Below are 72,089 nucleotides of genomic sequence, written 5' to 3' on the forward strand. Positions count from 1 at the left end.
CGGTCCAGTCCGACTTTACTACTTTCTTTACCGGTTTAAATATGAAATATAAATTTAAAATTTTTTGTTTTGTATAATTTTGCATCTTCCCATAATTTCCCCCCCTCATCAGCTACTTACCATCAATCCTTAGAGATCCACCCTGAACAATGGTATAACGATTACCACTTTGTAGGGTGGTGCCATCACGATACCACTTAACGCGTGGTGTTGGATGTCCTGAAGCACGGCAGGGTAACATGGCAACACTGCCCTTGGGTAGAGTTTGATTTGAGGGGCCAATTTGGATGATGGGCGGTGGGGTATCGTCTACAGAGGTAACCTATGGCAACAATTTATTGAAGTGAAGTGATTTGATTAATACAAAGGAAAAAAAGATGAAGAAGAAGACGATGCAGAAAATGAGAGATTTTTTCACAAAGCACAAACACACACAAGCACACATATAAGTACTTATGTGATTGTTTCTGGGTTTGTCATGAGTGTGTGTTTTGGATCCCCTGACAACCAACCAACGTTGATTTGTCCTTCTCCCTGTCCCCTTTCTTACCTGTAAAAATGCTCGAATTGTTGTCGAATCGACAACACTAAACGCCGAACAGACATAATAGCCGGCATCATCCTTTTGTACACCATTGATTTGCAGAGTACCTTCAAGTGAAACATGTAAGTGGCCATAGGAGTTGTTGGGGAACATCAGAGTGCTGGAACCCTCTTTGGTCCAGAATACCGAGGGTGGTGGATTGCCATCGGCCACACAGGGAAATGAGGCCACACCGTTCAGGCCCACCTTTTTGTCTTGGGGTTTGACTATGAAGGTGGGAGGGGCTATAATGGAAAAGGGAGAGAGAGAGAGAGAGGAAAAGTAGAGAGCAGAAGAGAGAAAATACATTAAAAAATTACAAAATTAATTAAAACACCAGTTAACTTACCATGCACGGTCAACGAGGCCCTGGCACTGATTTGTCCCACCGAATTGAGAGCCTCACACACATAGGTGCCCTCATCCTCTGGCACAATGTTGAAAATTTCCAAACCTTTGTCGTCGGGCTGTATGCTTACTCTGGATACGGGTATATTGCCTTCTTCCTTTTTCCACAAAATCTTTGGTGGTGGATCACCACCCACCGAACAATGAAATGTTGCCGTTTGTCCAGCCAGCATGGTTAGGTCTTGAGGTTTTTTCATAAAATAGGGTTTAACTGGAAAGAAAGAGGAGGGGGAGAGAAGAGCAATTAAAGTTTTTTTGTTGCTGTTAAAATTAATAAAGTTCTGTTCTGTTAAGCCTTCTTATGTCCTGGTCACCACAGCCGACCCAGGGACAAGTACATATATTCTTAAGGTTTTGAAGAGTTTTTGTTTTGGCTCTTGTGGTCCAACGGTCGGTCGGTCGGACGTTCGTTGGTCACAATGAAACTTGAAATGTTAATATTGCTTAAGGTAAAGAAAAGTCGTAAACTTTTTCTTCAACATTGTTGGGGTACTTCTTTACATTTCGTTGTTCATCAGCACCCCAACATCCAGATATTCCACACACACAGCTGTAACATAGTAGAAGGAAATAAATGAGCCCCAGGTCTCAAGTTGTGGTCATCTATGGGGAAGTTTCAGAGAGGGAAGAAAAAAAAAACAACCAAGAAAAGAAAGAGGTAACCAACAAGCCAGCTGTTGGTTAATTGTACCTTCCTCCAACTCGCCCCCCATGGACCACAACAAAATAAGATTGTAAAAATTATACCACTAATGACTTACTAAGACTTATTGTTTTTCAACAAACATTTTTATTATACACAAAACAAAAGCAGGACAAACCTACACATACTCACTCTCACATATACAGGAAGGAAATGTGCAGAAAAGTTGAACTTACAAACACCAGCCACAACAGCTGCTTACATGAGAGGGAGAGAGAGTGGAAGAAAAAACGGAGACTGGCCAGGACAACAAAAATAGTTTTCCGTTTTTAATGAAATCTTGTTATGTGGCGGAGGTGAAGGCTACGGCGGAGGTTATGTAACAAAGTTAAAACTATTTGTTTATGTCACCGGAACAAGTGGTTGGTCAACAAATACTCTATTTTATTATTTTTTTGTTTTGGGTTTTTTAAGAACATTAAAACTTTGTATCCGGCAGTTGTTAACACACTACAACGCACAGTGACAATGATCCGAACAGATGGATGGGGAGAAAAAAAATCAAAAATAAATTTCATTTTGTCAAAAATTTGTTGAAAAGTCGAAGTAACTGAAGGGTTATTAACTTTGAAAAGGTGATAATAATTTCCAAGATGCAATATAATTACAAAAGACAGTGCATACTTTTAGGGTTTGCTAAGAATAGAGCAAATAGTGTAAAATATTTAAAATTAAATAAAAATGGTGCATACTTTTAGGGTTCGCAAAAAATATCTTAATCTTTAGGGTTCGCTTAATAAATATCTATTTTTCTGACAGAAACAATTTCAATAAGTTTTTCTTTCAATCAATTAAAAAATAATAATATTTAAACGTTTTTTACTTTATTAATTGTTTTTTATTTATAAAAAAAATTATAATTACAAAAATATTAAAAACCAGTGAGCGGAGCAATAGAGTCGGACGGGGTCGACCATACGATACCATACACAACTTCCACGGAACTCAAATTTTCTGCGGGTGTTTTTTTCCAAGCCTGGGCAATATTTCGTGATATTTCTTGCCCGATTAGAGGTTAACAGCAAATCTTCCTCACACTGACATATTTTCCGAATATTATGAGTATTCAGTACAGCTATTGTCCAGATTCCCTTCACCGTGGGTTGCGTTCGGCTTTTATTTGTGGTCTATAGATCGACTCGAAAATAACACAAAAAATTAAGTTTTCGGTCCATTTCATTCTAAAAATTATTATCTGATCATCACCGAAAATTATAGGCGTTGTCCCTGACTATAACTGGAACCTCATGGAACACTTCAAAGCGATCAGCGCTATAGTTCCGCTAGAGTGGTAATGGGTCACAAAATAATATACGAATACGGAGATACCTGTAAATATTTAGGTGTAACTCCCACATGCGACTACATACGACAATATAATGGGTATTAATTAAAAGGTCAACCACTCCTCTTGGATATGCTATCAAATTCTTGGGTCTTTGTTCTTCAGGGTTAAATATATACGCTATAAAATACAAATTTTGTCATTTTTCACACAAAAGTCAGGGTCCATTTGACCCGCTAAATATTGACCGATGTTTATCAAAACATACATGCTTATTCTTTGGCCCAATCCCCTTCTCCATGCAAAATGTCACGATGTTCGGGCCATTATTGCGGCCTCTGGAGCGACCAGAAAAACCGACAAAAATTTAGTATTTGGTCCATTTCATCTCCTAAATATTAACCGATGTTTCCAAAAAACAATAGGGGTCTTCATTGGCCAAAACACATCCTACATGCAAAATTTCGTGAAGATTGGTCCATAACTGTGGCCTGTATCGTGTTTACAAATTATAATGGACAGACGGACGGACGGACGGATCGACTCAGCTAGACGAGATATGACGATTGGTATACTAAAGGTCTAGCTCCAATATTTCGCGGCGTTACAAACTTTTGGGGCTGCACAAAGCTATAATACCCTGACAACATAGTTGTGTAGGGTCCATTATAATTTGTAAACACGACCCAGGCCACAGTTATGGACCAATCTTCACGAAATTTTGCATGTAGGATGGGTTCTGGCTAATCAAGACCCCTATTGTTTTTGGAAAAGATTGGTTAATATTCAGGGGATGAAATGGACAAAAAACTTTATTTGGCCCAAACACCGCGAATTTTTGCATGGAAAAGGGGATTGGGCCAAAGAATAAGGATGCCTGTTTTGATAAACATCGGTCAATATTTAGCGGGTCAAATGGACCCTCACTTTTGTGTGAAAAATTACAAAATTTGTATTCTATAGTGTATATATTTACCCCTGAAGAACAAAGACCCGAATAGTTGATAGCATATCCAATTATATGGTCGTATGTACTCAGATGTGGGAGTTACACTTAAATATTTACAGGTGCTAATGTATTCATATATTATATAGTCACCCATTACTACACTAGAGGGCGGAAATATAGCTCCGATCGCTTTGAAATTTTCCATGAGATTTCAGTTTTGGTCAATGACAACGCCTATAATTTTCGACGATGATCAAATAATGAAGTGGACCGAAAACTTAATTTGTTGTGTTTTTTTCAGTCGATGTATAGACCACAATTGAAAGTCAAACATCACAACAGAATATGTCAGTGTACGGAAGAGGTGCTGTTGACCTCTAATCGGCAACAGGGTGTAGATATCACGAAATATTGCCCAGGCTTGGAATAAACATCCACAGAAAGATACAGTTCCGTGGTAGTTGAGTAGGGTATCGTATGGTCGCCCCGTCCGACTATACTGCTCCGCTCACTGACTTAAGAAATATTATACTTTTTCTTATAAAATTAATTATTGGAAAAATAATTATAAATAAGACAATAATAACCAAAAATTGTGGTAAAAAATAAACACATTTTTTTTATAAAAATAATAAAAAAAACAATTAAAAACAAATGATATTTTATATTTTATTTTTTTTTTAATTAAAATTATAAAAACAAAATAGTTATAGATTAATTAATATTGTATTTTGTATAAGTTATAGATTTTTTAATTTATTTTAGATTTTTTATTTTAGACTTTTTATAAAAATTATAAAAAAAAATAATTTTTTTCTTAAAGTTTTTGAAAAATTTTCTTTTTCTACCTTTCTATTTATATATGAAATCTATGATATATTATTGTTTATATCTCAAAAAAAAACAAATACCCAAGATAACAAAACCCAAATCTTTGAAATTGTCATCAATATATCACGGTCCTACATACGCAACATATATCCCAAAATACTTCCTCTCCTCTGTCAAAATGCTCTCCGCGTATATTTATATAACATTACACTCGGTTGGATATCTAGCCATCTTGGCAATGTATCGCATAGCTTGCATGGATTCAAGGAAAATTGTTCATTCGCTCGCTGTTGGCGGCAGATACATTTCAAGTGGTTAGGACGGTGGGGGGTGGGGATGATGCCGGTGCAACACCATCATTGCTTGCAAGAGTTGAAAGTTTGGCGCCATCAGGGGAATTTCGTTTATTTTTCCAATACAAATATTTGTGATACGTTTTCCTTGGATATTTTCAATTTTTTTGCTCTCTGCCCTCCCCTCCTTTGCGCCTTGTTATCAATGCACTAAAAGATGCGGTGAATGATATGTTGACGATATCTTGTTGTGCCGCTGTGCCGGCATTGCCATTTAAAAATACATCGAGAGAAATTGTTATCACTGACGATGACTACGGAGACTTCGACAACGACATACAAAAACACGAACATGGAAAACTTTAAGCGCCATGGCTTTGGGTGTGGAAATATATGAAACAAAACCCCGAAATATATATTTCCCCACTTTTCCTCCTTTTCTGTCTGTCATGGTGTTATAAAATATCCATCTATGTTTTTTTGTTTTCTTTTTCATTTGTTTTGTTTGTTCAATTACGAATATGGCATTTTTAGCGTTATGTGTGTTTTGTCTTGTTATTGTTTTCTTTTTTGTTGTTGTTTGTTTGTGATTTTTCCTTTATTGTGGTTTATTTAACCAAATAAAATTGTTGGCTTTACACAGATTTTGCATGCAGACGAAATAATAAACACAACAAGTGGAGGAAGAGTGAGTTTTAGAGAAATTGTTTTATGTTTCATTGACTTGGGGAGAAAAAAGGTAATAGAAAATTATTTTATAAGAAAATCATCGTATTTTTTATATACACTTATATATATGGGAAATTACAAAAATCTTTTAAATTCCTTGAAACTAAGGTTTGCATGGTTATAACTCGCGAAATATTAACATATTGCCTATAATTTAAATTCTTTTCTATATAATGAAGTGTTCTTGTACAAAATCTTAAAATATTGGTAATAAATAATAAGTTGCGTGGAAACTGTGATGGTGGTAATGTAAAAAAAATGGGTGAAAATATGTTGAAGCGAACGAGTTTTTTTTTTGTGTTCTTTCCTGATTTGTGGCTAAAGTACACAACGCACGCATATGTGATCAGTGACTAAGTTACAGAATACCCCATGGACAATATGGTTCTAATGTATGATTTTTCGATATAATCACTGCATCCACCCAAAAAAGATTCTGACATTTTGAAGACGGATTTTCGGTATTTTTTTAATTTTTCTTATAATTAGGATGCGCATCCAGATAATGGACTAAACTGATTATAGGATTATAGAACTCGTGAATTTGCTTCGTTTAGTGTATATCTCATGAATGTGCTCACCGTAGCTTCTCTGCAATTGGGTTCCAAAGACGAAAATTTGGTGCGTAAATTTTTTATAAAAAATATATTTTTTGGGTCTAAAATTTCCGTGGAACCCCGCCTGATTTTAGTTTTTTTACTTGCCGGATCTAATGAGCCCATCCATGTTCAATTCCGCCAAATAAAACGGCGGATATAGGTACCATGAATGTGGGAAAAACTGCAAAAACTTATTTTGACAGATTCGCGTATATAATCGCGTTTTTCTTCGAATTGATTTCACATACATTCATTCTTGTGTTATCATATTCGCGAATCATGGTTAAAATAGGTCAAAAATATATCGATACGCGAATAATATGCGTATTTTATCCAAAATCGATTGTGGAGGCACATCCGCGGTTCTTAACCGATCCTTTTAAAATAGGTGTCCTTTTGTGTATTTTCATAGGAGATTACTAAAATCTGATGCGCATAAAAGTCGTATGCACGTTGCGTGATTTTTAGTTATTTTTAGGTTTTTTGCATAGTAAAGTGCATCGAGCGGCACACTTTGACCGCTAAATTAAACATCGAAAAATTCATAATTATTAAAAGAAATTGAGTCGGTTTATACGAAAACCGCATGCGCATCAACTGATTTCAACCAATACGCGAATTGCATGCCTTTAAATATTGATAATTTTTATGTAATGTAACTGTAATATATTTAGTCATTTTTACAGTCGAAACTGTTATCAGATGAATATACCAATATTTAATAATCATCTAAATGAATTTGAAGAAAAAAGCGTCGCATATTTTAGAAGATTAAGGCAAAACCGTATTCCCTTAACCATACTAAAAAAAAAATCGAAAATTCAAAAAACATTTCGATTTAATTAAAAAAGTAATTTATTTTATTTTCAGATGTCTTCATGCTTCAATTTGTTTTTCGCGACAATTTAACCAAATTTCAATGTGATTTGACTAGTACTGCAAAGAAAACAAATGTGTTTAACCATTTGTGACGAAATTCGCGAATTACAACAAATAGGAATTAATTTAATTTATATTTGAAATACAAGATTTAAAATCGCTATAACTATTGTGCGCAGCATCCGAATTTGTGAACGCGAACATATTTCGAATCAGCATAGTTTTCTTAACCTATGTACCAAAAATCATGAATGTGCCCGCAAAAAATTTTTTAAAATTTTTTGTTATGGAATTTTAAAAGAATTTTGTAATTTCCCATATATATATTAATTTTTACAATTAATGAAGTTTATAGAAATGACGTTCTTTATAAAAAAAAAGTATTTTAATTATATTTTTACAATTAATGATTTTTCTTATAAAAACTCTGTAATTTTGTTTTAATTTAATATCTAATATTTTAAACAAAAAAAATATATAAATAATATTCTATATTTTCTTTAAAGCCACGATTCTTCCAAATCTCCTATGATAGCTATCGCCACTACAAAGTTTCCAAATTACCGGGCTATTAATTTAAACGCTTTACGATTATTAGATAAATATATTGACAAAGCCAATGCAAGGAACATGAGTAAAAGGAGGAAGAAGTATGTCGCACAGATTGGTTAGATTGTCATAAAAGATTTCCACTGCACATTTGAATTTTTTTCCTAACTCAACACAGATATAAAAATATATGAAGAAAGAGGGATGGGGGAACTAGCGTGAGAGTATATTAAAGCCACATGTTTTTATTACAATTCAGGAAATAATTCTGGTGACATTTGGATTTGGATTATTTAGTTTAGTGTTTGTGGTGGTGGTATTATGATTTTGCTCCAGTTTTTTGTCTTCTTCTTCAAGAGTTTTCATGAATCTGCCTTCATTTAAATGTTGAATATTTGTCTTTATGTCGTATAAGAAAATATCTTCTATTAGTTTTTTCTTATTCTACAGTAAAAAATCGTGCAAAATCCTGCTGTGCATCTTCTATTTTTTATGCTGTTGTTTTTATTTGTTATTGTCACAGTTGTTAGCTTTTCGAATATTGTTTGAAGTGATTTTCATTTCTTTGAGTGCTAGAATTTTTTTTTTTTTTTTTCATATTTGGTAGTTATGTTTGGGATTTTGATTTTTATTTGATTGTTCTTTTTTTTTGTTTGTTTGCCTTAGCAAGACTCTGGAACTGATGTGGCAATGTCACTGTATAAAGTAGAGGAAGTCTAAAGTCTGGCTATAAGATGCACAGGATTTTTGTGTGAACTTCAAAATAGTTCAATTTTATGTGAAGAGGATGATGGCAGTTCTTTTGTTTGCAAGTAGTCTAGATTGTGGGTATTTGAAGTAATTCTAAAGACGATTTTTATTGCGTCTTTAGAATTACTTCAAATTACCCACAATATAGACTATTTGCAAACAAAAGAACTTCCATCATCCTCATATTTTTTGAATATTTTTTTGAAAAAAAAAGAAAACATTTATTTTTATACCATACACAACTATGTTGTCAGGGTATTATAGCATTGTAACGCCGCGATATATTGGTTCTAGGCCCACCTTTAAGTATACCGATCGTTATATCTCGACTAGCTTATCTAGACATGTGTGTCGTCCGTCCGTCCGCCCGCCCGTATGTCCATTATAATTTGTCAACAGGCCGCAGTTATGGACCTACCTTCACGAAATTTTGCATGTAGGATGGGTTCTGCCCAATGAAGACCCCTATTGTTTTTGGTAAAGATCGGTTAATATTTAGGGGATGAAATGGACCAAAAACTAAATTTTTGTCTGATTTTCTGGTCGTTCTAGAGCAGGGTTAGCCAACAATACATATGCAAACTCTTATGATTGTGTTGGACACAGGCATAGATCCGTTGGGAGAGTAATTTTCGCTCTCTCGGTACAGATGCACTGTTCACTATTGCATTAACATATACGTAATGCATTACCAAGCATACGACATGTTCGATGTCGAGAATAATGTTGAGTTTGAACAATGAAATGTGATTGTATTGGTACTCTCCCAAACCGCCCCTGGGCGCCTGTTTGGTGAACAGTGGTCTAGAGGCCGCAATTATGGCCCAAACACAGCGAATTTCTACATGGAGAAGGGGATTAGGCCAAAGAATAAGCATGCCTGTTTTGATAAAGATCGATCAATATTTCGCTGGTCAACTGGACCCTAACTTTTGTGTGAAAAATTACAAAATTTTTATTCTATAGCGTATATATTTACTCCTAAATGACATAGGGCTGAGAAGTTGATAGTATATCCAAGAGGAGTGGTTGATCTTTAAATTGATACCAATTTTATTGTCGTATCTACTCGGATGTGGAAGTTACATTTAAATATTTATAGGTGCTTACGTACTCAGATATTATTTAGTAACACATTACCACACTAGAGCCGGAAAGACAGCACGGATCGCTTTGAAATTTTCCATGAGGATTCAGGAATGGTCAAGGATAACGCCTAATTTTCGGTGATGATCAGATAATAATATTGGGATGAGGTGGACCGAAAACTTAATTTTTTGTGTTTTTCTTAGTCAATATATAGGCCACAATTGAAAGTCGAACACCATAACACAACTCACCATGAAGGGAATCTGGACAAGTAATTAGAAGGGATTTATTGAATATTAGTAATATTAGTTGACCTCTAGTCGATCAAGAGTGTGCAAATATAGCGAAGTATTTTCCATGCTCAGAATATATAACCACAGAAAGTTAGATTTTCGTGGAAGTTGTGTAGGGTATCATATGGTCGGCCCGTCCCACTATACTGCTTTGCTCACTGGTTTATTCTTAAAATTATTATTTGTTTTTTCAAATATATTTTTTCCCAAAAATATATATATTTTACATAGAATTTGTCAGTTAAGTTACATTTTACACCTTTTGCAAGACAAAATATTTAACCTTAGAAGTCAAAAAAAAAATATATAGCCTAAAAGTATGCAATGTTTTGTGTTCATAAAACCTTCCAAATTTTCCTCTTCAAGAAAAAAAAGTGTGTCCCTTAGTCAATCATTTCCATCCATCAAATATTCACAAAGCCCTCATCAACTATTCCCACGAAATCATAAATGTTAACAGCTTCCGGCGTTAGCCACACCTACACGCACACACGCGCGTTTACATGTGTCAGCAGCAAATGACCGACCGGTAGCATTCCCCCGAACTACCTACGACGACGAAGGCATCATCAAAACATAATGGTCATCTCTTTACAGCAACACAATCCGCAAAGGCAATTTTACCGCATCTTAACAAACCTGATCACGTTTAGGTACTATGTACATCGCCTTCTCCTTCCACTCCAACATACGAACACATTTCCGAGAAGTAGTATCATTCATATTTTGTATACAAAGGGAATGAGAGAGAAAGAGAGGAGCAACAAAACAATATTCCCTAAACGTTAGGTTCGATGATGATGTCCGCCGTTCGTTCTTTTTACCGTTGTAGAATATCAAATCACTTGTATCATCATCACTTCAATCAAACCGTAGTGGACTCTCGTGTTTTTGTATGACAGTGAGTACATGTGTAGGTGTGTGTATACAACTTACCTTCGACAATTAGTTTAGCATAACTGGACTCTCGGGTACCGACAATATTTTGAGCGATACACTTATAGTTGCCCTCATCAATTGGTTCAACGTTGCTTATCAATAAATTGCCACCATCGACAATGCGTATACGTGATGTGGTTCCATAAGATTTTGTCTTCAAATCGTCCAGAGGCACACCGTCCTGTGGGTGTTAGTTTTTTTCGGCGATGATGAAACGAAGAATGTTGAAGAGAAAAAAAGAAGGGAAGAGAGAAAAAAATAAACATGAGTATGAGAGGTGATATTTTTGGGGGTTATCATTTCTGAAATGTCTTATATTTGTTTTATGGTTTATTTTCATATAAATATGTATGTATGTGTGTGGGTGTGTAGATATATTTCGGTTATTATTTTTTTTTTTTGTTTGCACTACTACTGCACTTATGAGAGTTATAAAATTTCATATGCGCCATAAGTCATGCATCATAAGTATTGAGAATTGGATTTCTTTCGAATGGAAAAAATAAAAGAAAAGGATCATCGCACAAATGGCTGGCTTCTTTTTAAGTCAAATTTAGTTTGTTGACGAACGGAATATTTTTTTTGAAAGCTTTGATAAATATTTTTGAAACATATATGGTAATATCATTGAAAGTTATTCTAGGACCCTTTCAAGATTATTCTTAAAATATAATTAGGGACTATTGTAAAAAAAATATTTTTTCTATTTTAGTGATTTTTATACCCTACACAACTATGTTGTCAGGGTATTATAGCTTTGTGCAGCCCCAAGAGTTTGTAACGCCGCGAAATATTGGCCCTAGACCCACCTTTAAGTATACCGATCGGTATATCTCGACTAGCTGAGTCGATCTAGACATGTGTGTCCGTCCGTCTATTATAATTTGTAAACACGATACAGGCCACAGTTATGGATCAATCTTCCCGAAATTTTGCATGTAGGATGGGTTCTGGCCAATGAAGACCCCTAAAGGTCGGTTAATATTTAGATGATAAAATGGACCAAAAACATTATTTTTGTCTGATTTTCTGGCCGCTCCAGAGGCCGCAATTATGGCCCAAACATCGCGAATTTTCACATGGAGAACGGGATCGGGTCAAAGAATAAGCATGCCTGTTTTGATAAAGATCTGTCAATATTTGGCGGATCAAATGGACCTTGACTTTTGTGTGAAAAATTCTGGCCGCTCCAAAGGCCGCAATTATGGCCCAAACATCGCGAATTTTCACAAGGAGAACGGGATCGGGTCAAAGAATAAGCATGCCTGTTTTGATAAAGATCTGTCAATATTTGGCGGGTCAAATGGACCTTGACTTTTGTGTGAAAAATGACAAAATTTCTGTTCTATAGCGTATATATTTACACCTGAAGGGCATAGACCCCAGAAGTTGATAGTATATCCAAGAGGAGCGGTTGACCTTTAAATTGATACCAATTATATTACTGTATGTACTCGGATGTGGGAGTTACACTTAAGTATTTGCAGGTGTCTACGTATTCAGATATTATGTATTAACCCATTACCACACCGGAGGGTCCACCCTCTGGCTGATCGCTTTGGAATTTCCATGAGGTTTTAGTTCTCGTCAAGGACAACGCCTATATTTTCTGTGATGATCAGATAATAATTTTGGGATGAAGTGGATCGAAAACTTAATTTGTTGTGTTTTCAAGTCGATCTATAGGCCAAAATTATAAGCCGAACATGAAAACACAACCCACGGGTAATGGAATATGGACAAGTACCGAATGTTAGAAATATTCGGAAAATATGTCAGTGTAAGGAAGATGTCCTTTTGACCTCTAATCGGGCAAGAGGGTGCAACTATCACGAAATATTGCCCAGACTCGGAATAAAAATCCGCAGAAAGTTAAAGCTACGTGATAGTTGTGTAGGGTTATCGTATGGTCGGCCCCGTCCGACTATACTGCTCCGCTCACTGGTTTTAAATATATATTTTCAATGTCTATCTAGACAGATAGAATGTTTAAGAACATTTTTGGAAATTCTAGCTATAAGCCTTGTTGTATCGGCCATATTTTAAAATATATTTAGTCTATTTTTATACCCTCCACCATAGTATGGAAGGTATATTAGTTTTGTTTTTCCGATCCTATAAAGTATACATATTCTTGATCAGCGTAAAATTCCGAGACGATCATGCATGTCCGTCTGCCTGTTGTAATCACGAATTGCGATAGATCGCCAAAATTTTGTAGTCTTTTGTCTGCAGGTAGGTCAAGTTCAAAGATAGGCTACGTTTAGGCATAGCTCCTTAAAATACCGAAAATTGGGAGTACCCCTATACCCCCAATTTTCGATATTTTGAGGTTCTTGAGCGCGTTTTCAACTGAATTCGCTGAAATTTGGTACATTGAGTTATTATTGTTTACCAAATCACTCCACCAAAAATTTTAAATATGGGTCCATTTTTTCGCATAGCCCCCATATAAGTGGTACACCCAATATTTGCGGAATTGTTGGGGTTTTTATCGCAATTTTTGACCGAACTCGCTGAAATTCAGTACGTTGGGTTCTTATTGTGTAGCAAATTTCCGTACTAAAAATTATACATATAGGTCCATTTTTTCGGATAGCCCCCATATAAGGGTACCCCAAATTTTCGGTATTTTAAGGTTCTTGAGCGCGTTTTTCAAATTAATTCACTGAAATTCGATACATTGGGTTCTTATTGGGTAACAAATCTCAGTACTAAAAATTATAAATATAGGTCCATTTTATCGCATAGCCCCCATATAAGGGTACACCCAATTTTGCGGAATCTTTGGGGTTTTTATCGCATTTTTCGATCGAATTTGCTGAAATTTGGTACTTTGGGTTCTTATTGGATAGCAAATCCCCGTGCTAAAAAATATAAATATAGGTCCATTTTTTCGGATAGCCCCCATATAAGGGTACCCCCAATTTTCGGTATTTTAAGGTTCTTGAGCGGGGTTTTCAACGGAATTCGCTGAAATTTGGTACATTGAGTTATTATTGGTTAGCAAATCACTTCACTAAAAATTTTAAATATGGGTCAATTTTTCGCATAGCCCCCATATAAGGGTACACCTAATTTTGCGGTCGCATATGGTAGCATATCTTCCTACCAAAAATTATAAATGTTCACCCCCTTTTAGGGGTAGTTCTCATATAACCTCCTTCTTATGTTAAAACAGTTAGCTGATTAGTTCCATGTGTTGGGGTTGTCCCCATGTAGGCGTCTTCTACCATAGTATAGGGGATATTCATTACACGAAATAGTCAGTTTTACCCTACAAATTATGGAATTCTATCGTGATAAAAAAACTCCAAGCTGACGATAATGAAATATATCGGCCAGCAATTAGGCATCTTCCACATATAATTATGACTCCTGAAGCAAAGAATTGAGACACAAAACAAAAATATTGGGTTCGAAATTGACATATGTCGGTCATTAATTGGACATAGCCCTCATATAAATATAACCCCAAATATTCGCTAAATCTTAAAATAAATTCTAATATTTATTTCCACATTTAAAATCCACATTGTCATGCAACATCATGTCTACGTAGTTTTTACTTTTTTTAAGAAGAAATAAAAAAACAACATAAACAATTGAAGTATTATTCAAATTCCATTCCATTTTGTATTTTTGCCATTTGTTTTTGGAAATAAATTTTGCATGACATTTCCATTTTTTGGCGAAAGTCCTAACTCCATCCCATCCTTTATTATTTGGATTGGTGCACACACACAGGTGTCGTTAACCAAAACAAAATGGAAAATGAATATAGAATTTTATTGCATATTTTTCAGGGGAGAGAGAGCCAGTATAAAAATAAAGTGGTATATGTATGGGGGGCGGCTCGAGTTTAGAGGAAATTTAGAGAGAAAAATAAGAAAATCATATTTATGTTGAGCAAAGAAAGCAAAGGATACTCTCCGTTTAAATCATTTGCAATGATATTATTTTTACCCCTTAAGGTATGCAATATTATGTGTTATTTGATTGAGCTTTATGGTATACACCTGTAGTTAAGAAGAACGAATGATATTTGTTTTTGCTTCCTGGTAGGGAGGCAGCCGGGCGGGCGATGTTTTATGCATGACATGAATATGCGTTACGGATGCGATGGGAAATCATGCATCCCATTTTTGAAAATAACAGCAGGGATAATGTGATATGTGTGGGTGTGTGTGCAACATAATAACAACAAAATGATACTGTTCTCCGCACACATATGCATATTTACATATCTACTTAATAATGTCTCATATATGTGTACACACACACATACATATTGTAATACTACAAAAAAAAAACAAATGGCATTTCAGTCAGCCATTCCATCGTCCTCTAAGTATGTTAGAAGAACAGCAGCAGTAGCAACAACAAAAACTTACCTTCATCCATATTAATGTTGGCTCCGGAATACCTTTTGGTGGCCCACATTCCAACAATGCTGTTTCGCCTTTAGCCACCCGGGTATCCTTTGGCTGTGCGCGAAAATCATCCCGTAAAACTGTAACGAGAGAAGATGATGAAAAGAGATGAGCGGTGGAAAAAAAAACCGGAAAATATTTACATAAAAAAATGTCATAAATGAAAAACCCCCATCTAGAAGGGAGTAGGAGGAGGGAAAAATAATGCAAAGGACTATTATTTTTCTCATACATATCTCCCTAGCAGATGCTAGGATATTTAGTTTCCTGTAATACTCAACACAAACACGAAGAGGAGAAAAACTGAATTGAAAGGGGAAAAAATTATGTTAGCTAATGTCGTTTGGATATTTTCCAAAAAGACACACACACACATTTGTATGCAGCGCCATCTGTTGGCTATCTAGTGGTATAATTCTTTCTTTTTGTTGCAACCATTTGTTTGAAATTAAAATTATGAAATGTTGGTGGAGAAAACAAAATACATATGAACAAATTACCCCCCAAAAGTAGGCCACAAAAACACAAACAACATGTATGCCTTTTCTAGGCTGGGTATTTAATTTGCAAACATGGCTAGTTGACCTAAATGTATGCAACAATATATATGAATATTATAAATATTGCTCAGCATTTTAGGAAAGTAAAAAATGAAAGCTTAGCCTAAACATATGTTACAAATAATTTTTCAGTTTTTTTTGTTTGTTTTGTAATTAGCCTAAAATGTGGCCTATCATCTTTTCTCATAGCCTACTTTCAGGTTAATTTGACAAAAATTAAAATATTTGTAACATATGTTAAGGCAAAGCTTTCACATTTCTTATTCCACGTCAAAGCCAAGAGTTGGAAAAGAGAAAAAGTTAATTCCATTTAATTAAAATCCCTAAAACTATACTATTAAATTAAAATTCAAAAAAAGCCTACCAATCTCTTAATTTTTTTAGTTGAACATTAACATGCGAAGTTATATGGCAATAAATTCTGCACATCAGAAAAGTATACCTCCTATTTATACATTACAATAAAGTCAACTATGATCCTAAAAGTATGCCCTTAAATACCAAAGTTATGTGTGACACAGCTGATTATCTACATTAATTTGAAAAACTGTTTTTTTTAATTAACTTAAAATGGGGGCTATGAGAAATCATTGTCATTTTTGTTTTCGTTTCCTGGTAGGGCGGCGATTTTTTTCATTGCCTACTTTCAGGTTAATTAAATTATTTATAACATATGTTAGGCCTAAGCTTTAATTTTTCTTACTCTCCGACAAAGCTAAGAGGTGGAAAAGGTGGGATAATTTATTCAATTTAATTACAATCCCCAAAACTATACTATGAAATCAAAAATTCAAAAACCAACAGGAAACATTAATATTCCTCTTCTTCTGTTAATTACTTCAGTTTAACATTAACATACGAAATTATATGGCAATAAATTCGGCACAGAAAATGGTAATAAGTAGAGATGGCAGAAACGAAATACCTTCTCTTTATACATTTTGATAAAACCAACTATTTTTGTGATCCTAAAAGTATGCAATGAAATATGCCAAAGTTGTGTGTGTGTATATGGAACAGCTGATATCTGAGTATATCTACATTAATTTGAAAAATTGTTTCTAGAAAATCTCTTGCATATTCATATTCGTGGCATATTCATTCATTAGTACTTTTAATTATATGCTAACCTCAAAAAAATGCTGCACATGACTGAACATGTTATATAGTTTTAGGTGAAATTTTGCAGAATACAAATTTTAGAGAAAAAAATGTAGAGGCATAAAGAAAATAAATGTTGAAAAAAATTGTGGCTGTATTCTTGGTTTTGATTGTTGATAGATAGTAGCTCGCTCATTTGAATGATAGCATAAAAACACAGCCTTGAAAATAGGCAACACAATTTCTTCCGTGCCTAATAGTATGCAACATATAATTTGTAATGCTAAAATAATGTTTTAATGTGTGGCAAATAAATGTTGAAAGGCAAGTGGGAGAAGGGAGGAAACCCTATATTTTTTTGGGGGAAATTTATTAGCCATAACATATCGCATTTTTCAATAAGCGGTGTTATTTAGAAAAAAAAAACACTGAGATACAGTTGTTTATTTCATAACGAAGATCATACTTTTGGGAGGATGTTAAATGAAAATATTACGGCATATAGAATTTCATTGGGAGTCTATTTTCTCAAGATAATATACTTTCTGAGAAATTTACTGACGAAAACATATCGAATTTATGCAATAAGCAGTGTTATATAGGTATTCGGAGAAAAATGAAGATACATATCATCCAACTGCCCACCATGAACTCGTTTGTGGGACCATAAAAGATGAAAAATTTTGCAATGGTAAAATGGTTGCCCTATGTCATCGATAATCTCGTGAAATCCATCCAGGCTGGTCTAAAACTGATGCTGAGTTCTTGAAAGATAAAATCGCAAGGTGTAAATTACAAGATCACGATGGTCAATTGTGATTGGATTTTCGAGAGATAAAAGGCTCGAAAAACTATTCTCAGCAAAAGAACAATGGTTTCGTCGCTGCTGTGACATATATAGCGCCGTCCTGTTAAAAGTAAACTTTTGTCCAGATCAATACCATCCAGCTCGGAACATTTAAAAATCATTCATCATTTCTCCAAACTTCATTTTTGAAAAAAAAAATAGGTTCAATGTCTTCCACTAAACAGCAGATGGAGAGGTTTCTCAATAACAGTTTATGGGGGTTTCCGAGCCCGATTTGCCACAATTTTGTGTGTTGACGCAGCTACTGAGGTGGACATGTTGTGCTGAAGTCCAAAGTTTACAGTTGCATCATGTTTATACACTCAGCCTAACGGCTAATGATAATTTAGTTGATTAAAGCACGATCATTCATGAAAAAAGTTACAGATTTTATTGAAATTTTGAACATTGTAATATTCCTTCCAAACTTCGAAGACTATTGGTACGCTCCCACCCAAAAATTGTGCTCATAGACCTAATTTTCTAATGGCCAAGAATGGGGAACAAGTGGACGATGGACGATGAAAACATGCGAATAATAATTTCTTGTCTTTGGGGACCCCTATCTAAAGCCTTATGAACGATATTTATGTAGAATATTTGGAGGTTAAAAAACCCCTCCTTGTGGAAGGAGGATATATTTTAGAAAAATATTTCTCATTCGATTTGACTGAAGACAGGACATCTCAAAAATCAACTGCAAAAGCTACAAACAAATATATAAAACTTTTGCCTTATGAACTTTAGAGTTACCAGGAACAAATTCATCACGCCATAACTCAAATTCTTGACCTATAGCAATTTTTATACCCTACACCACTATGTTGTAAGTGTATTATAGCTTCATGTGAACCAAGAGTTAACCAGTGAGCGGAGCAGTATAATCGGACGGGGCCGACTATATGATACACTACACAACTACCACGAAAAGCAAACTTTCTGCAGTTCTATATTCTGAGCCTGGGCAATATTTCGTAATATCTGCACCCTTTACCTTTACCGATTATAGACCAACAACTCCACTTTCTAACCCTGGCATATTTTCCAAATTTTTGTTAATAAAAAATTGGTCACTATAGTTTTCGGTTGATTTGACCCTCGGAATATTGATCGATCATCATCTAAACAGCCGCTCTAAGTATTTGGTCAGATCCCCTTCACCTTGTAAAATATTTGATGTTCTGCACATAATAATTGCCACTAGAGCGACTAGAAAATCTGACAAAATTAAAGTTTTCGGTTCATTGCACCCCCTGAATAAAATCTCAACTTCACCGAAAACTATAGGCGTCGTCCTTGACCATAATTGGAACTTCATGTATAATTTCAAAGCGATCAGCGCGACATTTCCGTCCTCAAATGGAGTAATAGTAATACTATGCACATAGTCACCTTTACCTAATTACGTATAACTCCCACATCAGAGTACATACAGCCATATAATTTGTATCAATTTGAGGGTCAACAACTCCTCTTGGATATACTACCAACTTCTCGGATATCTGTCCTTCAGGAGGAGGTATATACGCCCCAGAATAACAATTTTGTAATTTTTCACACAAAAGTCAGGGTCTATTTGACCCGCTAAATATTGACCGATCTTTATCAAAACAGGCATGCTTATTCTTTGGTCTAATCTCCTTCTCCATGTAAAATTTCGCGATATTCGGACCATAATTGCGGCCTCTGGAGCGACCAGACAAAAACCGACAAAAAATTTGGTCCATTTCATACCCAAAATATTAACCGATCTTTACCAAAAACAATAGGGGTCTTCATAGGGCAGAACCCATCCTACATGCAAAGTTTCGTGAAGATTGGTCCATAACTGTGACCTGTATCGAGTCTACAAATTATAATGGACAGACGGACGAGATATGACGATCGGTATACTTAAAGGTGGGTCTAGGACCAATATTTCGCAGCGTTTCAAACTCTTGGGGCTGCACAAAGCTATAATACCCTGACAACATAGTTGTGTAGGGTGTAATAATGAACCGAAATAATGGTCATAGACCTACCTTTTAGTACACCGATCGTCATATCTCGACTAGCTGAATCGACTTAGACATGTGTGTCCATTATAATTTGTAAACACGATACAGGCCACAGTTACGGATGTGGGGCAGGTTCTGGCCAACGAAGACCCCTATTGTTTTTTGGTAATGATGGGTTAATATTTAGGGGATGAAATGGATCAAAAATTATATTTTTGTCAGTTTTTCTGGCCGCTCTAGAACCGGACATGACGAGATAGATATAAGGGAGATAGAGATAAGGGTTTGACTAATACGCAATGAAAAAGTACTTTTTAGGAAAAAAAAGAACCGGTTTTCCAAATTTTTGAACCTGATAGTCAGATAATTGTTTGTTTACTAGCATTCTTATGATATACATATAAAGTATTGAAACCGGATTGATTATCGGAATATCCGGTTCAAAAATTCAGAAAACCGGTTATTTTTTTCTTCGAAATTACTATTCTACATAATATGAAATATACTAAATTTTATAAAGCTATCTCTCTAGGTATAATAGGGTCGGTAGCAAAAAAAAAAAAAAATTAACATGCCATATCTCCGAACATTGACCTATGGCGATTTTTTCCACCTGGAGTTTTCAAATACTAACCATGATCTTATTAATTTTTTTTTATATTGATTAGTTAGTAACAATAATCGATAACAATTATTTATAGTTCAAATTGTTATCAATAAAAATTTTCAGTATGAAAAAATGCAATATTTTATGGAAACCCCCATATTGACCCCAGTATAAAATTCCAAAGAAAAAACCTCTAGATGTAGTGAGTGCAAGAAGTAAGACAACAATAAGAGCAACAACAACAACAAATACTATCACTACAAACGACCGCCCGCAGTGTTATCAATCAGCGGTGGTGATAGTGATTCCACAACTGGAAAAAAAAGTAAACACCATCCCAGTCAGACAGGCAGTGAAGCATAATCCAGCCATAGCTTCGAAGTCATGCAATCTGCAGCATCATCGACAACATCATCATCGGCATTGTTTTACCCTAGGAAAATGTGAAATGTTATTCGATGTTTAGCATTTACACTTCGCGGCTGGCAGCATCATCATCAAGGGGCACACACACACATACACACAAATAGAACTTTGAAGAGAGAGATAATCATAAAAATAACAACAAAACCAACAACAATATAAGAAAAAAAACACATCTTCAGAGGCAATACCAGCATCCGCCACAATAAAAACAATGTCTCCTACAACTTTATTGTAAAACGACACTAGACGGCTGACTATAATCCACTGTTGTTAAAAAAAAACAACTCCTATACAAATCTACTGAAGGGGATGGAGGGGGCGGGGAGTGTGATCATCATAATGATCATTATTTTATATCTTCATCATCACCTTTTCTCTCCTTGAATTTGTCATCCATCTTATTTTTTACATCTTCATGTTGATGGGTTTTCAAATAGAGTTCCTTTAACTTCTTCTTAGTCTGCAATTGAACATTTGTAGGTGTAGGTGTAGAAAAAAATTATGGATTCATCTTTAGAGGGAACAAAAACATGTGTGTGTGTGTATTGTTGTTGTCGACAGTCATAACTCTGGAGCTAATATTCCGAAGTGTGTTCAGGGGCTAATTTTAAAATAACATGATCTCGTGTAAGGTTCATCTGTCTGATGAAGATGTGGTGGACGATGATGTCAAGTGGCAATCTCCGCACAGGGAAATACCAAACCAAGTCAATGAGTAGCTGGGAAGTTGAAAGTGTCAACATTGTCACCGCTTCATCAGTGATGTCAGCAAGAAATATGTTTTTGTACTAAAAAATAAATAGGGAATATTTTTTTCTACAGAAAGAAAAAAATATTATGGATAATATTTGTTTAAAATAGGAACTCAAGGCTGTCGAAGAACTTATTCGACCTAGGCATGTGTGTTCGTCCGCCAGTCTGTGCTTTAAAATTTGTAAACACAGTACAGGCCACAGTTAAAGACCAGTTGTGACGAAATTTTGACATCAGGAACTCGAAAAATCGAAGATTCTATCGAGCTCCAGATTGAGTTTTTGATGGTCCGGCAGGTCATTGGACCTCTATTACTCGGAAAAATACAAGTGTCCACCATATGAAATGTCTTAAAAACAAATTAAAACCAGTGAGCGGAGCAGTACAGTCGGACGGGGCCGACCATATGATACCCTACACAACTTCCATGAAAATCTAACTTTGCGTTATTTGCACCCACTTGAAACCTGATTAAAGGTCAACAAATATTACTAATATTCAGTAGACGAGGGATGTACTTATCCAGATTCTCTTTACCGTGGGTTATGTTGTGATGTTGGGCTTTCAATTGTGGCCTATAGATCGACTCAAAAAAAAAAATGTTAAGTTTTCGGTCTACTTCATCCCAAAATTATTATCTGATCATCACCGAAAGTTATAGGCGTTGTCCTTGACCATAACTGGAATCTCATGGAAATTTTCAAAGCGATATATATATATATATATATATATTTCTATATTTCCGCCCTCTTGTGTGGTTTTGGGTTACTAAATAATGGGTGTATACGTAAGCACCTGTAAATATTTAAGTGTAGCTTCCACATCTGAGTACATACGACCATCCAATTGGTATCAAGTTAAAGGTCAAGCACTCCTCTTGAACATACTATCAACTTCTCGCGTCTAGGGTCCTTCATGGGCAAATATATACGCCATAGAATACAAATTTTATCGTTTTTCACACAAAAGTCAGGGTCCATTTGACCCGCTAAATATTGACCGATCTTTATGAAAACAGGCATGCTTAATCTTTGGCCCGATCCCCTTCTCCATGTAACATTTCGCGATGTTCGGGCTATAATTACGGCCTCTGGAGCGACCAGAAAAACCGACAAAAATTTAGTATTTGGTCCATTTCATCCCCTAAATATTAAGCGATCTCCACCAAAAACAATAGGGGTCTTCATTGGCCAGAACCCAACCTACATGAAAAATTTCGGACACACATGTCTTGATCGACTCAGCTAGCCGAGATATGCCAATCAGTATACTTAAAGGTGGGTGTAGGACCAATATTTCGCGGCGTTACAAACTTTTGGGGCTGCACAAAGCTATAATACCCTGACAACATAGTTGTGTAGGATATAAAAATGTCAGTCCGTGTCGCCGAGCCTCAGCCTATGGTTTGCGGAGGTCTTCGAAATTACGCGCAGGTTTTTTTATTCGCTTTATATAAGGTATATGTTTTTATCAAAGAGGTTTCAGATTTAATATAGATCAAATCGGTTATTCAATTCGCTTCCAATTAAATTGACAAGTTTATAAAATATTGACCCTTTGTGGGTGACGTACCAGAAGAGGGGGCCTACAGGTCCCACCTTTGAACTTGATCTAAGCTTGGTTAAGATAAAAGGTTTTGCAAAGTTTGGTTCAAACATTTTTTATAAATTCAATGTCAAGTAACTGGATATTGAATTTATAAAAAAATTAAATTTTTCACCATTTGTGGGGGAGGTACCAGAAGGAATGGACCAATGGGTCTCATCTTCGGCCTTATTCTAGGCTTGGAAAGATAATAGATTGTGCAAAGTTTGGTTCAAATCGGACATTCCATTCGCTTCATATTGGATATATAAATATTGAAAATGTTGACTCTTTGTGGGAGAGCTACCAGAAGGAGACCGAACTTCGCACTTCATCTACGCCTGACAAAGGTTATAGGTTGTACAAAGTTTGGTTCAAATCGGATAGTCCGTTCGCATAATATTATAAAATTAATTTTGATTTTTTGATCATTTTGACCATTTGGGGGGGAGGTACCTGAAGGAGTGGACCAATGGGTCTCATCTTCGCTTTTAGGTTTGGTAGAGATAATATATTTTCTAAATTTTGTTTGTCAATTCAAAGTTTGTTTCAATTTCATTAGACACAAGGCTGAGGGTATAAAAAAACCCAATGAATATTGAGAGAAAAATGTAGCTTGCTATGGACGGCAATTGTTATTATTCGGACTACAAATACCCCTCAAAAATCCCCCATCGAGGCATTTAAATTAATAGACCATCATACTCATTAGAAATTATAGCAATTATATTTTATTTTATTGAAAACACTTAGTAGCGTATATTCAGAAATTTAATTGAAGTAATTACCACCCCTGAGGTTTGCTTCCAATCTGATCTGAGGTTAATCGAAGTTTTCGACAGGGCCAGAGTGTGAGAGAGGAGGATGTTAATAAATTTATGGCATTTTTATTAAAAAAATAAAACCGAATAAAATAATAAAACACTTAACATGATGATGACAATGCTTATTCAACACACTTCGAGAGGAGATACATTATCTAGAGATTCTAGGGGAGAATTTATATTAGAGGAAATTTCATCTTGATATTTTTAGTGGAAATAGTCTATTAATTAACAGCTTGCATAAAAACAATAATTCTCCTTCTAAATACCATTATCTATTTAATAGAAAAAAAAATCAGCTACTTTCAGCTCTCCCCCTCCCTCCGGCTCTTTTATTTGTTTTTCTGGGTAGTGCTGCCTCTAATTTGTTTAGTGGCTAGCACTTCCCACCCTATTTTTTTTTTTTAATTCTCAAAAACATTGTTGCACTATTTTCACGTTTTCTTAAGCAATGCTGTTGTTGATTTTATTTTTTTCCATTATACCCATTATATGCTTTGAAGAAAAACAGAAAAACTAGCTTTAAGGTAGTTTTTCTGTTTTTTCTTCAAAGACAATTGAATTGAATTGATTTTTTTATTTCGAATTCTTTCAAAACTACACTTTAAAACAATGTTTAAGACAATTCACCATATTCCAAAAAAAAAATCTTTTGGAAAACCTTATGGAAAATGTGTCAATATAAATTATGGCCTGCTGGTTGGTTGCTTGCAACGTTCGTTATTCGCGCTGTCATTGTCAGCTGAAAAACGTTCGGGAAAATGACACCCCAAAAAGCAGCCACAAAACGAAGAAGCCGAAAAGAAATAATCAAATATATTGCAATATAGAATGCAGGCTACTAAGTCTGAATAGCTGGAATAATAATTTATGACCCTAAAGGAAAATCTATTAAAAAATTTATTGCCTCACCCTCCTCACAAGTCTTTTTTTTTTAAAGGGATTTGGGGAACGATTTTTGAAGAAAAATCATAACTTTACTTTTACACAAATTTTCAATATTTTTTTCTATTCTTTGATTGTTGTAGTTTAAGTAACGGAAATAATAAATATTTAAGCATAATTGAGTGCTAGAACAAAACAGAGAAGACACTTAAAAGTATTTAAGTTGCACGCCTGCAATAATTTTATTTAATACATTGGCCTGCTGCAGCTTAAATTGGAGACAGCAAATTGAACTTTGATGTTGAATTGAAGCACATTAAGTGATATAATCCATGGAAAATGTGGAAACTCAAAATACTTTCATAACAAAAATTAAAGATTTTTTGTTCGAAGTTCGAAGTAAACAAAAAAAATCATATCGCAAGTATTAACTATAATAAACTACCTAACAATACATCGCTAAATATTATCGATGACTAGATTTTCCTAAAACTAGAGATGATGGACCTATATATCCGATAGTTGCACTAAATATCCGGTTAGTATAAATATTAAGATCAGATAGATTTATACTACCCACATTTCGCCAATTGGTTTATATTATGTCTAAGGTTTCAAAAAGTGGGCCCATCAGAGTTTTCAAAATTTTGCAATATTTTCTCTTTGGACATCCATTATTTTTCTTACAAAACTTCATTTTCGTAATTCATTAAAGCATTTTTAGAAACTCCAGTCAAATTCTCATTCACTACTCTTGTCTTTCACTGGGGATTAAATAACGGCAATTGACCGCAAAAAATCGATGAAAACATTCAAGATTAATGACAATCGACCAATTGAAACCATTTCTACACAGCTGTCATTGCTAATTCTTTACTAATCTCTATCGCTCTCTCAGGGCACTTGAAATGCTTTCGAAAAATTAACCGCAAATAAAAGAACAAAAAATAATTTGTTCCAGAGTCTCGCGATGGTCGTATGTCTGTCACTTTCAGTCCACCGATTGCTTTAATTTCAATTTATTTAACATTTTATGTGTGCTGTCAACTACTTGAATATGTATTTTGCTTCGCTTTTAGATGGCAAATCAATCATGACAATCACAGAAAAATGCCAAAGGGCAATGAATATGGTGGGTGTGCTGTTTATCGTCATGTCAGGGTGGGACAATAACAACTGATTTGATATGTTTGCTAAGAACAGCACATAGGAGGGGGAAAACATTGTAAATAAGAATTTAAAAAAAAACGATCTGTAACCAGTTATAACTTTATACCCTCCACCATGAGGATAACATTCAAAATGTGTAAAATTACAGGCGGGCTCCCAGGAGAAACTCATGTTATGATAGGACCTTGAATATTCCGAAAAAGACGTCAGAAAACCAGTAAGGAAAGTGGTAAAGTCGAACCGACTATATGATACCCTTCACCACTTTGGGTATATTCTACATATGTATCCTAACAGACGACGCGTTTTTGTATATATCTATATCTGTACCGATTTCAGGGAAACTTGCCAAAGACTAATTTATATTACTTCAGTAAGTTGTGTCAATCGGCCTAGCTATGGATCTTTTCACGAAGCTTAGCAACATCATTCTAAACTTAATTCACTACCCTATACCAAAATTCGTCCAAATCGAAAGATATATAGGGACTTTGGTGCACCAAATCATAAAATCGGTCGAAAATATATATGGGAGCTATATCTAAATCTGAACCGATTTTCACGAAACTTAGCACAAGTCATTCTAGCCTTAATTCAGTACGTTATGACGAATTTCGTACAAATCGCATGATTTTCAGAGACTTTGGAGCACCAATTACCTAAAATCGGGGGAAGCTATATATGGTAGCTATATCTAAATCTGGACCGATTTTCATGAAACTTGACATACATCATTCTCGACTTAATTGAGTACTCTGTGCCAAATTTCGTGCAAATCGAAAGATATATAGGGACTTTGGGTACACAATTTACCTTAAATCGGACGAAAATATACATGGGAGCTATATCTAAATCCGAACCGATTTTCACGAAACATAGCACACACCATTCTATATTTAAATTAGTAGGCTATACCAAATTTCGTGAAAATCGAATGATTTTCAGAGACTGTGGTGCACCATTTACCTAAAAAATCAGGCGAAACTATATATGGGAGCTATATCTAAATCTGAACCGATTTTCACAAAACTTAGCATACATCATTCTCGACATAATTGAGTACGCTGTGTCAAATTTCGTGCAAATCGAAAGATATATAGGGACTTTAGTACACAATTTACCTTAAATCAGACGAAAATATATATGGGAGCTATATCTAAATCAGAACCGATTTTCACGAAACTTTGCACACATCATTCTAGACTTAATTCAGTAGGCCATACCAAATTTCGTGTATATCGAAACATATGTAGGGACTTTGGTGCACCATTTACCTTAAATCGGACGAAAATATATATGGGAGCTATATCTAAATCTGGACCTGAACCTAATTTCAATAGGGTTCGTCCTTGGGCCAAATAAATGAGATGTACCAAATTTCATCCAAATCGGATTATAAATACGACATGCACTTTGTTTACAATTTAACATCAACAGACGGACGGACGGACGGACATGCATAAATCGACTCAGAAAGTGATTTTATGCATATACTCAAAAGGAACAATGGGTCCATCTCGATTCCTTTTGCCTGTTACAAACATATGCACAAAGACATAATACCATGTACCACAGTGTGGTGAAGGGTATAAATATGATTAGCTAATAGGGTAGTAACATTTGAACAGTAAATGAGAATAAAAAAATACAACCTATTCGATTGGAAAAATATGTCCAAAATTTATTTATTACCTACTTGGGACAACATTGATCATTTTTAGTACTATGATATGGGGGTACCGTATATGAGGGCTACACTCAAACAATATACAATGAGAACACAAATGCCGAATATTGGGAGGTACCGTTATATGGAGGCTACCCTGAACCTTGGGTCAATATCAATAATTTTTAGTACGGAGATGCAATAACAAGCCATAATGTCAAATTACAATCAAATCGGTTGGAAAACGCGCCCAAAATCCCCTAAATACCGAATATTGGTAAGTACCGTTACACCATATAAACATTGCGATCTCTATCGTGACTTCAACAGACGGACATGCAAAAATCGATATAGAATTTTGTTCTGGTCAAGAATATATAATTTACGGGATCTTCGGTGAGTATTTTGAGGTGTTGCAAACGAGGTGTTGCAAACAAATTTAATGCGAGGGCCAGAGAGATACTACATTCCCACCACTATGCGACGGGTTTCTCCGTTGGTTAAGCGGCTCATCAGGCATATTGGGCAATGTGGCTTAAAAATGTCTTTACTTGATAAGTTGTATTATGTCGACTATAGTTGCGAAATTAAATCTACGAATTAAATTCAACCTTGTCAAGGTTCGGATATTTGGCATCACATCAGAACATTCCTTTTTAGAGCAGATTTTTCTTGTAGTGACGGACTTTTTCTCCACACAGACTACAATATTTTTCTTCAATGGTATGCAACTGCATTTTGTGCAATCTTAGGAAGATAAGGAAGATGGCTTTGAACGCTAAGGCGCCGGACAACAACAGATGGCAAGGGAACCAGGGTTCAAATCCCAGCCGGGCTCAAGCTGAATTTTTGAGTTTTGTTTTTATGCCTTCTTAAGGCGAAGGATCATTCATGTAAATGTATTTTTATTAATTTTTCTTTCGAGATGAGCTACGTGATCGGAGTTTCAATGAAAAGGAAAGCCATAGAGATACTACATTCCCACCATTATGCGTCGCGTTTCGTCGTTGGTTAAGCGGCTCATCAGGCATATTGGGCAATGTGGCTTACAAATGTCTTTACTTGATAAGTTGTATTTATGTCAACTATTGTTGCGAAATTGCATCTACGAATTAAATTCAAACGTGTCAAGGTTCGGATATTTGGCATCACACCAGAGCATTCCTTTTCAGAGCAGATTTTTTCCATACAGACTACAAACATTATGTTTTCGCTCCACTTCATTCAAAATAATTATTATTTGATCATCACGGAAAATTATAGATACAGTACATCCCCTCAAATTACTTGTGCCTATTACCTTCACCGTGGGTTGTGTTGTGATCTTCCGCTTTCGACTAGAAAAGTACAATTAATTAAGTTTTCGATCCACTTCATCCGAAAAATTATTATCTGATCATCACCTAACAATTCAGGCGTTGTCCTTGACCATAACTGGAACCTCATGGAACGTTTTAAGGCAATCAGCGCTATATTTTCGCCCTCCAGAGTAGTACTTGGAATACGTACCCGTAAATATTTAAAGACCAATCTCTTGGATATACTATCAACTTCTCGGGTCTATGTCATTCAGGGGTAAATATATACGCTATAAAATACAAAATTTGTAATTTTTCACACAAAAGTCAGGGTCCATTTGGCCCGCTAAATATTGACCAATCTTCATCAAAACAGTCATGCTTATGCTTTTGCCAGATTCCCTGCTTGGTGTAAAATGTCATTGTGTTCGGGTTATAATTGTGGCCTCTAGAGCGACCAGAAAAATAGACAAAAATAAAGTTCTTGGTCTATTTCATCCCCTAAATATTAACCGATCATTAGCAACGGCATGCCCATGAATGCCACTTCATCCCCTAAATATTAACCGATCATTAGCAACGGCAGGGGGTTGTGGCCCATGAATGCCCCTGCCGTTGCATTTCGAGACGATTGATCCATAGCTGTGGCCTGTATCATGTTTACAAATTATAATCGACAGGCGGATGGACGGACACACATGTCTAGATCGACACGGCTAGTTGAGATATTACGATCGGTATACTAAAAGATAGGACCAATATTTCTCAACGTTACAAATTTTTGTTACCATACAAAGCTATTATACCCTGACAACATAGTTGGGTAGGGTATAAAAAAATTAATTTTTAAAGACATTTTTTTTTTATTTTTAAGATTTTTAATATTCCCGCTCTTCTTTATTAAATTTGAATTCATTGATCTTTTCACTTATTTCTTATCAATATAATAACTATTTTTTTTTTTCAAAAATTCTCAAATCTCATTCCATAACGAAACCGTCAAGAAAAAAACAAAATTTCAATTAGAATAAAACAAAGACATGATAACCCACGAGCACCCCACACACAGATTTTGTTATGCAAAGCATGAAATTTCAATTAATTTCTGTAGGTTTCTTCGGTATTGTCATTTTTTTCACAACACTCCCATGGCTTCCTCTAAGCCATCATGCTCTTTGATTATTCTATTAAAATAATTTTTTAATTAATTAATTACCTGCAACAACAACAGTAGAAACATAACACGTGACGTGACTTCTTTTGTACAATCGAGGGTATTTATTGTTGTTGCTTGAATTGTTTTTGTTCTGACGATGACGATTAACAGGAATGAGGTGCCTTAAAGAATTTTTAATTAGAGTAGAGACAGGAGGTGTTTTGGAATGTTGTTGGTGTTGTTATTGTTTTCGCACCTCAAACATGATATTTTTTTTACATTTAACAATGTTGGAATTTGACAGCTCCTATGTAGTATGTAACTGCCTACAGAGCAAAACAATGAAAAAATGTGTTCCGCAAAAATTCTTAGAAATCTTGTTAAACGTTTTCGGTTTTTTTTTTCTGAATACAAATTAACATAATTTTGCATTATGTATTTTCAAAAACGATTTTTTCTAAGAAAAAATTTAATTTTTCTTTATAAAAAAAATGGAATTTTTATAAGATTTGATATCAACAGCTGTCATTATTGACATGGTGTTGAAGCTGTCATTATTTGCATGACAATGATATTGTGTGTGTGAGTGTGTGTGCTATAGATAACCTTATTGACATTTATACTCTACCCAGCATGCACTGTGCAAAGGGTAAATATTTAAATATTTATTAAAAAAACATTTCCAACAACATTATAAAAAAGTGGTTAAATATTTGTTACATTATCCACACCATGACAAAGGTGTGTTTTCATTCCTCCCACTCGAAGTCGGAAACTTCGTTTTTTCTCATTTCTTTACATTATTGACATCGTGTTGTTTTTAAGTTGGGAAAATAAAACGCAAATCAAACAGCACTCTCATATATTCAAACAAGAAAATATTCAAACAAATTAATATTTTTATTTTATCTTCAAAGGGTATTAGCCCGACACATTCTGCTCCCTCACTTGTTTTCCGAACATAAAGAGGAAAACTGTAGTTGTAGTTGCTGTTTACATTTTTTGTAAATAATGCAAGTGGTGTTAAAGGTATAAATGTAAACGTTGTTTTTGTTGTAATTGTTGTCCATACATGTGTTGCCTGGAAAATCCTCAGTCTTTCTCTCTTTCTCATTACAGCTAAACCAATAATAATAATAAAATATAATACAAATATTAACTTAGTAAGTTTTTTATTTAATGACAGCTATTGTCAGATCGGTATTCTGGGTTCTTCATCGTCTTCTGTTGTTGGTAGAACAACAAAGAAATTGAAAAAGGAAATGATAACTGACACCTTCTGAGATGAATAATGAAGGGTATGACAAATTATCTAGAATGTCAATAGACGACACATGATAAGCCGACAAAGCTCTCGCTTTCTATGTGGTGTTGAAAGAAAATGATTCATTTTTTTCTATAGAGAAAAAAAGAAAAAGAAATGTGATCCAAAGATGGATAATTTATTATTAAAAAAATATATAGAAATATTGTTGGTCAAAAACCAAAAAAAAAAAAGAAAAAACGTGCAATAAAAATGAACCAAATTCAGGAGAAAAGGAAATAACGATGCTCAGGTTTGGCTATGACCTTAAAAATTACGCATGACGTTTCGAAAATATGTCTGAAATCTTCCAAATAGAAAATAGTGGCGGTTATACCAAAACGGCGACCGATTTTGAAGCAGAAAACTTTGGCACCCACTGAGAATCCAAAATTAAAAATAGAAGCCATTTTGATCGCAAAATATGACCAAAGGCCCGAAAACTCTGAAAAGTTGACCAATATTGATAGCTTTTATGTTAGACAGATTTTCTACCAAATTAGAAGCCAACCAATGTAAAAAATTTCGACCCAAAAATACCCAATATTGGAGGCAATATCGATAACTTTCGGTTTGGACATTTGCTATACTATGAGAATTTAAAATAAAAAAAAAAACAAGTGAGAAGCGTAAAGTTCAGCCGGGCCAAACAGCTACTAGAAATTAAGGTACTAGAAATGAAAATATAGGGAACATACCAAAAAGTGGACCTATGCCGACATTTCTAAATATGGATTATGTAAACCATAATGTAAACCATAATACAAATTTTAGAAATTTTTAATGGATAATTATACCCTCAGCCTTATGTCGAATGAGGGTGTAACCAGGGACGTACGCAGGGGGCGACCCTGGGGGCCCGGGATGAGTTACAAACGGAAGAACAAAATTAATTACCCTCCATACTATGGGATGAAATGGACCGAATACTTTTTGTTTTTTTTTTGTGTTTTTTCGAGTCGATGACAATAATAAGCCAAAAATCACAACACAGCCTACGGTGAATGGAATCTGGAGAATTAACTAGAAGCGCTGTACTGAATATGAGTGATATTCGGAAAATATGTCAGTGTAAGGAAGAGGTGCTGTTGACCTCTAATCGGGCTAGAGGGAGCAAATATCACGAAAAATTGCCCAAACTCGGAATACACATCCACAGAAAGTTAGAGTTCCGTGGTAGTTGTGTAGGGTATCGTATGGTCGGCCCGTCCAACTATACCGCTTCGCTCACTGATTTTTTTTTTTTTTTAATTTCTGCTGCCTGTACGAAAATCCGACCCCACATTTCATTCTCCATTACAACAAATATTAACAACTTTCTAAAGAAACCATTAAATCTTCAATAATGTTCATGTAAAACAACAAAATTATGTTTCAACGAAATTTTCGAAACCCTTAAAAAATAAAAACATATATAAAAAATCCCGAAATGACTACCCGACTCATTCACACTTCTAATTGAACATTAGACGGGTCGTTTAGATGTTTTTTCAAAATTATTTTTAGCGGCTGGTTTTTTGTCGGTTCCCCGTTCAAATTCCATTTAAGTCATAAAAATGATTTAGTTGCATTTACATTGGGAACGAAAAAGGAGGCTTCCTTCCACACGACGAAAAAAAAACAAAAATTATTCCCCAGGCCAACATAAGTGTAAATATATTTATGTGTGTTGTGTGAAATGAGCGAGAAGTACCAACCAAAAAAAAACTAAATTATTCAACACATGTAGTACGAAATATTACAACAAACCAAGAAAAAAAATCGGAAAAAGGAATAACGCATAAAAATAACGAGAACCCACAAAATGGTCGTTGAAGAAAAAACAACAAATTATTGTCACATTTTAAATTTTCATACGATTTGGAGTGGCAAAAAATTTGTTCATATATCTGCTACCCAGTAAGCAGCAGAAGGAGGAGGACGTTAGGAGTGTAACCAATAAATATTCTAAAGCATAACATAACCATTAGGGTCTCCGTATGAGCAGAAGCATCCTCAGAAAAAGCACTTCATCATTTCAAATTTTCCCCTTTTTAAGAGAAGTGGCAAAAACGCGAGACTGCAGTGTGAATTGGAGTATGGATCTGCCCTCCACAGGTTTTTTGTGGTTGTTGCTGCTGTTGCATAGGGAAATCAACGATACAATTGATGTTTTGCTTAACAACCGCCACAATGATAGATTTATGGCCAACTACCATGGCGGTGGCTCGAAATGTTTTATTGGCCAAAATGTGTGAAATGCTGCCAGCTTCTAGGGTAGAGGGTATTCTGTGTCTATGGATCCTCATATATATTTTTTACACCATTCCAAGATAACATCGTGGTGTCATCAACACCTAACTGCAATGACAGAAACTTGTCCACAGTATTTTTTTCCCCAGTTCGCAAAAAGTTGTTTATTTGCTGATGTTTTTTGTACATAAAAAAGTGTTAATGGTTGGGTGTTTTTTTCTAAATATTTTCCACCACATGAGGCCACCCCTCACACTAAACTTCTGCCTAGGAAGGAGATAATAGCCCTTCCCTTTTTACTCCCTTTTCCATTCGATGTAGGAAGTAGCTGCTGTATTGGTTTTGTTTCTGTTTTCCTATCACCTCCACACCAAAAGTGTTAATTTGCTTATTTGCCACTTGTTCGGAGGTGGCAAGTCATCCACCGCCATCACCACGACCGCAACAACATTCTTGCAGCCATTAGCGGCTGTTTAAGACATGTTTGCAGTCGCTGATTATTTTCTTTTTTCATTTTTGTTGTTGTTATTTTTCCCGACACTTACCCGCTATTTGCAAAGTGGCATGACGACTGACTGCTTTGCCAACATGATTTTTGGCCACACACCAATAGACACCACTGTCCTGTTCCTTTTTGCCCTGCACAGTGCGATAGAAGAACAGGGCACCATCCTTGAAGAGCACCCGATGTGATTTCTTATCATTTGTATTGACAGGTTCGCCGTCCTGTGAAAGGGAGAGAGAGAGAGAGGGACAAAGAGAAAATAAGTAAAATGTTTAACAAAAATTATTTTTTTAGGAATTCAACGAAATAAAGAAATTATTATAAAAATTCCGAAACTATTTTTGTCATATTCGGTTCGAATGAATTCAAGTGAGTTACTACCAAATGCCTATTTATGAAAACACTGTTCAAAATTTTTTATAGCCTTCACAATAGAATGAAGTGTCTATTACATTTTTCATATCGAATTATTCACCGTAGACCGCTTAAATATAGGTTTTCTTGTTCGCAATTTAAATCCTATATCGATTTAACCATGTTGAAGTGGTTCAATATGTTAGGGATCACGCCGTCAACGGAACTAGGTCATGTTCCATTATAATTCATTTAGTTCCACAGTTCCGTTTTAGTTCAATCCTGATCTTGATCGCAATTAAAATCCTATATTGATTGAACCATGTTGAAGCGGTTCAATATCTTAGGGTTCATGCGGCAAAAGGAACTAGGTCACCATTCATTTAGTTCCATAGTTCCGTTTTAGTTCAATTCTGATCTTGATCGTATTAAAATCCTATATCGATTGAGCCATGTTGAAGCGGTACAATATCTTAGGGTTCATGCGGCAAAAGGAACTAGGTCACCATTCATTTAGTTCCATAGTTCCGTTTTATTTCAATCCTAATCTTAATCTCAATCAAAATTCTATATCGATGTCACCATTTTGAAGCGGTTCAATATTTTTAGGATTCACGCTGCAAAAGGAACAAGGTCATCATTCATTTAGTTCCAGATTTCCGTTTTAGTTAAATCCTGTTCTTGATCACAAATTAAAATCCTATAACGGTCTAACCATGTTGGAGCGGTTCAATATGTTAGGGTTCATGCAGCAAAAGGAACTAGGTCACCATAGTTCCGTTTTAGTTCAATTCTGATCTTAATCTCAATTAAAATCCTATATTGATTTCACCATGTTGAAGCGGTTAAATATATTTAGGATTCACACCGCAAAAGGAACAAGGATATTGATCGCAATTAAAATTCTATATCGATTTAGTCATGTTGAAGCGGTTCAGTGTTTTTAGGATTTATGCCGTCAAAGGAACTGGGTCATCATTCATGTTCCATTTTAGTTCAATCGTGTACTTGATCGCAATTAAAATCCTATATCGATTTAACCATGAATCGGTTCAATATTTTAGGATTCACGCCGCAAATGCCATCATGCATTTAGTTCCACAGTTCTCTTTTAGTTCAATCGTTCATTGCTACACGTCCGATAACTCGGTAAATTAATAAAATGATCTAGATTAATGATTAGATTAAAAATAACTAAACGAAGAAAAACAAACAAAGTAATGAATGGAGTAAAAGGACCTACACGAACGAAAGAACGATCTTTCTTTTTACGGAATAGTTCATTTGAACTAGTTCGTTCCTCAACGAACGAACTCTAGTTTTACCAGTTTGTGTACCTTGTCTCCACCATAAATTGAATTGTGTATTAAATTTGTCATTTATTTTTTTATAATCGATATTATTCCTGAAACAGTTCACTTTTTTCGATTCGCCTCGCAAAATCAACTAGTTCATTTAGTTCCATAATTTATTTTAGTTCAATCGTTCATTGGTATATTTCAGTTAATTCGGTCAATGCAGGGTAAAATCAAGACGAACGATTGGTTCAAAAGAAACTGGGTGAATGAAAGCAAATAAGGAACAACGGGAGCAACTGAGCGATCTCGATGAACGAATGAAACGGATCTAGTTCCGATCGTTCAACTCGCGGAATAGTTTATTTAATTTTATTTTCGTTTCGAAAACATCCAATTCTAGTGTAGCCTCCACCATAAATAGAATTGTATATTCCATAATTCCTTCGAACTAGTATGTTTCATTTAGTTCCAAAGTAGTTTAACTTTTCATTGGTCAGTTAATTCGGCCCATGATCGGAAAGATTTAGATGAACGATTACATCAAAAGAAACTAGGTGGAACAAAGGAACAACTGGAACCACCGAAGGAACTAAATAAACGAAAGAAGAAATTTGAATTATTTCGTTCCAGAACGAACATCCACCATAAGGTGGAGGTTCGTCCACCTTATGGTGGAGTAAGAATCTCCACCATAAGGTGGATCATATCTTAAATTTGTCTCGAAATACTCATCGGAGATTCCATTAAATATATAGGTATTCTTGATTGGAATTAAAACTCTATGGCGATTAAGACAATCTCATTTCTGAAGCGGTTCAATATTTTTGGATTCACGCCGCAAATGAAACTAGTTCCATAATTCATTTAATTTTATTAAATCTTTAATACACGACATTAAGTCTTCTAGTGAACAGAAATATCTAGTTGAACGATTTGTTCAAAAGGGAACACGGAGAAGGAGAACAAAAAAGGAACGATTGGAGTAACTGAAGGAACTAGATGAACGAACGAAACGGATCTAGTTCCGATTGTTCCTTTTGAGAAATTGTTCATTTGAACTAGCAAAACTAGAGAGCAGATGAAGGAAAGAAGCAGACATAGCACCGATTGTTCCTTTTGTTTCATTCAACTAGTTCCAACTCTAGTGCTACCTGTCTCCACCCTAAGGTCATATTATTTGCAATATCTCGAAATATTTGTCGGTTTTCTTTATCGGAATCAAAAGTTTTTTTTTGAATCTAAAATTGGGGACAATAATTTTTAACATGTCTCCAATATTTCTTTGGGAATATATTCAAAAATATTTTTCTTTTTAATATTTTCCTTTAGAAAATATTTATCTCTTTTTATTCCTTAGTGTTTTTCTTTGAGGACTTACCTTAAACCATTCAATTGTTGGCTCCGGTTTGCCTTCAACTTTACAATTCAGTGTGGCCGGTTCATTCTTTTTCACCACTAAATCTGTGGGATGTTCAATAATACGAGGCGATAGATATTGCGCTGTAAAGACAAGGAGAGACAGGGAGTTAATATTAAATTTAGAAAATATAGAAGAAAAATATTATATTTCTAAAATAAAAGAAAAAAAATATGTTTCAGGTAATAAAAATAAAGGCTTATACTAAATTTATTAAATGTAAAGAAACAAATTTAAATTAAATCCTAAAAATTATTTATTAAAATAAGTATTTATTATTCTAGAGAATATTTTACCGATTATTTGGTATTTAAAATTCCTTAAATGCTTCTAAAGACATTATTTAATTATTCGACATTCGACACAATTTGTTCTTTTTCGATTTGTATTTCATAAAAAAAAACTAATAAAATTTCTATAAATTATTTATTCCAATTTATGAATATTTAAAATTCTTTAAATGATTACAAAGATATGAATATTTTCCAACTATTTTGTGTGACACTTTAAATATTTTTCTTTTTTAGTTTTTCTCTATTAATGCCTATCATAGACCAATATTATTTAATTATTTCACATTCCATTTTTTTCCAAATTAACACAATCTGTTATATTCAATTTAATCTAAATCATATGAATTGAATGACATCAAAAAAAAAGTTCATTTAAAATGCCTGGCACGTTTTTTGTCATACACATTGCTGGCCATTAATAAAACTATTAGTGGGCAACTGAAGAGAACATGCAGTCGAAGTCCGACCGACCGACCGGTCGAACACTTTACAAACATGGATAACCCGACATGAAATAATAATAACAATTGATAATCATGTTAAGCAAATTATTAGAAAACCATGGTACAAAAATAACAAAACAAAGAAGTATTAACTGGTAATAAGCTAAACTAGAATAGAAAAAAAAATAGTATGGGGGAAAAATGTGCAAAGGAAAGGACAGTGGTCTAAAATGGAAAAATATTGGCCCTGAACATAAAAAATATATGGCGTTCCTCAGCTATTCAAAAAAATAGTCCATCAAGATAATTAAAAAGTTGAGCTCATTATTGATTATTTCCATATTTGGTCCTTCGATGCGGGAAATTTTGATAATTTGATTGGTCCTTCGAGATAACAAAAATGTTTTTATTTTTTTAAAGGTTAATAACAACAAAATCAGACCGTCGGATTTTTTGGTCCTTCGATTTGTCAAAAAATATTGTCTCAAAAGGACCAACATCAAACATTTGTAGAGAATTTTTCTAGACATAAATTTTCAATGTATTTTTGGTCCTTGGAGGTAACAATTCATCGTGAAAAAATATTGTCTCAAAAGGACCAACATCAAACATTTGTAGAGAATTTTTCTACATTCGGAAAATATAATAGCAATAAATTTTCAATATATTTTTGGTCCTTCGAGGTAACAATTCATCGTGACTGAGCTTTGTTAGTTCTTCCTTTGATCCTTCGACTTCATGATAATAATCATTTAGAATTTTTGATTCTTTGAGAAGGTAAAACAGATTCCCAGATTTTCATGGTGGGTTAACTGCCTATCTAACTTTTTTTTTGGTTATTTGGAAAATATAACAGCAATAAATTTTCAATGTATTTTTGGTCCTTCGAGGTAACAATTCATCGTGACTGAGCTTTGTTAGTTTTTCCTTTGATCCTCCGACTTCAAAATAATATTCATTTAGAATTTTGGATTCTTTGAGAAGGTGAAACAGATTCCCAGATTTTCATGGTGGGCTAACTGCCTATCTAACTTTTTTTTTGGTTATTTGGTCCTTCGAGTTGAGAATGCATAGTTGGTCCTTCCAACTACGATAACTACGTTTGGCAATTTTTTTTTTGTTTTTCAATACAAAAGTACAAGAGCTTTATTTAACCACACAGGACGCATAGAAACTTCGAGAAAAAAATTAATATTAAAAATTTGTAGTTGTACTAAAACCGTGAGCATAAATTTAGAGCACTGCAATACCCAGATTTAGACAAGTAACTCAATTTTGGATAGCTAAAATGTTATTTAAATCGACATAAGATCATTAACAATAACCTCTTTAATTTTATAGCATTTTTGGTTCTACATTTAGATTTGATATATTTTAATATTTGGTCCTTCGAGTTGGCAAAGCATGGAATTGGTCCTTCGAGCTACGATATTTATCGCCAAGAGCAATCAAAATGATGTTATTATTTACCCATGATTTAGGCTATGGAAAAAATAGTTAAAAATCGGAGGCTTTTTGTAAATTTGGTCCTTCGTAATGTTCAATATTATCTATTATATTTATACCCTTCACCACACTGTAGTACAGGGTATTATGTCTTTGTGCATATGTTTTTAACAGGCAAAAGGAAACGAGATAGAAACATGGTTCCTTTTGAGAATATGCATATAATCACTTTCTGAGTCGATTTACGCATGTCCGTCCGTCCGTCCATGTATTTTTGTGAACAGAGTACAGGTCACATTTATGATCCGATTTAGATGAAGTTTGGCATAGGTCACTTTTTTGGCCCAAGGACGAACCCTACTGAAATTTCAGATTTAGATATATCTCCCATATACATTTTCGTCCGATTTAATATAAATGATGCACCAAAGTCCCTATATATCTCTCGATTTGCACGAAATTTGGCACAGCGTAATAAATTAGGTCTAGCATGATGTGTGTTAAGTTTCTTGAAAATCGGTTCAGATTTAGATATAGCTCCCATATACATTTTCGTCCGATTTAATGTAAATGGTGCATCAAAGTCCCTATATATCTTTCGATTTGCACGAAATTTGGCACAGCGTAATGAATTAGGTCTAGAATGATGTGTGTTAAGTTTCCTGAAAATCGGTTCAGATTTAGATATAGCTCCCATTTATATTTTCGTCCGATTTAATGTAAATGGTGCACCAAAGTCCGTATATATCTTTCGATTTGCACGAAATTTGGCACAGGGTAATGAATTAGGTCTTGCATGATGTGTGTTATGTTTCGTGATGTGCACGAAATTTGGTCCCTTAATATCACAGCGTAATAAATTAGGTCTACAATGATGTGTGCTAAGTTTCCTGAAAATCGGTTCAGATTTATATATAACTTCTATATCTGTATCCTTTAATCTATATCCTTTAAAAATGCGACGTCTGTTAGGATTCATGTGTTGAATATACCCAAAGTGGTGAAGGGTATCATATGGTCGGCCCAGTCCGACTTTACTATTTTCCTTACTGGTTTCTCTATTCCACTGTCCCATCTCCATTAGCTCGTTGTGCCACTGACTAATATCACCAATGTCATCATTAGCCAACCTAACACATTTACCATAACGCCAACCGGGCAACAACAAGAAAAAAGCGAAACAAAAACCTTCGAACCATAATCATTTCGAGATGGATGGTTGAATGCCTATCCCAGGATGAATGGATGGTTGAAGAGTCAAACGAATGAAAATGTAGCCTATCAAAGAGACATAACCAGGTATTCAAAACTACCCCACTCTCAAATACAATGTCGAACACGTTTCTCAACATGATTATTCTGCTATGATAATGGATCTGAAAACCCCAAATAGTCAACAACAAAATTATACCTAGAATAGGCCATCACATGGCCATCAAACAACATCATGGCCATCATCATTGTCATCAATGAAGGTCTCCCGTTCTCTATGTGAGCTGTGCTACCTGAAACAACACAGCCAATCACCATTGGGTTCCCGGACAACATAACATTTTGTATTCCCATTCATGCAACACATTATGCATATTTTGCCACTGCTGCAGCAGTAACCTGGCTTGGTTGAATGTGAGGCATGGATGGCTGGCTTACTGGCTGCCTGCCTGGTTGGCTGACTAGCTGTGTGTCTGTCTGTTTGTTTGGCATGCAGCATATATGGCTAAATAGAAATATCATATACTCTACAAATTGATCATTAAAAACGTTAAAAGGATACCCCTGCTGCTGCTTCTTCGTCTTCTGCTTTTTATTTCAAATTTTGCATACATTGTTGTTGTTGCTGTAGCTGATTTGAATTTAGAATGGTGTGGCATAAAACCAAAAATACACTGAGAAAAATAACAACCATCATCCTCCATTAAAGAAAGAAAAATGAACTCTGAAATTGAATCTGACATTTCTCTCACTCTGCTCAGGCTTCAGGATAGTCTTTCAATTGAATTTTCTGCAGAGACAAAGACATTATAATTTTTAAAAGATTTTTTTTTTATTTTTTCTTCATTTTTTTACCAAGGAAACATGAGTTGAACATGACTGCTGAAGATAATGTTTGCCATACCATTGCCAAAGATGATGTTGTCAATGGAGACGACGACACCGACGACGATACATGTTGTCAAGACAAGAAAGTCATACGGCATTGGAGAAAAAGACTGACTGACTGACAATGTCATGAAATGTTCAACGGTTATCATTGTTGTTGTTGTCGTTGTTATTGTACAGAATATGTTTACATAAAAAATCTCAATGTCAATTTAATGTATTTTTTTTATTTAATGGAAATACAACACGAAGAGATACAAAATTCAAGAACACCTTTTTCTATTTTGAATAGAAAACATTTTGAAAAAATCACTAAAATGGTGTCTTCTGACATATGAGGTATCACTAGGCTGGAAAATAAATAAAACAAGGGTCCACACAGATCGAGAACAACCTCTTGCTATCTATATAAACAAGTGGTCAAGCAGAATCCTTCTCCACCTTTCTAAAGTGTTCCCCATATATTTTATATTACCTACTATAAAAATCTAACTAGAATAGTCCTTTGTTTTGGGGAAATATAATTATTTAGAATATTTGGTCCTTCGAGATGACTCGAAGATAGATAAAAACCCATTGTCCATCATAATTATTATATAATATTGTCCACACAATACATACATTTTACATTCTCTACTATGAAAATCGAATTAAAATTTGATAATTAGGTCCTTCGATCTGCGGTACTTTAAACATTTAGAATATTTGGGTTTCACATGACTCGAAACCCGATAACAAACTCTTGTCATTCAAATAAAAATGTAACCCGGCGAAATCTAGTTAATTCCATACATTTTTAATATTTCCCGCTATGAAAATCTATAAAGAGAACTATAAAAAATTGTTGTGTTGATGTAAATTGCATACATGTTTAATATTTCCTGCAATGAAAATCTTATTAGAATTTGATTAGTTGGTCCTTCGACTAAAGAGAACTATAATTATTTAGCATTGTTGGTCCTTCGAGATGACTCGAAGACCGTTGACAACACTTTTTGTCATCATTTAAATAAAAATTTAGAATTGTTGGTCCTTCGAGATGACCCGAAGACCGTTGACAACACTTTTTGTTATCATTTAAATAAAAATGTGACCCGTCGAAATCTATCTTCACAAGTATTTCCATGTCTTTATATTTCCTATTATGGAAAACTTATTAGAATTTTATTGTATGGTCTTTTAGAATTTTTAGTCATTCGAGATGACTCGAAGACTGATAACAACCAGTTATCATCTTAATAAAAAAAATGGCCAGTCTAAATTCTTCCCCACCATTATAAAATATTTCCCATAACATATATATTCGCTACCATAAAAATCGCATTAGAATTTATTATTTATCCCTTCGACTTGCGGAACATAAATCATGTGGAATATTTGGTCCTTCGAGAACAGCAAAAACGTTTTCAATATCATTTTTTTCTAAATTCAAAATATATTATTTGTTTTTATTAATATATTATTTGTTTTAAGATATTATTGGTCCTTCGAGGTCAGACTAAAATCTACAGAACTCTAACGAGATTCAAATTGTATACGAGGAGATCTAAATTTTGCCTGCGGAGTCCTTTAGAGGCTCTTAATAGGAATGAGAAGATATATATTGGTTCTGAATCTTATTTGAGAGGTTCTGAATTAGTATTTCAGAAGCTCTTAACCTCTAAGTGTTGCTTCCTGTATGTTCAGGTCATACAAAAACTCCGAGGCTTCCAATATATTTTTTGTATTTCATAATAAATATACTCATTTTATGTTTGGTCGTTTGAGTTAAGAACGAATGAGTTTTTTGTTTTGGTCCTTTCGATCTAGGATATGTTTTAGCAGGAATGACTGGACAGTAATTGCTAGTTTTGCAGAAATTTAGATTAAAAACCAAAATATAAACTACCAAACCCAATTTCAAAATAATAATTCTTAAGAAGACCATTGCTGATCAGCTGATCTGCCAAACAGCTGATAAATATTTGTATAGTTCACATCAAACGATTTATCGTTTACCATGTACACTGCAAAATTTGATGTTTGCTTTAATAAGACATATCCTTATAAGCCAGAGAACTGTAGTAACATTTTGTTTAGTCAGCTGATCGACTTAACAGCTGACCGATATTAGGATAGTTCACATAATGGATTAAACAAGGTATAACGTCATCTATTTTTAAGTAGACTAGAAAATAGGATGACATACTTTATACTTTTATAAAGCTGCTACTCCTAGTCAGCTGATTAGCTTAACAGCTGATCAATATTAGGAGGGTTCACAATCAATTATTTATGATGTCTTTTTTTAGATGTCTAGGATATGATTATCTATGTTTTAAATTAATAATTAAAATAATTCTTAAAGCCTCTGATTAGCTTAACAGCTGATCAATATTAGGATGGTTCATATAATATGATTCACCGTTAAGTAGCGACAGTATACGATAGGAGGCCACATTCCGACCATTTGTATACTGTTAGTAATTCAATGATAATCATGCGGAAGAAGTTTGTTTCATCGAATGAATTAAAAATGTATATATGGTATCAGCTTGTGTGTATATTTTTACATATTTCTAGACAATCTTTATAATTTTCCAAACAATATTTGGTCCTTCGAGAGAAATTTCATTGCGAATGGGCTCTTATAGGTCCGTCGAACCTGTTCTACCCATAGAACGTTTCATTGATTGCTTCTTTCCGGCATACTTTATAATATCATACATTGGGTAAAAACCCTATGGCAAAACATCTATGGAATCTTCGTTACTTAGAATAGTTGTTAGGTAAATGAAAGTTGAGACCTTGTGTTCCAAAAGAAAAAATAGAGTCCAACAAACATGTACATAGGAACATAACTGGCATTTTTCTTTGTTGCCTGGTAATATTACAAATTTTTTTTGTTTTGATTTTTTTTCTCCATGGAAATACAGATGAGTAGGGTCTGGGGCCCTTACCTTTGGGAAGAAAGAAAGGTATGTGTCGTCCACCACCCCACAGAAAAGTAGTGTAATTTTCTTTTCTGGAAAAGACGCTACTGAGGTTGGGTTGCTGCCGCTATTTTTTCTACTTCTTGTGTGCCATATTGTCATGGTGGCTCTTGGGTCGGTTTTATGTTTCTCTTTTTCAGTGAATTTTCTTTTTTTGTTTTCTGCATAAAATGCAAATTAGCATATATGAAATGTTTTCTATTTTGTTTTCTCTCCACCACTATCCATTCAAGCATGTTGTTGTTTTGATGTTGCTGTTGTTTTAACGCTTTATAGTCATGTTCTATTCTTTGCTTGGCTGGCTAACATCATGGCAACATGGTAATTATGGTCCTGGCATACGCATACCTAATGAGCAGCCGAGCCGAGAATGGACCATAACAAACGTTAAAGTTTTTCCAGCTCTGTTGCTTATTTTGTAGCATTTTTTGTATTATTTTTTGCCAAGCATTTACATTGCTGTTAACTTGGCTATTTTCAAGCCAAGCAATTGGTTGTTATATGGCTTGTTTAGTTTTGATGATGATGATGGGTATTTTTTGCAATATTTTCTTGAACTTAAAACCCCAAGTAAAAAAAGAAAGAGGTGGAGTCTTCAAGCCTTCAAACATATGGTTGGCACTGAAACCACCTCTTATTTCCATGGTGTAGGAAAAACTAGGTGTGTTTATTAATTATAAATAACAGCAACAACTTTAAACAAATTACAATTAGAAATAATTATAATGGTAATACATAATCATAAAGCAGAAAACTCCACCATGATAGGGTGCCTCCTTCTCTCGATCATAAACATGTCACATGCATATTTAATTGTTGGTTTTTTTGGTGTCATGTCCATAACACATCAATGATTTAGAACAGGAAACTACATAATGTTTTGAAAATTATAGAAAATTACAATAATTAGCATATTAACATCTAACGAAGTCCATATACATATTTTTTATTTGAGGTTATACTTTGTAATTGAGTCTCTAGGCGAGGAATAATGAAAATATTGCTAATTTATCTACAATAAATTGAGCGATGGAATTTGAAAGGCCAATAAGATAGGGATCTAAATGCCAATATTAGACAGTCCTTTGGAATAGATTAGATCGCCTATAACATATTAGATAGATGAGATCCCACAAGTGTTAATCAGCTGATCGACTTAACAGCTGACTATTATTAGGGTAGTGCACACTGAACAGTTGGCAACCAACTACAGTAATTTTGCAGAGTTATTGAGTACACAGCATTGGACACGTAAAGTTCCTTACCCTTAGTAAGGAAGTCTGACTCCCATTGAAGATTTGTCCAAGCCCAAGCCTTTACTTTAAAAAGTCATATCCTTATAATCAAGAAAACGGTAGCTACATTTTATGTTGTCGGCTGATCGACTTAACAGCTGACCACTATTAGGATAGTTCACATTAAACAAATGTTTGTTAATATTTGAGATTAATCAGAACCTTTAGAATTGAGTAAATAAGGTATAGAGTATAGTATTTTAGAGTAGACGAGAATATAGGAGGAAATTATATATGTTTATAATTAATAATAATAGCAATGCTACTGCTAGTCAGCTGATTAGCATAACAGCTGATCAATATTTGAATGGTTTACCATGAATAATTTATGATGTCATATATTTTATAGTAGAGTAGAATATAGGATCTAATTATGTTTTTAATACATAATTATAATAATTCTTAAATCTGCTAATGCCAGTCAGCTGATTAGCTTAACAGGTGATCAATATTAGGATGGTTCACATAATGTGATTCAATATACGACCAATCAATCGACCTTAATTTAGGAGACCACATTTCTTTTATTCGTATACTGCTAGTAATTAAATGATAGTCCTCATATTTAACTTGCTTAGAAAAACTTGATTTGTCCAAAAGCCGACCACAAAAAAAAAATCCCTTCCTCCTTCTTCTCCATGTGAAAGACTTCTCATTTCTAGAGTTGTACAGTTCACGAACGAACTAGTTCAAATGAACGATTCACTTAAAAGACAGATTGAACTAGGTCTTACAAATTCGTTCTTTTTAGTTCATCAAAAGAAGGAACTGCAACACTCGTTCCTTTTAGTTCAGATGTGAGCGTTTTACTGGTCTAAATGGTTCGATTTGGTCTAAATGGAAGCGACATCGATCGAGTTTTATTTTGCATGTGATATGTAATATCACATGCTCCCATTTAGTAAACACTCATAAAAATATATATGTTGGCAAGTAATTTTTCAATTATTCTAAAACTTTAAAAATCTACGCCTTATAGGTCCACATATTCTTTGGAACATTTTTTTATTCCACCCTATAAGTCCATCAAATCTTTTGAAACATTTATTTAAAAATCCATAAACTGTTCTTATTTTTTTCATTTTAATATCCTCGCCATATAGGTCCAAAATTATCTTAAAAGAACTCAAATTATCAACTAAACGAATCGGAGAGCGATGAACTATTAAAAGAATGGCCGAAGTAAAACGACAGTCGAATAAAAAAGCTTAATTGCGAACGATTGAACTACTGAACTAGAAGACCGAATTAGTTCAGTCAAAAGAGCTGAACTAAAAAGAGCGATCTGAACTAGATAGAACAACTCTACTCACTTCTTCACCAGCAGTGTCTTGTTTTGCACACCAAAGATTGCATACGGCATCGATTCTAGCTACTAGTTTCCTAATGGCTTCTATGTTATTTAATGACCGTATTTTTAGCATTAGATAATGTTAATGAGTGAATCTATTGCAAACTGCCGCAGTTGATGGTCAGCTGATTTACATAACAGCTGGTCAATATTTGGATAGATCACATTAAAAGATTTATCGTTAACCAATTACACCACAATAGACAATCAATTGGTTTGTGAATAATACAGAATAGTGAAATCAAAATGACAATAAGCTGATTAGGTCATATATTACAGACTAGATGACATTTATGCGACCTAGATGGACTTTTTAAATTACACTCGCCAGTCAGCTGATCTACTTAACAGCTGATCAATATTAGGGTAGATCACATTAAACAATTTATAATTACATTACCGTAGACAATCAATATGGCAGTAAATAATGTCTGAAATCAAATTTAGTGCGGATATGGGGTCGTGAGAAATGAGATATTACTTGTGAGATGTTTTACTTTGGTGCAAATGGCCTACAAGGCTTATTGTGATATGTTTTATTACCCAATTTTTAAACATTAAATTGAATTGGTTCAGGAGTTGAATTCCCTAACTCTACGGTTAGGGAATTCCCTAACTTTGTCAGGCTTTTGAATCCATTGTAGAGGAACGAAATTGTGAGTGAAGCAAGCGTAAAAGATATACAAAATGATTGTCATACCTTCTTTGATAATCTCCTCATTTCAAGATATTGCGAGCAGGTTTATATATAAAATTTAGATGACATTTATGCGACCTAGATGGAATTTTTAAATTACACTCGCCAGTCAGCTGATCTACTGAACAGCTGATCAACATTAGGGTAGATCACATTAAACAATTAATAATTACAGTACCGTAGACAATCAATATGGCAGTAAATAATGTCTGAAATCAAATTTAGTGCGGATATGGGGTCGTGAGAAATGAGATATTACTTGTGAGATGTTTTATTTTGGTGTAAATGATCTACAAGGCTTTTATTACCCAATTTTTAAAGATTAAATTGAACTGGTTCAGGAGTTAAATTCCCTAACTCTACGGTGGCTTTGTCAGGCTTTTGAATCCATTGTGGAGGAACTTAAGTGTGAGTGAGGCAAGCGTAAAGGATATACAAAATGATTGTCATACCTTCTTTGATAATCTCCTCATTTCAAGATATTGCGAGCAGGTTTATATATAAAATTTACACTATAGATATTAAATATTCCCCTTAACCTGTGCCTACGTATTTTTGTGGACATTACAAATGGCCCACATATATTTTATTCCAAAAATTTTTTTAAATTCCCCACTGATTTGTTTATGTTTATCTCTATTAACCGACGAAAAAATGCAAAGATCGAAACATTTCTAAACAAAATTTAGGGGACATTAGCACCATAAATTATCTTTCACATAGAAAGAAGAAAGTAAAAATGGCCATAAAAAAGAATACTTCAAATGTTTGCTTCTCTCTCCCACCCTCCACCATTCCAATAAAGATCCAAAAGGCAATAATTTACAAAATGCATTCGGAACATGATCACACAGAAATGTCATCAATGAAATTGATTTTAATGAGATTTTATGGGCCTCTCTCTTTCCGGAAGGCTATTAGACAAATTGAGTTTGATGGTGGGACAAAATATTCACTAATAAAAACTGTCAAACAGATCAGTATGATCCCATAAGATGTGATGCGGATGGGTGGAGTGGTGTGGTAGAAGACTAGATATTTTGTAGCAAATTGCAATCAAAGCATTATTACGAAATGGTATGGTGTTAATTTATGGGGAATTCGATGGACAATATTGAATAGAAGATGAGTTGAAGAAGAGGGTGAAAAAATATAGGAAAGAGTAGTGGGGTCAAAATTTATGTTTTCACGGAACATTAAATTTGATTTGCATTAAGAAATTGGGATTTTTTTGAATATGGGGAAACAGCGCCAAAAATCGAGATCTGCTAAGTGTGGAAACTGATTTGTTTTTTACAATTTATTGCCGTCAAGTAGCACAATTTAAATTACATATACATATTTTTTTATTTGAGGTTATAATTTGAAATCGAGTCTCTAGTCGAAGAATAATAAAAATAATACTAAAAATCTACAATAAATTGTGTGATGGAATTTGAAAGGCCAATAAGATAGGAATCTAAATGCCAATATGATACAGTCCCTTTGGAATAGATTAGATCGCCTATAGCATATTAGATAGGTGACGTATAGATGAGATCCTAAGTTACAATCGTTAATCAGCTGATCTACTTAACAGCTGACTATTATACAGCAATAACACTATACCTCAAATAACAAGGAGAAAGTGGAAATGTATAAGTCATACTCTAAGGAACCCAAACGAAAGCATACTTCAAACGGCTCTAGAATGAAAACCTCAAGATAGTAGACGACTCGGAAGATCAAGAAATACGTGGAGAAAATGCGCCCTACATGAAATTAATAAGCAGAATACAACCTTCGATATTTGATAAATAATTTTAAACGATAGCGATTTGAGAGAATTTTTTTTATATAACAGCTGTTACTTTCTCTCTTATCCACCGGTCTCTGTCCATTTGTTGGAAATCTGCCCAACCCATTTGATGACGAAATCGAAATGGACCTCATCGATCTCGATAAATAATTCTTCTTCTTGAAGTTTACAAACCGAAGTGGATCGCCAGATCAAATACAATTTGAAGTTCATATTTCACCAATTTAAAATCAATAAAAACCCCGACAGTGTCAGATTTTTGAATTTTTAATTAAATTGTTTTAAAGTGTTTTAAATTGCAGTCAATAAAACGTAAGTATCGTCTGAATACTCGTTATGTTGTTGTAGTTGCAAATTTATATGGTTGTCCGTCTTGTTCAACAATAATCTTAGATTCTAAAACTACTCAGTAGATTTAGAATCCCTACAAGCCCTTTCGACTGTATCGGAATTTGTACACCACTTGTGTTTGTTAGGCTTTATTCTTTGACTGTATATTTAGCTGGTCATTTATAAAACCAAAAGTTCAATTGTCTGAGGGATTGAAACTAATGGAACGAGAGCAAAATGAACTAGATGATTTAGATAGAAAGGACTGGTAGCCTTTCGACTGTATCGGAACTTGTACACCACTTGTGTATGTAGACTTTATTCTTTGACTGTATATTTAGCTGGTCATTTATAAAACCAAATTTCAATTGTCTGAGGGATTGGAACTAATGGAACGAGAGCAAAATGAACTAGATGAACACAAGTATGGGGAACTAGTTCCGATCTTCCTTTGAAGGAACTATTGAACAAAACTATAATTAATTTTTTATTTGAAGTATACACAAACTCAATTCTGAAACCATTCATCTAATGAATGGATTTTCTTTTTTTGGAAATTTATTTTTATTTTTTTTAGAAGTAAATATGAATTCAATTCAATTATTGCAATCCTGTAGCATATTTTGTGTTCTTTGTCATTAACCAAATAATTATTTATTTATCATTATTCGATTTTTTTTCTTCATATTCTTCAACTTATCATAATTAAGATTTTTTATTTCGGTTGAATGGCTTTTCTATAATAAATTGCAATTAGAAATGAAAAAGAAAAAAATCAAATTTCATAATTTTAAGAGCGTCAAAGTTCATGTTCGTTCGCATTTTCTCCCTTATCAAAATGAGTTCAACTGAAAAAATAAATAAATCAAGCAATTATTACAATTATAAATAAAACAAAAAATATCTACAAATATCTACATTCTAACGAAGTGGAAGAAAAAATGAAATAATCATGAATGCAGGAAGCCATTAATATAATTAAATAAATAAGATACTGAAGACAAATACAGAGTGCATCCCATTTTCCTTTTTCACTTTTTTTCCTTCACAGTTCAACATAAATTGAAACATAACTTTTTGATTAAATGGATGCAGTAGCAAACATTCGAACATCAAATATCAAATGCCAAGCAATTCATTTCATGTAACACGCACAATTTTGCCATTGGCAGATGGAACATAGAACATGACCCTGGGGGGTAAAAAAGCCAACATGTAGCCACAGCCTCATCTATTCATATATAAAAACATTTGCAATTTTGTTTTCTGTTTACAACCACAATTAAATTTTGCTCTCATTGCAAAGAAAACAAGAAGAAAAAATTAGAAAATATTTGGGAAAACTCAATTTATTTCACTGAGACTTTTATTTACCAAAAAAATCAAGCATATGTGGTGGTGGGTGTTTACTAGCATTTCCACAAGGGTGGTTTTCCTTTTCTCCCCTTTATCAAATTATATTTCTAATGATGTCGTTGTTGTTGTTTTTCTTTTATCAAAATTCTATAGATTGATCAGAAAGAGAACAGCATGCCATCAATTATATTGCATGTAATGTTAATGCTCATGACCAAAATGGTCATGGTGAGATGATAAAAACCCACAAAAATTAAAAGACTTATGGCAAATAATTACAGAATTTTTATCAGTGGGAGGGCTGATATCCTTTTGCACAGAAGTGCATTATCGAAATCCCAAGAAATTAGTAAAGCTTTGATAAGTGCCGAGCATAGAGATAAATTTCAAATGTGTTCAAATGTCTTGGGGGATTTGGTGGCAGGAGCAGGCAGGCTCTTTGCGGAATATGTTTCTAGAATTTGTAATGCATTACAAGCTTAACAATAGCGATAATTATTGAGTTTCGTTAAGGAATCGAAAAAGAAAAACTATTGGAAATAAAGGAGAACAAACTAGATTTTTAGGGGCCGCAAAAAATATCCATCAGTTCTTAACGGATAAAATAAAAAGAAAAAATATTTTTAATCAACTTAATAAATAAATGTCAAAATTTATAAAATTTACAAAGGACTTGTTTTAAAAATCAGAGAAAATATTTGAAACCTTTACCACACGACTTTAAAAATACTAAAGAAAAAAGATTGTTGGATTTTACAATGATTTGTTAAAGGATAAAATCGATTTTTTTTCTCGAGTTGCAAGTGAAAATGATGATGGATTTGCAACAAATATGAAATATCGGATATCTTGTGATACTACAGTTATCGCGTTGAGGAATGAACTAGTTCAGGGGAACTATACAGAGAAAGTAACTAGATACAGCACTTCAGTTCACAAAAGTTCCTTCCTTCTCCTCTTTTGATCATATAGTTCTCCTCTTTTGACCATATATTTCCGAGAAGGATCTCTATAGTTTCGAACTGAAATCTGCAGCTTATATATATTAAAATGCTTCACGACTTCATCAGAAGACTCATTATTTTCTCTTGTGATACTGACACTGTCTCGTCACGAAAAGAACTGGTTCATAGAAAATATCTCGAGAAAGAAACAGTGGAATTATATTCAGCTCAATAGTTCATGATGTTCCTTTATGTGAATATCTATTGAAATGATTACATTTCGTCCTCTTCAGAGGATAACATGTTCTGATTGTGATACTGATACTACATCTCGTTTCGAAATGAACTATTTCATGGGAACTAGTTACAACTCTTCTGTTCAAATGTTTCTCTATGCGTACTTCATTCCCGATATTTTTGTGATCGGAAATCTGATTCCATTTCGACTTCTTAAGAGGACTTATTATTTTTTTCTTTTGATTGTGATACTGAAGTCTCGTTCCGAAATGAACTATTTCATGGGAACTATTCAGGGAAAGAAAAGGTGAGAACTAGTTACAACTCTTCTGTTCATATAGTTTCTTTATGCGTACTTCATTCCCGATTTTTTGTGATCAGAAATCTGATTCCATTTCGTCTTTTTAAGAGGACGTATTATTATTATTATTTTTTTCTTTTGATTGTGAACAATGTGAACAAAATTCAGCTCTTTGGTTCATATCTATTAAAATGAATCAGTTTCATATTCTTTAAAGGACTTATTATTTTCTCCTGTGAATGAGATACTGGAATTATCTCGTTCCGAAATGAATTACTTCATAGGAAATATTTAGAGAAAGAAACAATTTGAACAAAATTCAACTCTCTTTATTTCATATAGTTCCCTTGCGTACTTCATTATTGATAGTTGTGTTCTGAAATCTGCATATCTATTGAAATGATTCGATTACGCCTTTTGGAGGATTTTACTTTGCGTTGCGTAGTTATTGATAGTTGTGTTCTGAAATCTGCATATCTATTGAAATGATTCGATTACGCCTTTTGGAGGATTTTACTTTGCGTTGCGTAGTTGCGATACTGGAAATCTGTTTAGTTATGGAATGAACTAGGTCATAGGAACTATTCAGAGAAAGGGACAATAGGAAATCGATCGAGCTGTTATGTTTATGTCGTACCTTTAGGCGTACGTTCATCTCGAACATTGTGACCTGCATAAAATCTTTTAAATGGTTCTATTTCACTGTGATCGATTAATGCATAAATAACGATCACATAGACGATTTTGCTGAACTATCTCGGTATTGGAATTGTATGGTGCCAAGGAACTAGTTCATTTGGTGAACTAGTATTTTTGTAAACTAGTTACTTTCACGAAAGAAATGCGATTAATGCTGACATTGGATGTTGCAATAATTAAACCATATCGGCGTTGGAACAGAGATGGGTTTCGATAAAAAGGAGACTTCTTCGGAGGTTTTAACGTTTTCTATGGATAAAAATGTAACTTGTTGTCTACATATACATGTTTGCCCATATTTGACGGACCCATCTGGCAACGCCATACCGCGATTGAAGCGTCAGTCCAAGCAGATTTTTACCATGAACCAATACACGCCACGCGAGCACTCTGAAATAATTGAAATTTACATTCAACAGAAGAAGTCAATTGTGAAAACTCAAAGTGCTTTTAAAACATTAAAAAAATGGGAGAAGTGCGCCTTCTAAGAACACCATTTAGCGTTTATACGAAAATTGTTCGACTGGTAAAGCTCTTTCCAATCCGAAGAGGCCATATAAAAGTTGATCAAGGCGATCGCCCAAGAATATCGCTGTCGTACGAGCCAGTGTTGAGAGGTCCCCAAGAACATCCCAAAAACGCCGTTCTCAGCAGTTGGGCATGGCTCGGTCCACTTTACAACGGATTATTCGCATTGATTTGCATTTGTTCCCCTACAAAATTCAATTGACGCAAAGAATGTTGCCCGCAGGGACAAGCCTCGTCGATTGGAATGGACCCAAAGAGTCATCGAAATGGCCGAAGATGAAGAGCAATTTTGGAACAAAATTATCATGTCCGATGAAGCCCATTTAACATTGAATGGGACCGTAAATAAGCAAAATTGCCGTTTTTACGCCACTGAAAATCCTCAGGAGATTCAAGAAGTGCCTCTTCATGACGAAAAAGTCACAGTTTGGTGCGGCGTTAGTTCAAAAACGGTCATTTTTTCCAAAAATTTCTTCCAAAATGAAAATGGCCATGCTGTTACCTTCAATCAGGAGCGTTATCGTGACATGATGACCAATTTTGTGATGCCAATTATTCGTCGAAAGCGTATGAGACAGTTCTGGTTTCAACAAGACGGCGCTCCACCGCACACAAGTCGCATAACAATCGATTTTCTGAAGAATTTGTTTCCGGGCCGTTTGATGTCGAAAAGTGGTGATTTGGACTGGCCGCCGCGTTCGCCCGATTTGACGCCGCCTGACTTCATCTTGTGGGGATATTTGAAGTCAAAGGTTTACGTTAACAAACCAAGGACCGTAGAAGAGCTCAAGGACAACGTTCGTGAAGAAATAGCCGCTATTCCGGCCGAAATATTGGCAAAAACGATGGAAAATGCAGCAAAAAGGGCACAATTCGTCATCAACGCCAGAGACGGCCATTTGAGAGATATCATATTCAAAAATTGATGTAAACAAATATAATTGGAACAAATTAAATGATGATTAACCGCCAAATTTTTATTTTTTTCTATGATTAAAAAAAAACAAGGGTCCGTCGAATATGGGCAACCCTGTATATATAATACTCATAAATAGGAGTCTTCTTAAGAGGTTTTTAGTTATGTCGATGGAATTTATAAGTGAATTATGTCCGAACTGAGAGTTGTAAAAAATTGTCTGTAGGGCTTCGAGAGGTTTTCTTTAAAAAGAAAACATGTCGGTTATGAAAATGTGAGACTTCTTCAAAGGTTTTCGTTATGTAGATGGAAAGCCTTTCAGGGTTTATATGGATAATAATACTAAAGTATTTTAAATACTTCGGACCTTTTACTGACGTCTGCCATAGATAATAGTCTCGTTTAATAGTAAGATCGGATAAAAAAAGTTCCATAAAATTAATTATAAAATACTTTCCCATTACCCTTACATGGTTTGCAAATAAAATCTACATCGACACCAAATAACTTTTTTTTATTTATTAGTACCATAATTTTGTGCAGGCACCCTTATTGCTTTTTTATTAATTTGCCAATAATTTCGAAACAAAAAAATAAAAACCCTGCCATTTGAAATACAATAATATTGTCTGTTTTATTGTGATTTTTTTTCATTACCCCTCCATTAATGTCCACCATATTGATTATTGGCCATATTGAAAATTGATCATTAAATGGAGGGAAAGAAAATTTAACAATAGTTTTCACTTAAATTTATTGGGCCTTTAGACAGAGAACGAGCCAATGTGTCCGTCCAACACAAGTGACAAGAAAACAATAAACATTAATGTTAGGTTTGTGTTTGGTTTCAATTTTTTTATATCTTTTGTTATGGAGTATTTCATTGTTTTTATTGCGATTGTCGCTAGACTCAACTTACACACACACACACAGTTCTGATGGTGATGATGGCCATGGAGCTGGTAGTGATAATCATAATGGAAGGAAACTAATAGTCAGTGTTGTGGATATGACCATTTGATGGTCGTTTACTACAAGTTGTATATATTTTTAAAGTCATAAAACTTTAAAATAGTTGTATGGTATCTAAGAAAGTGTGGGCTGGGTGGACCCCCTCCACCCATCCTTTTTGGTTTTGCCAACGAAATCTTTTGTTTATGTTTTCCAATTTTTTTTGTATTATAGTATATATAAAAAATCCATAATGTTAATAGTTTTAGGATTAATAAAAAAATCCATTAACTAAATAGAAAGTTCTGATAAGTGCAACTCGAAAGCTAGCACGAAGAATTTTTATTTGTATTTTTTTAGTGCGCTGAATTTTTATGACCATAAAATGTCATGCCACCGCGTCTTGTTGTTCATCGAGAGGAAAAACTTTTGTAATTATCAACAACAAAGAAGTATCAAATTTCGATGGGAAATCTTTTTGAAAAAATATCCAATTAAACTCTTAAAAAGTTATTTCGATGCGGGGAAAAAATACATAAAAGTGGTTTTCAAATAATCTCTTGATAGAGGAAGTTGAAAACTATTTTTGGAGGGGAAGATGATAAAGACATATGAGAAAAAGATTTTTTTATATGTTCTTTAAAAAATATTTTTTGAAAAAATTTTATAAACGTATTTTTAACCAGAGAGCGGAGCAGTATATTCGGACGGAGCCGACCATATGATACCCTACACAACTTTCACGGAAATCTAACTTTATGTGGTTATATATTCTGAGCTTGGCAATATTTCGCGATATTTGCACTTTCTTGACAGACTAGATGTCAACAAATATTTCTAATATTCAATAGACGAGGGCTGTACTTGTTTAGATTCTCTTTACTTGTGAAGTTGGGCTTTCAATTGTGGCCTATAGATCGACTCACAAAAAACACAAGTTTTCGGTCCACTTCATCCCAAAATTATTATGTGATCATCACCGAAAATTATAGGTGTTGTCCTTAAACATACCTAGATCCTCATGGAAAATTTAAAAGCGATCAGCGCTAAATTTGCGCCCTTTAGTGTGGTAATGGTTTACTAAATAATATCTCAGTACGTAAGCACCCGTAAATATTTAAGTGTAACTCCTACATACGAGTACATACGACCATATAATTGGTATCAATTGAAAAGGTCAACTACTCCTCTTGAACATACTATTAACTTTTCGGGTCTAGGTCCTTCATGGGCAAATATATACGCCATAGAATACAAATTTTGTAATTTTTCACACAAAAGTCAGGGTCCATTTGGCCTGCTAAATATTGACCGATCTTTATCAAAACAGGCATGCTTATTCTTTGGCCCGATCCCCTTCTCCATGTAAAATTTCGCTATGTATGGGCCATAATTGCGGCCTCTGAAGCGACCAGAAAAACGATCCTTATCAAAACAGGCATGCTTATTCTTTGGCCCGATCCCTTTCTCCATGTAAAATTTCGCGATGTATGGGCCATAATTGCGGCCTCTGGAGCGACCAGAAAAACGAACAAAAATTATGTATTTGGTCCATTTCATCCCCAAAATATTAATTGATCTTTACCAAAAACAATAGGAGTTCATAACTGTGGCCTGTATCGTGTTTACAAATTATAATGGACAGACGGACGGACACACATATGTCTAGACCGACTCAGCTAGTCGAGATATAACGATCGGTATACTTAAAGGTGGGTCTAGGACCAATATTTCGCGGTGTTACAAACTCTTTGGATTGCACAAAGCTATAATACCCTGACAACATAGTTGTGTAGGGTATAAAAATTGTTTATTGAATAGATTTCGTATGTGTCATTCAAAAAGTAACATATGTTTTTTTTTTTAATTTTTATTGAAAATGAAACTAAGCAGAAAATTATTCATATGTCTAAAGCACCCTAACCCTTTTTCACACCTATTCAGTAACCCTCTTCCTTCCCTGTGTAATAGGCACATGACAACCTATAATACAATTGTCCTGCTTGACCATTTGGATGTCAAACTGAACCCCTTTGTGTATTTTTTTTCAATAATGGACAGTAGGCCACTTAAATTACCTTTTCAATTTTCAACTGCAACGGACAGACAGACTGCTGATGATGGCCAACCGTAAAATGAAATGTCATTAGCTTGTCAAAAAGTCGCCAAGGGTTACTCATTTACAAATAGCCCCGACGATGAACGCACAAAAGTCGATAGGAGAGGAAGTCAACAATTTTTAACGCCTTTTTGGTGCACTTTATGTCCAGGCTCCCCACAACCTTTGTGACGTTCAAGTGTTGACCCGAAAAGGGTCGATGATGTTGTTGACGACAGAAAACAAAAAACAAAAACCCCTTCTTTTGGTGTCCACAACTTCGAACACACATGTCTGCCTGAATGACCATTAAAACGGAACGCATGCTTGAAAACAAAAAAAAAATTGGTAAAGTTCAGCCCAAAAAGTGCATAATTATAACGCAATCAATATGGACAACAACTACAACAAAATCGACTCAAGCATGGTCGAAAACGTCAGGAGTAAAATGCTAATTAAAGTTTGAAAATACATGTCAAACAAAAAAGTGGCTGGCAGTGGCGGGCTAGTGACCAGACAGACCCAACAAAACCAGACCAGGTACGAAGGAGTTAACAATGGTGGTGGCCAGCAGCAGCAAAAAAAAAACAAAACTTTGTTAAAAAAAACTTTAACGGCTTTAAGCGGTATATTAACAAAGTCATATCAATTCAAGAGACATTGCAAGGATGTTTGATGGTTCGTTGTGAAGTAGCAGACATGTCTGCAAAGGGAGACAGTGGTCATATGCAACAGCCAACAACATTAATGACATTTTTGAAAATAATATAAGCAATATTCGAACAAACGAAAAAAAAACTGGAAAATGACACTGGCGTCAAACTAGAGAGACAAAAAGAAACAATCAACAATCCGAGGAAAGAATAAAAACAAGGAGAAGAGTAAGAAATAAACATATGGAGGGAGTAAAATATGGAAAAAAAAACAACAAAAACCGAAATTTGTAGAAATACCCATTTATCTTATGGCGGCTCCTGGCATTTCAATAGGCCTTTTTGGGGACGATGTTTTTTTTTCGTTTCCCACTGTCCTCTTGGACACACAAGAGGCTTAAAGTCTTTATTATGCATAACAATTGTCCAAGGATTGTTGTTGTTGTTGCTGCTACTACCATTGCTCATAATTCTTTTTTTAACTGCCTAAAGGATAATATATTAATCAAATGTTTTCTATAATACGAAAAAGAGTCATTGACTACTACAACAATGCTTGGAATTGTGCAGACACAAGCGTGTTGTTATTGAACCCTGAAGTTTTGAGAAGTAGGCAGGTGTTTTATTTCAGCTGACTGCTATGGACAATCGATATGGTAAACAACAATATAGGGTATAGCCGAGAAGGGCCAATTGGGATATTAATGTGAATATTGAGAATAAAAAAAAATTTCAAGAATTTTTAGAGTTTTGCAAATTTATACAAATACAAATTTATACAAATAATTTTGTTAAAAAAATATTTTTTTATGGATTTTTATACCCTACACAGGGTATTATAGCTTTGTACAGCCCCAAGAGTTTGTAACGCCGCGAAATATTGGTCCTAGACCCACCTTTAAGTACACCGATCGTCATATCTCGACTAGCTGAGTCGATCTAGGCATGTGTGTTCGTCCGTCCGTCTCTAGGCCACAATTGAAAGCCGAACATCACTACACAACCCACGGTGAAGGGAATCTAGACAAGTTATTAGAAGGGCTGTACTGAATATAAGTAATATTTGTTGACCTCTAGACGACCTACCCTTAGAATATAGAACCACAGAACGTTATATTTTTGTGGAAGTTGTGTAGGGTATAATATGGTCGGCCCCGTCCGACTATAATGCTCCGCTCACTGGTTTTAATTGTTTTAAGAATTTTTATAAACAAGGTTGTAAAAAATATATATTTCAAGAATTGTTATAAACGAAGAAATTTAAAATTAAATTATGTTTTATGAATGTCTCAGAAAAATTATGAATTTTTATATAAGCGTGGATTTTTTTTTTATTTTTTAAGCGCGGATATAAAAAAGAGATATTATGGCCTTCTTAATAATTTGTTCATGTTTATATTTATGTGTATATATTTTATTAAAATTATATATATAATTTTTTAATGTTTTAGCTGAGATTTTTCAATATATATTTTTTATATATGTGTATAGTTTTATTTTTTAATAGATAGGTTTAAAATTTTTTAGCTGGCATTTTTCAATAATTTTTGTTTTAAATTTTTGAATATTTTTTTGTTTCAAATATTTTGTTGGATTTGTGTAAGCTTGTATTTAATTAAAATATAGCTTGAAGATGTTTTTTTGTTGTATTTGGCCAACAAACTATGAAACAACTTTTAAATGTGTACCATTAAAGATATTAGGGTGGATGTTCAAAGATTTTTTTTTTTGTTTTGACAAATTATCTGCCACAAGTTTATATGACATCCACCACAATGTCCATCTGCTCATTTTTTATAATTTGATTGTAATTAAATTCCAAGAGGATATGAAAAATATTCCCCGTCTTGGAAAAAGCGTGTCGAATTATGAAAGTAAAAACATCCCCCCAAATTTGTGGCCAAAAGACACTAATTTAAATTCTGGAAATATTTAAAAAAAACCTCATCAAGGAGAATAAAATGAAAAAAAACGCAATGTTATTATAAATTCAAATTAATTAAAATCATTTTCAAGATGACATTAATTAATAGGAAGGTGGTCGAAGGACCAAATGAGAAAATCTCCCTTTGGTCTATTGGCCACAAGAAAAAGACCATATAAATTTAATTTCAATAAGTTCATGGTTAGTTTTCTTTATTATTCCTCAAAAATATTTTTTTTTATTAAAAAAATACAGAAAACCAAAAGTCTTCCAATCACAGAATAATCACGAATATCACGTATTACTGCGGTATATTTCACAATTGTCTATGACAGTGTAAATCGCTTTATTCGCATTCTCTGGGTATTATTAAGAATGATATGTAAAAATAGAAGCATTTGAGTGGCAGAATAAAAAACAAGACAAAAAATTCAAAACGATGCCATTGATTTGCAAATACAAAAATAACAAAAGACCATTTCGAATAGTTGAGGGGAGAATAGAAGAAGAAAAAAAAAACAACAACTACAACAACTTCAATAAAATATTGCTTAAAATGCAAATTCAAAATTCAATGAAGTGAACATAAATTTCTGGGTGAACATTTGCGTTGGATTTTTCTTCACCAGTTCGATGGATGGATGTCTCCTCCTCCTTTGGCTGGCTGGCTGGCTGGCAAATGTTTGGGCGTACAACTGTCGTAGATTCGAGCAATTGTTGTTATTGTTGTTGGGTACCTTGCCAACTACTACTTCTCATGAAGTTAATATGACGCAGTGCACAATCAAATATTCACTAGTTATGGTAGAAGGGTGGAAAAGCGGGGAGGATGAGGTAAATCACAAATAAACCCACCGGTTCTATAACAATTTACCATGAAACATTTTTTTCTTTGCAGCTATCTGTCCTACACACACGTATGCATATGTAAGTATATATGTGTAAGTTTTGAAGTAAAAAAATGAAAATTATATGACTGTCGTTAGAGTTATGTGATTAAAGAGGATAAGCTAGCATAATTTTTTTGTTTCATACAATAAAAAAATAGAAATAAAATAAATAAATGAAATTGAAATAAAAAATAGATTTAATTTAACCTTCACATAAATATATATTTTTTATTTTTTGTAATGACTGATTCGAAATGAATAGGAAAAAAATTAAATTCTTTGCAATTTGTTACAAAGCCAAGAAGAGGGAACAAATATTGCAGATCATTTGCATATAAATTGTAAATATTATAATTATGTGTCTATGTATGCAGAGTTTTGAAAAATCAATTATGTCAAATTGAAATTAAAATTCATTATAAAAATTGTATCACTTAGAAATTTTTTTAGAAAAAAAAAATCCTATTGGATATTAAAAACCTTGGAGAATATATAAAAACCCCAGAAGAAAAATTTCGCCATAGGGCAAAATTTGGAGATATGGGGTGATCATATTTTTTTCCCTGGAGATATGGGGTGATCATATTTTTTTTCCTGGCGATCCTATTATACTTGACTTGATAGCTTCATATCTTCATTTGTAGATAGTGGATATATTTTTTGAGTTAAAATTTCTAAAGTAAAATCGAATGAGGATTTTTTTCTGTAGGGCATTTCATCCTTCTAATTCGATTCCTTGTAGGTACTTTTCGTAGTTAATTTATTAAACCGATTTCAAATTATCACAAGATGCCATTTTTCATTCTCACAATATTCTACAAAAATGTTGCTCATAAGATTTTAGGTGGGGTTCTCTGAGACGAGAAATCGATATTTCAACTTTTTAATGGTCTATTCTCAATTTTAACCGGTTCTTGTCACTAAAACCCTGTATGCATGTATTACAATAAATTCTGTATACATTCCATTATTATTTAGAACGGTCCGATTCGTTCGAATTATTTTCTAAAAAGATAAATAGTTGCGCCAAATTCTTAAAAAAAATAAATTTCGAGGAAAAATGAACCGGGTTTTTTTAATTTTTGAACCAGATATACAGATAATAAAACCGATAATATTCCGGTTCAATAAATTTACCACGTTTGTTTACTAGCATATAAGATATTGACATTTCGATGAAAAAAACCCGGTTTTGCAAATTTTTTGAACCGGTTATTCAGATAGTAAAACCGATAATAGTCCGGTTCATTAAATTTAGCATGTTTGTTTTCTAGCCTTCTAATAATATGCATAAAATATATTGAAATCGGTTATATTATCTGAATATCCGGTTCAAAAATGTTGAAACCCGGTGCAAACGAGAACCGGTTTTCTAAATTTTTGAACCGGATATTCTGATAAAAAAAAACCGATAATAGTGCGAATCAACAAAGTTAGCACGTTTGTATACTAGCTGTCTAATAATATGCATATAAGGTATTGAAAACGGTTTTATTATCTAAATATAAGTTTCAAAGGTTTTGAAACCCGATTCTTTTTTCTTCGAAATTTATTTTTTAAATTTTTTTGACATTACTGAATAGGTTTTTATATAATAATTCTTTCATAATATGCATATAAGGCATTGAAACCGGTTTTATTATCAGAATATTCGGTTCAAAATATAATAAAACCGGTTCTTTTTCCTTGAAATTTAGAAAATAAATTGGACGAATTTTGTTTACTAGCATTCTAATAATATGCTTACAAGATATTGAAACCGGTTTTATATGAATATCCGGTTCAAAAATTTATAAAACCGGTTATTTTTCCTTCGAAATTTATTTTTTTAAAGATTTTGTGCATAACTGAATAGGTTTTTAGATAATAATTCTTTCATAATATGCATATATGGTATTGAAACCGGTTTTTATTATCTGAATATCCGGTTCAAAAATTTATAAAACCGGTTCTTTTTCCTTTAAATTTATTTTTTGACATTATTTCGTATAGCTATATATGTTGTTAGAAAATAATCCGACGGTTTTACATAATAATGCATGTATACAGATTTTATTGAAATTCATACATATAGGGTTTTCGTGACAAGAATTGAGAATAGACCATTAAAACGTTCAAATATCGATTTCTCGTCTTTGAGTACCCCACCTAAAATGTTTTGAGCAATATTTTTGTAGAATATTGCGAGAGTGAAAAATCGCATCTTATGATAATTGAAGATCGGTTCAATAAATTGAAGACGAAAAGGAAATACAAAGAATCGAATTAGAAGGACGAAATGTTGTATAAAAAAATTTCTCATTCGATTTTACTGAAGAAATGTAATCTCAAAAAATCCATACAAAAGCTACAAATGTATATATGTTGTTTAATAGGGTAGCCAGCAAAAAAAGTGATACTCCATATCTCCGAACTTTGAAATCTTATGACCAAAATTTTTGTTGAATATTGCGAGTAAGAAAAATCGCATCTTGTTATACTTAAAGTCCGGTTCAATAAATTAAGGACGAAAAGGACACGCAAGGAATCGAGTTAGATAGACGAAATGTTCTACAAAAAATGCCTTTTACGATTTTAGAAATGTAATCTCAAATAATCTCCATATCTCCGATGGCGATTTTTTCCTTCTGGGGTTAATCATATACACACCAAGGTTATTCATCCCAAATAAGGATTTTCCATCCCCCAGACCATGATCTCGATTTTGTTGCACAGTGTTTTTATTTTTTTTGTGTGTAATATTTCATATTTTCATATCTCCTTTCAAATGTTTTACTGGCTATCATCGGGATTTGAGGTTAATACCCCCAAAATGAAAATAAAACCAAGCAAACTTTTTGCTATAAAAGTTTTCAACAACTGCAATTTTCTACAGGAAAAGGTAAGAGGAAACTAACTGCCACATAGCCACAAAATTAGAGTCATTATGGAATACCTTGCCCACTACCACTCAACACCACTTGCAGCAATTAGTAACCCAACCAAAAAATAAACTTAACTATAATTTCGCCCCAAAAAATTACACAGTACTTAGTAATGGCATCAAGGACTTTTCCACTCTCAGGCTCAAACTCTCCCTCAAATATAATCCGACAAAGTTTCTTAACACTTTGGCCAAGAGTGCAGCATAGAATTTTCTACATTATTGCCAAAGAATACAAAGCGAAAAAAAAAACACATAGACAAATGTTTGGATAAATCAACCGGTGATTGGTAGAACTAACTGACTGAGTTACTGTCCGACTGTGTGGATAAATGTATGGATCTTATAATTCCAAAAACAACAACTTCAATTATCGCTTAATTTACAGCAATTCTAGGATATTCTTCCAAACGATGTGGGTTCTCTTCTCAAGCTACTACCACTACTACTAATGAGTACTTTTTGCCTTAGTTTAGTTTCCTTTGTGGGGGAGTAGATTTCGATGAATCTCCTTCACGATGATTGGGGGATTTCTTCTTAGCTGTACATTTGTCTTAATGATAGTTTTGACTGCAAACACACACACACAATCGACTGTACATATGTAATTGGTATTGAAACTTTGTTTCAATGAAGTGATGGTGTGATATATGAGTGTGTGTGGGTATGTCTGTGTGTGTGGATATGTGTGTGTAATTGCTGCGAGGGAGTATTTTGTAGAGCTCATTACAAGTTAAGCTACCAACGAAGTTGAAGAAGAAAAAGAATTTGGAAATGACAGTGCAATGGTTATAAAATATAATGACTTTCTTTATCCTGTGCTTGAAGTGACTGTAAAGTAACAAGAAGAAGAAGAGGAAGAAAAAATAATGATTGGTGTCATTAAATCAATGAGCTGCTTGCCACTGCTTACACTTCACCAGAACATCAAATATTATTATGCCACCCCCAGCCAAAAGCTTACTTTGGATAATTTTGGGTTTAAGTTTTTCGAAGAAAAAGAAAATTTTATTATCATTGTAGGCGAAGTTCAAATGGTACCAATTAAGGCACTATATGGGTCTGAATAACAATTTTAATTGCAGCACATTTATGAGTCATTATTTTGTCTAGGATTTTTTTTATATTTTCTTTAGGGTTAGGTGATTTTTTATTAGAGTTCGATATAAAAAATCATAAAATGGTATTTCCAACTTTGTATAAAGAGATCATACAGAACGCTAAACTATTGATTTCTTGTCTTTGACGACCCCACCTAAAATTTATGAGCAAGATTTTTGTAGAATATTGCGAGAATGAAATTGGAATCCGGTTCAATAAATTAGGGACGAAAAGAACATACAAGGAATAGAGTTAGAAGGACGAAATGTTCTACAAAACTATTCCTCATTCAATTTTACTGAAGAAATGTAAACCCAAACCAGTGAGCGCAGCAGTATAGTCGGACCGGGGGCCGACCATACGATACCCTACACAACTACCACATAATTCTTTCTTTCTGCGGATTTTTATTCCAAGCCTGGGTAATATTTCGTGATAGTTTAACCTTCTTGCCGCTTAGAGGTCAACAGCACCTCTTCCTTACACTGACATATTTTCGGAATATTACCAATATTCAGTACAGCCCTTCTAATTACTTGTCCATATTCTCTTCACCGTGGGTTGTGTGGTGATGTCCGCCTTATAATTGTTGCCTATAGACCGACTCGAAAAACAGAAACAAATTTGTTTTCGGTCCACTTCATCACAAAATTATTATCTGATCATCATCGAAAATTATAGGCGTTATCCTTGACCATAACTGGAACCTCATGGAACATTTCAATGCGATCAGCGCTATACTTCCGCCCTCTAGTGTGGTAATGGTTTATTAAATAATATCTGAATACGTAAGCACCTGTAAATATTTAAGTGTAACTCCCACATCCAGAGATGGCCTGTCAGAAACAGTGACGTAAATGACATACATTTCCGACGTATAATACATACGTCAGAAACGTCGGAAACCTACCCAAATCCATTAGGTTTTTGACAAAATAGCTATTTCCTTTAATCAATTTGGAAATTACGCATGCTTTACTCAAATCCATAAAAAATTGAAAATTTTCTTCTCAAAAAAATTTAGAAATTTTTATCAGTTCTAGCAAGGAATAGTCAGACATATGTAAAAATAATATATATTCTTGAAAATAACCTTATTTGCTGATAATATTGAAATAAACGACGTTTACTACATTTATTACATTTTATACAGGTATATGACGTTATCGACGTTTACACCTTTTTGACGGTCGAAAACCTAAAAATTCGTCACACGGACCATCCCTGCCCACATCCGAGTAGATACGACAATATAATTTGTATGAATTTAAAGCTCAACTACCCCTCTTGGATGTATTATCAACTGATCGGCTCTATGTCCTTCAGTAGCAAGTATATACGCCCCAGAATAAAAATTTTGTAATTTTTCACACAAAACTCAGGGTCCATTTGACCCCATAAATATTGACAGATCTTTATCAAAACATGCATGCGTATTCTTTGGCCCGATCCCCTTCTCCATGTAAAACTTCACGATGTTCGGATAATAATTGCGGCCTCTGGAGCGACCAGAAAATAGGAAAAAAATTTAGTATTTGGTCCATTTAATCCCCTAAATATTAACCGATCTTTACCAAAAACAATAGGGTTCTTCATTGGCCAGAACCCGTCCTACATGCAACATTTCGTGAAGATTGGTCCATAACTATGGCCTGTATCGTGTTTACAAATTATAATTGACAGACGGACGGACAAACTTTTGGGGCTGCTCAAAGCTTTAATACCCTGACAACATAGTTGTGTAGGGTATAAAAATTCACACAGTAGCTACATATCTTCGAACTTTGACCTAGGGCGAATTTTTTCATTCTGTGAGTTTCATATACTCACCAAGGTCTAATAGGTATTTTCCAAACCCCAGATCATGACCTCGATCTTTATCAGAACTCTACTATTGTAGTGAAAATTCTATGTCAATGTTTTTGCTATCATTTATAACCATAATGAAAAGTAAAATATCTTTACCCTCTCTTCCTGCTTCCAGTAGCTCCCATCTTATCTAAATTTTTAACCAATTTATCTTCCTTTAAGCCTATTTTTATTGCCATAAAACATAATTATATCCGACAAAACTTTTTAATTGGATCCAAAAAAAAACGGTCTACGTAATGGGTATCATCAAGATTTATTTTGCCAATAATATTGAAATTTATAGATTTATTTGTACATTTGTGACTCTATAGCTCACAATATTGGCCGCTAGATAAATCATGAAGCTTTATTTGCAAATATTTTGAGGCTATTTAAATAAATAAATTCTTTTTGTCGGCCACATCTCCTTGGTGCTCTGTACGTGTTTTTCTTGCAAATTTTTGCCAATATTTCAGAAAAATAAAAAACAGAACTGTTCGGTTTCATTTTACACAGCCCAAGTCCCATGCTAATTTTATATGAATAACTCTTTCCACGAATGTATGTGTGTATGTTTGATTTTGCTTGGAGATTTGTATTTTGATATCCCACAGCGTGTAATGTTTATTTTTATTTGATTTCCCCCATCCCCCACTTAAATAATCAAATAAAAACATCGAAATCGAATAGATTTATTTTAGTTTTGTATTTTCGTATTACTTCTCGTGGTATTATTGGCTTTTCGTAGCAGAAAATTGATATTAAACAGATGATTTAAAAAAACCTAAAAATTAAGATTTTGAAATGTAAATGAGAAAAAAAATAATTTTAAGAAAATCTACCTCAGAAGGGTCTGAGGAAAATTTTCTATAATAAAATCTTCCTCAGAAGGGTCTGAAGAAATTTTTCTATAAAAAAATCTTCCTCGGAAGGGTGTGAGGAAAATTTTCTATAAGAAAATCTTCCTCAGAAGGGTCTGAGGAAATTTTTCTATAAGAAAATCTTCCTCAGAAGGGTCTGAGGAAAATTTTCTGTAAGAAAATCTTCCACAGAAGGGCCTTAGGAAATTTTTCTGTAAGAAAATCTTCCACAGAAGGGCCTTAGGAAATTTTTCTATAAGAAAATCTTCCTCAGAAGGGTCTGAGGAAAATTTTCTATAAGAAAATCTTCCTCAGAAGGGTCTGAGGAAAATTTTCTATAAGAAAATCAGAAAAATCAGATGATTTTCTTCTGAGGAAAATTTTCTATAAGAAAATCTTCCTCAGAAGGGTCTGAGGAAAATTTTCTATAAGAAAATCTTCCTCAGAAGAAAATCATCTGATTTTTCTGAGGGTCCTCAGAAGGGTCTGAGGAAAATTTTCTATAAGAAAATATTTCTGAGAGGTATTCTGAGGAAAATTATCTATTTAGAAAATATTCCTGAGAGGTATTCTGAGGAAAATTATCTAATTAGAAAATATTCCTCCGATGGGCTTGAGAATACCTCTGAAGAATATTTTCTATACGAAATTTTTCTCAGACCCCTCTGTGGAATATTTTCGTATAGAAAATTTTCCTCAGACCCCTCTGTGGAATATTTTCGTATAGAAAATTTTCCTCAGACCCCCCTGAGGAATATTTTCGTATAGAAAATTTTCCTCAGACCCCTCTGAGGAATATTTTCGTATAGAAAATTTTCCTCAGACCCCTCTGAGGAATATTTTCGTATAGAAAATTTTCCTCAGACCCCTCTGAGGAATATTTTCGTATAGAAAATTTTCCTCAGACCCCTCTGAGGAATATTTTCGTATAGAAAATTTTCCTCAGACCCCTCTGAGGAATATTTTCGTATAGAAAATTTTCCTCAGACCCCTCTGAGGAATATTTATTTTTATAAAAAATTTTTCTCAGAACACCTCTATGGAATATCCTTCATAATTTATATTTTCAATAAGAAAATATTCCTCAAAAGCGACTGAGGAAACGAGCAAATTTTCCACAGTTTGTTGGGCTAATGAACAAATCATTAACATTACAATTCGAATTACATACCTCCCATTCCCTGCACCCTCCAATACCCATAAAACACTCACATTAATCTAGCTCTGAACACACTTCTAATATGTGCGCTGCTAGCTAACAAACCCATTAATAGCTGTAATTGTTCGTCCTGGCAATCTTGGAAATAGTGTTTGGATTCTAATTTCAAAAAGAAGAACAAAAGGTATTATGGCGGAAAAATTATGAAAAATTACTTTTTTGTTGGTGTTGTTCGTGTCGTTAGGGTCGTTTTGCCTTTTCGGCATTTCCCTATGGTGGGTGGCAGCCGGCAGTTCGTTTTGTTCTAAGTGTGTGCGTATAATTTGTAAAAGGAGGACAATGAATGAAGTGTATGAATGAATATGTGTGTGTGTGTCTGTGCACATTTCATATATGCCTTCGAGTGATTGTTTTTCATTTCGAATTCGTTTTTTTTTCAGAGGATGAGTGTGTGTTTGTTTGTGTGAATTTTTCACACCAATAGTTGTTTAGCTGAGTTCTTTTATTTTCTGTTTCTTTTTTCCCTGTCTCCATGTATTGAATTTCTGCTCTGTTTGTTGTTAAGAAATATTCAGAATTTGTTTTTTTTTTTCTTTTTCGAACTATGACTGTTGCAACAATAACAATTGTATGTGTAAATGTATATGTTTGCCATTTGTAATTATCTGCTACAATTTTTTTGGTTTATTACAAAGGGCGAGAGGAAGGAGGCGGATACAGATATTCAGTCTGCAACAAATATGTGTGAGTGTGTGCTGAGCTGAATACCTCTTTCTTTAATCTTAGGGCCATAAGAAAAAAAAAAACAGAATGAAATGAGAAATAAATTGTAACCCTTAAGCAAGAAAATCACTCATCATTGCTTTGTACAAATGAATTCTTTGTCCTAGTATAGGTTTGGTATGTGTCTGTGTGTGTGTGTCTGTCTCGTTGACTCTGTAAAGGGTCTCATTCGAGTTTTGCGAAAGTTTTTCACGAAAACAAATAATTACTTTCTTCTCAATCTCTATCTTTGCTGCTGCTTAAGGTAATGCCGGCAAATGTTTGGTATAGGGTTGCTATTCGCTTGCAATATCCGACTTCTAAAGTTAAAATTACTTTGTCTTGTAATGGATGGAAACTTCCTTGAAAAATAGTTCACAAAGTCGTCTTTAGTCGTCGTCGTCAACTTAGTCATCATCGTTATTCTGGTGGTCCTCGGAATGTATTTGTATTAAAAACAAATGATTGTTAAAAGTTAAACAGACAACTTGAAGAGATAGGATATTAATATGTTCAAACTATGGCAGGGAAATTATCATTAGAAATATTTGTTGTGTGTGTGTGGGGTTTAGGGGAGGAGGGTAAAGAGTTGAGAATAAGGAACCCTATTAGCAATCTTTTCACATTTCACGCATGATTAATTTCAAATGTCTGCAAGACAAATAAAAAGCGGATATTAATGATAATGGGAGGATGGGAGTTCCACGAGGTAGTCTCAGGAAACAATTTTATAAACAAATTTTCCTCAAAGGTGTCTAAGGAGATTTTGTTGTTAGGAAAATTTCCTCAAGAAAAAATTGCCCTCAGATTTATACAGTAGAAAATGGTAATGTATAACAGAGGGGTCTGACAAATGTTTTCTATAAAAAATTAATCCTCAGACAGGTCAGAAAAATAGTCTATCCCGAAATGGGCTCTGGGGAAAATTTAGGAAAATTTTCTCAGAAGAAAAATCGAACCGAAGAAATTTTTCTATAAGAAAACGCACAGTGGATATTTGAATGGAAATTGTTCATCAGAGAACCCTGAATACAATTATTGTGTACCAATATTTGAAAAAAAAAATGTTTTCGATAAGAAAATCCGCCCACAAGGAGATTGTTAAGAAAGTTTGTATAAAAATCTACCCCGCAGGGGTGTGGGAAAATATTTACAAGGTGTTGATAGAGAAAGTAACCTTTTCCATGAGCCTGAGAGATAGAAAAAATTCTAAAAGAAAATATTTCTCAGAAGGGTCCTGTGAGATATATTTTCTATTGGATCTGAGAAAAAAATTGTAAAGCCACATAAAGGCATATTGGACTGCCTGATGAGAGCCGTAAGTTATTCTCATGGCTTTTCATTGCAAAACTTCGATCATTAAGCTTTTCTTTTCATTGCATAACTTCGATCAATAAGCTCGACGCGAAAGAGAAAACTCAATTAAAACCAAGGCAAATGATCATCGCCCTTAGAGTCAAAATTCAAATAAATAAAAATTATTTCAGCTGAGAACGGCTAGGGTTCGAACCTAGGTCCCCAGAGCAACATAAATGTTGCCAGTCCATTTAGCATTCTGAGCCATCAAACACTTCCGGAAGTTTGCTCAAACAACGTATGTATACCAAGGAAGCAACAACAAAAATCTGCTTTGAAAAGGACTGTTTCCAGAATGAAGACAAATGTCGAACTTTGACAAATTGGAATTTAATTCGCATATGTAAGTTCTCATCAGGGCGAAATAAGTACAAGTTATCAGCACACGACCTTTGTAAAGCCACATAGCCCAATATGTCTGATGAGCCGCTTAAGGGAACCCCACCCATTCCCGATTTTAATTTTTTAAGATTTTCAATGGGCTGGTAAATCAATACCAATGCTTGTTAAGCTTTGTAACTTTGCACATATATATTTGAAGATTTAAAATAGAAGAAAAA

General features: G+C 34.0%; 1 protein-coding gene across 1 annotated transcript; it reads right to left on the bottom strand.

Moving 5' to 3' along the window:
* Window positions 1–120: 120 nt before the first annotated feature.
* LOC133335467 (roundabout homolog 2-like) lies at window positions 121–39,505 on the bottom strand (the record flags this gene model as incomplete). Its single annotated transcript, XM_061543740.1, has 8 exons — window positions 39,502–39,505; window positions 37,257–37,378; window positions 34,267–34,447; window positions 15,274–15,392; window positions 10,877–11,060; window positions 933–1,202; window positions 551–828; window positions 121–322 (listed from the first exon to the last, which is right to left on the bottom strand). Coding segments are annotated over exons 1-8 (1,360 nt in total), but the record flags the coding sequence as incomplete, so codon positions are not given.
* Between the last annotated feature and the right edge of the window lie 32,584 nt (window positions 39,506–72,089).

Source organism: Musca vetustissima, unplaced genomic scaffold, assembly GCF_032173495.1.
Source record: "Musca vetustissima isolate MV318-11 ecotype Yass unplaced genomic scaffold, APGP_CSIRO_Mvet_v1 utg2955, whole genome shotgun sequence".
NCBI lineage: Eukaryota > Metazoa > Arthropoda > Insecta > Diptera > Muscidae > Musca > Musca vetustissima.